Source organism: Nannobrachium achirus, assembly GCF_963921795.1.
Source record: "Nannobrachium achirus genome assembly, chromosome: 11".
NCBI lineage: Eukaryota > Metazoa > Chordata > Actinopteri > Myctophiformes > Myctophidae > Nannobrachium > Nannobrachium achirus.
Genome location: NC_137820.1, coordinates 1,503,357 through 1,565,009, shown reverse-complemented (window position 1 = coordinate 1,565,009; position 61,653 = coordinate 1,503,357). Strand labels below are relative to the sequence as shown.

Here is a 61,653-nt window from a genome sequence, read left to right as displayed (position 1 = left end):
ATACATTATTTAACATCAGTTTTCAAATGTTTTACTTTAATAAGTAAAAGCATCAACACTGCAACACAGTAATACAAATATAACATTTGGCATCAATACCCCAGTAAACACCAGCCGTCATCTAGACCTATGGTCTAGGCCGGGTTAGCCCTCATTTGAACCGTCTATCGTTAGTCTGTCTATAGACCGATTGTAGCTGATTACATTTAATCCATTATTCCATACTTGATTACAAAAACAGCTTTAATATGCACACCTGTGTTTCAAATATTGTTATAAAGTAATTTTAAGAGCCAATTTCACTATATAGTCTAGTTTAGTTGTAGCCGTCATCTGAACGCTTCATCTGAACGATATATAACCGGTTATGCTAACAGTATAGCTTGAAATGATTAGATCTCCCGGTTCTACCTTAATAGTTGTAGTTTGCATCCACTGAGCAGTTTTCTGGTCATTGCACGTCTTTTATCCGTCTATAAAAAGCTGGGCAATAAGTCCTTTGAAAAATTCTGTAATAAAAAAAAAAGTGTAATAAATAATGCCGTGGTGCTGACAGCGTAGCCTATTACTTCTCTGAGTTACATTCATTCTGACAGCAATATAAACACATACACGTACGGCTGTTCGACTCTCCCCACATCCCCACGTACCCCACCATTCAATGATAATGATTAAATAAAATCGTTTTATAATATGTATCAATATAAAGTTAGTTTGCCTTGTCAAGCAAAATGCACCGACCTAAAACGAACAGCGGGAGGCAATATCACATACAAATAGTGCAAGATACTTCCTCACTTTTATCAGTGGTCCTAGTCTAGCGGTTAGTGTTTGGGTCTGGTATGTAGAAGTACGTGAGTTTGAATCTGGGTGGCTATCTATGACAAATATGAACAGCAATGAAATGCGGTATAAATTCGATCAGCTGCGGTACCACATGAAGGTTACAGGATCTCAAAACCAAGAAATTGTGTTTTTAAACCTGCTTGCTGCCATCATTTTCACTACTTTCGGCGGCCTCTAGTGGCGAAATGTAGTCGTTTAAATGCCGGTGATACAATGTCTAGTCTACTAGACGGTGAAAAAACTTTAAAATTTAAACTCGTCACAGACCGGATCTAGCTAGACGTCCGGTTACGGCGAAGACGTCATTTGAACGCGATTTAACCCCCAAATTGCTTAGTGGGACGTACTCAAAGTACCAATATAAAAAGTACAAAATGTTTGAAAATAGCAGATCTACAAGCTCACAGCGCGTTGCGATGCGGCATGTTGTGAGCTTGTAGATCTGCTATTTTCAATAAAGTGGTTCATGTTTTATAATATTATAATTTACCTGTAAAGTAACTACTTGTAACTAAAGTTTTCAAATAGTTGTAGTGGAGTGAAAGTACAATATTTGGAATCCGAGATGTAGTGGAGTAGAAGTAAAAGTATTGAAAATTGGAAATACTCAAGTATTGATTGATTGATTGATTGATTGATTGATTGAAGAGTTTATTATCAGTTTGCAGTAGAAAAAAGTACAGTTTCATGACAGCACAAATCACTGGTACAAGGTCAACTAAAAGGAGATCCTAGTAAGCTTAACGGCTTATTACACAGGAACCACTTTATGTATCTCATATAACATTGAAAGACAGACGGTTAGAACACAGTAGCCTACTTTATCTAGGATAACATCATGTAATACAAATACCCACAAATTGTACTTAAGTTCAGTACTTAAGTCAGGGGTCTTCAACGTTTTCAGGCCAAGGACCCCTTAGTTGAGAAAGAGATGAAGCAGGGACCCCCACAACCTGTTCATAGATTCCATATAGTTCCATTGTTTGACAACACAATCATCAGTGTGTTTTGGATTCATGTCAATTTGTGTTTTCAGATATTTAACCACTTGAACCGTCAATCGACCTTTCACTCTGCACTTAGTCTGCTCTTTTCCCCCTTTACACCAAACCGCTTTGCTATTTGCCAGACCCAGGGGGTCGGCCTACATAAGGCTTTGTCGGTCTGTCGGTCTGTCGGTCGGTCCCTCTTTTCCTCAGTGTGCCTGTGTTTGCCTCTGACTGCTCATCTGCCCCTCCCTTCCCTTGCTCGGCTGATTGCCTTGAGTGCCGTCACCTGTACAGGACCAGCTGAGTTGAGTTGGCTGACGAGCTGCTGACACTATAAATTCCTCAGCCCATCTACAAGCTCACAAACATTTCCAGCTGCTCAGCCTATACAATCCTGTGTGTTCATGTGTTAGTTCAGTGCCATACTAGTCAAAACAGCCGATCTACAAGTTTTCATTGCGGGTCTGGCAGAACCAGGTGACCTGGTCTAGTTTTTTTTAGTTCTCAGAATATGGATGCTAGGGTTCAAGTGGTTCATAAAAAAAGGAGAAAAAAAGGTTTCTATCAAACAAAGATTCGGGGGACCCCCTGTATTAAGTCTGAGGACCCCCTTTTGAAGACCTTTGACTTAAGTAAATGTACTCAGTTACTTGTACCACAAATACCTCCAAATTGTAGGCTACTTAATATACATGTAGCCTACTGTATAAATAGTATTTATAAGTATTTATTAAATACATGTTGCTTTACACTGAACATGTTATGCTTTATTTCCTCTCACATCTCTCTCCTTACATTCATAACAATTGCAAAAAAAACATAAACAATTAAACATGTCCAGACATTAAATAATCTACTGGCCTTTATGATGATGAAAAAACCACATCTGCAACCTGGGTTGCATCCTGGAGGCTAACCTATCCAGTGAAAAAATGACCACCAAGGTAATCAATAAAGTCAATCAACGAATTCGCTTCTTGCAAAGAGTTGCCCCGCTGATCAATATTAAATCCCGAAAGACACTAGGAGGTGCTCTTATTGGGCCCCTCATTGATTACGGAGTCCTTGTCTGGTATCGCGACGCCCCAGCTGCCTTAAAGCTAAAGCTCCAAACAGCCCAAAACAAACTAATTAGGGTTGTGCTTGGTCTCCCTCCTCAGACCCACCTTACCGAGCATCATCACGAAAGCGTGGGGTGGCTCAAAGTAGCTGACAGAGTACAGCATCTTGCAATGGGCCTGGTGTACAAGATACACTACACCTCCAAGATTCCCATGTACCTGACAAACTACTTCTTAAATGTCAAGGATGTTCACGATCATAACACCAGAGGCAGCTCCACTAATCATCATCAGCGTAGATTTAACACTAAACAAGGCGCTAACTCGTTCTCCTGCTATACCATCAACATGTGGAACGCCCTTCCACAAGCCTTAAAGGAGAGCAAATCCCTAGCCTCCTTCAAAATTGGTATGAAAAGTCACCTTCAGACAGCAGCTACCCGTGACTTGTAAATAGACTAAGCCCCCATGCCCCCCCCCCCTTTTCTTTGTATTCTGCCTTTTGTATTTCATGTTATGCTTTTGAAACTGATATTATCCTAGATAAAGTACTATGTTCTTAGCCTCGCAACAGCCAGACTCTCCCAGGGGAGAGTCTGGGAGTTCTCCATAGACAACGCATTACGCGATGACGTAGTTACTTACTTTGACTGACAGGTCCAGTCAGTAGCCACCAGCACATCAAAACATCGTCGGCAGAACAGCAAATACGTCTTTTCCAGACAGAAATTCCAAATTCGTGTTTAAGTTATGAGATGCCATTGATTTCAGATAAAACTTTGCTTAATGCAGCTTTTATGATTTGTGAACTCGCGTCGGACATGGGGTCCACCATGTTTGTTTACAAAATGCGAGAGCTTTAGCAGCCACTTGACCAATCAGGAGCGGTGTGAGGCGGGTCGCTCGAAATGCAGCCTTTTGATTGGAAATTAGAAACCCAAGTTCTAATAAAGAGGCTCGATGGGAGGGACACCAGACCGAGAAAGGAAGCACATTGGTGATGACGTAGCTCGGATATGGCCTGCGAGGCTACTATGTTCTATCCGTCTGTCTTTCAATGTTATATGAGATACTTAAAGTGTGGTTCCTGTGGAAATAAGCCTCGGCTTTCTAGGATCTCCTTTTAGTTGACCTTGTACCAGTGATTTGTACTGTCATGAAACTGTACTTTTTTCTATTGCAAACTTCTAATAAATTCTTCAATCAATCAATCAATCAATATCAATATTAATTTACTTGATTGATTGATTGAAGACTTTATTGTCAGTTTGCATAGGAAAAGGTACAGTTTCATGACGGTACAGTTCACTGGTACAAGGTCTACTAAAAGGAGATCCATGAAAAGACTAAGCTTATTTCCACAGGAAACCATTAAAGTATCTCATATTATAACATTGAATGACAGACGAATAGAACACAGTACTATGCAGTAGATATGTAAAGAAAAAGAAAATAAGGGAACAAAAAAAAGAGTCTAAACTAACACTGGAGTTTAAAATGATGATAACAACAATAAATATGAATTTACTGGTGTTGTTTGTTCTTAAACTTCGTCATAGCGCCGAAAACAGCCGATCTAGAGAGCTTCTAGAGGTGGTACACTGCGCAGCCGCAGTACACACAGTCATAGAATTCGATAGATCACCGATTTAAGTGTAACACGCCGGAAATCTCTATTGAATAATGTGACGGATGCATGGACGGATGTGACGGAACCACGTGAGGGCGACACTGAGCTGGGCTGTCCAAACAGCAGATCTACAAGCCCACAGCAACACGCCTCCAGGACGCGCTGTGGGCTTGTAGATCTGCTACTTCCCTAACAAGTCGACGTGTTCAGGACAGGTTTAACCCTTTAAAGCAGGGGTCTTCAACGTTTTCAGCCCAAGGACCCCTAGGTTGAGAGAGAGATGAAGCAGGGACCCCCACAACATGTTTTGTTTGACAGCACAATCATCAGTGTATTTTGGATTCATGTCAATGTGTGTTTTCAGATATTTAACCACTTGAACCGTCAATACTTAATAAACTTGACCTTTCACTCTGTACTTAGTCTGCTCTTTTTCCTGTCTACAGCAAAGCTCTTTGCCAAAGATAGCAGATCTACAAGCTATTTTTGGCTAAAGTTCTCAGAACCTGGTTAAGAATCTGGCTTAAAAAGGAGATTTTATTTTTTCTTTCTATCACACAAAGATTTGGAGGACCCCCTGTAGTAACAGGGGGTCCCGGACCCCCTGTTGAAGAGCCCTGCTTTAAAGGCCTGCGGTCACGTGGCCCCTGGACCTGATGCTTGTTTCTCTCTCAGAGTCTGGCAACCCTGCTAGCAGCCGCTGTTGCTAAGCTAACACCCAAACATTTATGATGAAGCTAACGGCTAACTGCTAACAGGCTGGAGATGATGTTATGTTATTGTTTATTATAACTCTATATAAGGACATGACTGACGTCACCAACACCTACACACGCTGAAGGTAAAACAATAAGTTGTTTTTTTATTCATCATGAATAATTAATTCTAGCAAACAAAACAACAAAAATACTAAACACTAACTTCTAGCTAGCATGCTAACTCCAGCCTCCACTGGTTCGGTTGTGTTGATAAGTTTATAGTTTAATCTCTAAGTTGTAAACAGACTGTGACGTCAATATATCATAACAAATAACGTACAAACAGTAAAGGACAACCTCGATGTAAACAAGACATATTATGGTGCTTTATTAATAATAATAATAATACACTTTATTTGTAGCATCTTTATGAAAGATGCTACAAATAAAGTGTGGCGTCCCTGCTTCATCTCTCTCTCAACTAAGGGGTCCCTGCTTCATCTCTCTCTCTCAACTAAGGGGTCCCTGCTTCATCTCTCTCTCAACTAAGGGGTCCCTGCTTCATCTCTCTCTCAGCTAAGGGGTCCCTGCTTCATCTCTCTCTCAACTAAGGGGTCCCTGCTTCATCTCTCTCTCTCAACTAAGGGGTCCCTGCTTCATCTCTCTCTCAACTAAGGAGTCCCTGCTTCATCTCTCTCTCAACTAAGGGGTCCCTGCTTCATCTCTCTCTCAGCTAAGGGGTCCCTGCTTCATCTCTCTCAACTAAGGGGTCCCTGCTTCATCTCTCTCTCAGCTAAGGGGTCCCTGCTTCATCTCTCTCAACTAAGGGGTCCCTGCTTCATCTCTCTCTCAGCTAAGGGGTCCCTGCTTCATCTCTCTCTCAGCTAAGGGGTCCCTGCTTCATCTCTCTCTCAACTAAGGGGTCCCTGCTTCATCTCTCTCAGCTAACGGGTCCCTGCTACATCTCTCTCTCAACTAAGGGGTCCCTGCTTCATCTCTCTCTCTGCTAAGGGGTCCCTGCTTCATCTCTCTCTCTGCTAAGGGGTCCCTGCTTCATCTCACTCTGCTAAGGGGTCCCTGCTTCATCGCTCTCTCTGCTAAGGGGTCCCTGCTTCATCTCTCTCTCTCAACTAAGGGGTCCCTGCTTCATCTCTCTCTCTCTCTCTCTCTCTCTCTCTCTCTCTCTCTCTCTCTCTCTCTCTCTCTCTCTCTGCTAAGGGGTCCCCAGCAAAAATAAAAGCAAAACAACACTAACACATTTAAACACTTCAATGAGAACTCTGCCCTAAAAAAAAAACAGAACATTTTCCAAACGATGGGGACATGATGGATGAGAATAAAAACATAGATATTTAAAATCAGCTAAAAGCTGATTAAAAACACAAGGCTTCTTATAGGTTTAAATGCTTCTAGTAGAGCTTATATCTGAGCTGTAACTGTCATGTGCTTTTCCTGATAAAGTATTTAATCAGTCATATATCAAGATGCTTCTTCTGTGTAGGTTCTGGACCAGCTGATAAAGGATAAACTAGCTTTGTTTGTTTGATTGAAAGCCGTAAATATTCTGCCCTGTCTCCTGTACAGTAGGCCTACTAGACAGCCCTGTCTCCTGTACAGTAGGCCTACTAGACAGCCCTGTATCCTGTACAGTAGGCCTACTAGACAGCCATGTATCCTGTACAGTAGGCCTACTAGACAGCCCTGTCTCCTGTACAGTAGGCCTACTAGACAGCCCTGTCTCCTGTACAGTAGGCCTACTAGACAGCCCTGTCTCCTGTACAGTAGGCCTAGACAGCCCTGTATCCTGTACAGTAGGCCTACTAGACAGCCATGTATCCTGTACAGTAGGCCTACTAGACAGCCATGTATCCTGTACAGTAGGCCTACTAGACAGCCCTGTATCCTGTACAGTAGGCCTACTAGACAGCCCTGTCTCCTGTACAGTAGGCCTACTAGACAGATAGCGAACGAAGAATCCACATTTCCAAAAAAGAAGGCAAGGCGTAACTTTTCTTGAACCTTTACTTGAAAAATTGTAGATCACAAACCGTAAAAAGACAATAGTTTCCAAGGCCCTATTAAAGTTTAAACAGAAAACAGCGTATTGGCAGGATTGAAACAAAAACTGTGTGACTCAAGTTATTACTGAGAAAAACATCACACCTGCTACTTACTACTGCGATTGTGTTTGTCACACCTGTTCCTACCTAGATTTTTGGACTGGTTGCATTTCTATCCACAGTACCAAAAACAGACACAAGAGGGAGTTATGCGTAAATAAGAATACAATAAATGCTTGCAAATAACAGTTCTTGAACAAAACTGAAGCCAGAGGCATCACAGTAAAAGCTTACTACAATCTCCTTTAAGTTGACCTTGTACCAGTGATTTGTGCTGTCATGAAACTGTACCTTTTTCTATTGCAAACTGCTAATAAACTCTTCAATCAATCAGTCAGTCAATCAGTCAGTCAGTCAGTCAGTCAGTCAGTCAGTCAGTCAGTCAGTCAGTCAGTCAGTCAGTCAGTCAGTCAGTCAGTCAGTCAATAATTGCTTAACAAAACAGATATCATAAAAAGCCTTGAGTTCTTTAGTTCCATTGTAGTCCTGGATACTCAATTCATAGACATTTAAAAGACAGACAATAATAAACCAGACATAATCAATAATGATGAAATGTAATGCTGAATGTAATGTACAACCTCTGTAAAGCTCCTTTGATGAAGGTGTTTTATAAAAGCACCATTTATCATTTAAAACAAACATGGTTAAAATCTCTATAGAAACCCTATAGCAGCAGCAGACCTACAGTATGTCTCAGTCTGTTGGTTGTCATAAACATCATTAACAGTGTTTGTTAATGTCGTTAACAGTGTTAACCCATTTAGGCCTAGAATTATTGAATGCTTTAACCAGTGAAAAATAGCAGATATACAAGCTCACAGCGCGGCACTGAGTGCCGCGCTGCGAGCTTGTAGATCTGCTATTTTTGAAAAAAGTTGTGAAAATCTGTGCAAATATTTGAACATATGTATTTTTTAAAGCGAATGTTTTAAAGCGAACGTTTGTATCTCAGATTTTGCTTCTGGGGGGTCCCTGGACCTAGATATTTTGAGATGGGGGTCCGTGGCCAATTAAATATCATTTTGGGGGTCCCAAAATTAACTGAGCTCCAGTTAAGTGAAAAGGACCTTTTCTTTGACGATGGCCAGCCAGATTGCTGACATAGAAACATTGGGTTTTTTCAAAAAATCTTGGAAGGATTCAAAAGACACTTATAGAATCGGGTCAAAATTCTAATTTTCACGATTTTTTCAAAAATAGCAGATCTACAAGCTTGCAGCGCGGCACTCAGTGCCACGCTGTGAGATTGTATATCTGCTATTTTTCAATGGTTAAAGCATAAAATAATGATACACAAAATGTGTACCCGTTCTAACAGTGTTAATGACTGTGGTTAACAGTGTTAATTACTGTGGTTAACAGTGTTAATGACTGTGTTAACAGGTGAACATGGAGGCAGTGAGAGACCAGGTGGTGTCGTGTCTCCACAGAGACCCCATCGCAGCAGACCTTCGTCTCTCTCTGTTCGTAGTCATTAACATCGTTAACAGTGTTAATTAATCTGGTTAACAGTGTTAATGACTGTGTTAATAGGTGACCATGGAGGCAGTGAGAGACCAGGTGGTGTCGTGTCTCCACAGAGACCCCATCGCAGCAGACCTTCGTCTCTCTCTGTTCGTAGTCATTAACATCGTTAACAGTGTTAATTAATCTGGTTAACAGTGTTAATGACTGTGTTAATAGGTGACCATGGAGGCAGTGAGAGACCAGGTGGTGTCGTGTCTCCACAGAGACCCCATCGCAGCAGACCTTCGTCTCTCTCTGTTCGTAGTCATTAACATCGTTAACAGTGTTAATTAATCTGGTTAACAGTGTTAATGACTGTGTTAATAGGTGACCATGGAGGCAGTGAGAGACCAGGTGGTGTCGTGTCTCCACAGAGACCCCATCGCAGCAGACCTTCGTCTCTCTCTGTTCGTAGTCATTAACATCGTTAACAGTGTTAATTAATCTGGTTAACAGTGTTAATGACTGTGTTAATAGGTGACCATGGAGGCAGTGAGAGACCAGGTGGTGTCGTGTCTCCACAGAGACCCCATCGCAGCAGACCTTCGTCTCTCTCTGTTCGTAGTCATTAACATCGTTAACAGTGTTAATTAATCTGGTTAACAGTGTTAATGACTGTGTTAATAGGTGACCATGGAGGCAGTGAGAGACCAGGTGGTCTCGTGTCTCCACAGAGACCCCATCGCAGCAGACCTTCGTCTCAGTCTGTTCGTAGTCATTAACATCGTTAACAGTGTTAATTAATCTGGTTAACAGTGTTAATGACTGTGTTAATAGGTGACCATGGAGGCAGTGAGAGACCAGGTGGTGTCGTGTCTCCACAGAGACCCCATCGCAGCAGACCTTCGTCTCTCTCTGTTCGTAGTCATTAACATCGTTAACAGTGTTAATTAATCTGGTTAACAGTGTTAATGACTGTGTTAATAGGTGACCATGGAGGCAGTGAGAGACCAGGTGGTGTCGTGTCTCCACAGAGACCCCATCGCAGCAGACCTTCGTCTCTCTCTGTTCGTAGTCATTAACATCGTTAACAGTGTTAATTAATCTGGTTAACAGTGTTAATGACTGTGTTAACAGGTGAACATGGAGGCAGTGAGAGACCAGGTGGTCTCGTGTCTCCACAGAGACCCCATCGCAGCAGACCTTCGTCTCAGTCTGTTCGTAGCGGCGGCTCAGAGCTACAAGAGAGACTCCCTCCTCAGACCCTTTCCTCCAGCCTACGTCAGCTCTGACAACAAGGACTTTGAGGAGCTGGTAAGATTATTATATTATATTATCCACCTGTTTCCGCAGGAGTTTACTGGAGATTATTTGGACCTGTTTGGACCACACTTCCGGTTTAACAGCAGACATACAAGCTCACGTCGAGTCGCAGATGCAACCCGTTGAGAGCTTGTAGATCACACTCGGCTGCGGCGCCGGAAGCTCGGTACAACGTCTGCGCAATGCACCATGGGGCGTTGGAAAGCCGTGGATATTATATTATATTATATTATATTATATTATATTATATTATATTATAGCTGATAAGATACACATACTGTATGTTATTTGTTTAGATTGAGAAACGGCACATCCTGTCTCCGTCTGTCCGTGTGCGCTTTTTTATGTTATATGGGTTTGCCCCTCTGACATCACTGTGATGTCAGAACCACACTAACAGAGATCCCTTTCATGCCCATATATGGAGATCCCTGATGTCATCAATTTTAAGCCCATATCTAACAGGACATATGCCCATATATGGAGGCCACATCGGCCACATACCACACAAATAGAATCCATATACGGCCAAGACGGCCCATATCTGTGTGGCTGGTTCTACAGACAGGGATCTCCATGTATGGACATAAAAGGGATTGTATGTATGATGTCAGATGTCATAGACGTCATAGGACTTTCACATAACGAATAGTATGTTTGGGCTCTCACAGCATATCTCCATATACAGTACATGGATCTCCATATATGGGTACCAGACGTCTCCATATATGGGTAACTGGTCCAATATACATCACTGGCCAGATGGCCAAGACATGGCCCATATCTGTGTGGCTGGTTCAGATAGGGATCTCCATGTATGGGCATAACATTTTTATTTTTATTTAACCTTTATTTAACCAGTAAAAAACATTGAGACATGATCTCTTTTTCAAGAGCATTATTGTATGTTGTGTCATGGGAACCAGTCTAACAGAATCCCTTTTATGCCCATATATGGAGATCCCATCCCTGTCACTCTGTGCCACATCACTGTGTCTCAGAATGGTTGACTATCATGCAGGGGTCTCCATATATGGGTTACTGGTCCGATATACATCACTGGCCAGATGGTCAAGAATTGGCGCGACATATAATAATACTTTAATCTATTTTTCTCTAATTAACATATACCTAGTCTCGCGAGGCCAGACTGTTGCCTCCGCGATTTTGGCTAATGCTCCCGGCATACAGTCTAGCAAACCGGAATAGAAATGATGAGTGCGAGATAAAGCGGATGTGACGAAACCGCTCCCTTGGTGCAGTAGCAATAACATGACTACTGGAAGCGTTACGTGTCCTTTCAATATTTTTGGGGTGTTATTTCGTCTTTCTCTGGTGTTGTTGGTGTTACTTCCATGTTGTTTTCTTAAACTATACACTCATAACAAGAATAGGCCGCTCGATTGACTTTGTCTGAGCTATTGTGTTTCTGTTATGTTTCCAATGGGACTACAGTTCAGTGCAGCAGTGGCTACTTCCGATACTCGCCGTTCGGGAGCTGCCGTTCCAGACTCTATATAGCATTCAGAGATTGTGGAATAGTTGTCTGGCTACGCCAGACTAAAATATACCAGAGACCTGGTAATAATAACAGTATATTGTTGTGTAGTTAACAGATACCAGCTGTATGCCTGGTGTCAGGGACCTTGTGTGTGTGTGTGTGTGTGTGTGTGTGTGTGTGTGTGTGTGTGTGTGTGTGTGTGTGTGTGTGTGTGTGTGTGTGTGTGTGTGTGTGTGTGTGTGTGTGTGTGTGTGTGTGTGTGTGTGTGTGTGTGTGTGTGGTTAACAGATACCAGCAGTATACCTGGTGTCAGAGACCTGGTAATAATAATATATTGTTGTGTAGTTAACAGATACAGGTTGTCTACCAGGTGTCAGAGACCTGGTTATAATAATAATATATTGTTGTGTAGTTAACAGATACAGGTTCTATGCCAGGTGGTAATAATAATATTTCTCATAGTTAACAGATACAGGTTGTATGCCAGGTGTCAGAGACCTGGTTATAATAATAATATATTGTTGTGTAGTTAACAGATACAGGTTGTCTACCAGGTGTCAGAGACCTGGTTATAATAATAATATATTGTTGTGTAGTTAACAGATACAGGTTGTATGCCAGGTGTCAGAGACCTGGTTATAATAATAATATATTGTTGTGTAGTTAACAGATACAGGTTGTCTACCAGGTGTCAGAGACCTGGTTATAATAATAATATATTGTTGTGTAGTTAACAGATACAGGTTGTCTACCAGGTGTCAGAGACCTGGTTATAATAATAATATATTGTTGTGTAGTTAACAGATACAGGTTGTATGCCAGGTGGTTATAATAATAATATTTCTATAGTTAACAGATACAGGTTGTCTACCAGGTGTCAGAGACCTGGTTATAATAATAATATATTGTTGTGTAGTTAACAGATACAGGTTGTATGCCAGGTGTCAGAGACCTGGTTATAATAATAATATATTGTTGTGTGTAGTTAACAGATACAGGTTGTATACCAGGTGTCAGAGACCTGGTTATAATAATAATATATTGTTGTGTAGTTAACAGAATGATACAGGTTGTCTACCAGGTGTCAGAGACCTGGTCCGACTGTGTGTGTGTGTGTGTGTGTGTGTGTGTGTGTGTGTGTGTGTGTGTGTGTGTGTGTGTGTGTAGTTAACAGATACAGGCTGTCTACCAGGTGTCAGAGACCTGGTCCGACTGTGTGTGTGTGTGTGTGTGTGTGTGTGTGTGTGTGTGTGTGTGTGTGTGTGTGTGTGTGTGTGTGTGTAGTTAACAGATACAGGCTGTCTACCAGGTGTCAGAGACCTGGTCAGACTGTGTGTGTGTGTGTGTGTGTGTGTGTGTGTGTGTGTGTGTGTGTGTGTGTGTGTGTGTGTGTGTGTGTGTGTGTGTGTGTGTGTGTGTGTGTGTGTGTGTGTGTGTGTGTGTGTAGTTAACAGATACAGGCTGTCTACCAGGTGTCAGAGACCTGGTCCGACTGTGTGTGTGTGTGTGTGTGTGTGTGTGTGTGTGTGTGTGTGTGTGTGTGTGTGTGTGTGTGTGTGTGTGTGTGTGTGTGTGTGTGTGTGTGTGTGTGTGTGTGTGTGTGTGTGTGTGTGTGTGTGTGTGTAGTTAACAGATACAGGCTGTCTACCAGGTGTCAGAGACCTGGTCAGACTGTGTGTGTGTGTGTGTGTGTGTGTGTGTGTGTGTAGTTAACAGATACAGGCTGTCTACCAGGTGTCAGAGACCTGGTCCGACTGTGTGTGTGTGTGTGTGTGTGTGTGTGTGTGTAGTTAACAGATACAGGCTGTCTACCAGGTGTCAGAGACCTGGTCAGACTGTGTGTGTGTGTGTGTGTGTGTGTGTGTGTGTGTGTGTGTGTGTGTGTGTGTGTGTGTGTGTGTGTGTGTGTGTGTGTGTGTGTGTGTGTGTGTGTGTGTGTGTGTGTGTGTGTGTGTGTGTGTAGTTAACAGATACCAGCTGTCTACCAGGTGTCAGAGACCTGGTTATAATAATATTATTTCTATAGTTAACAGATACCAGCTGTCTACCAGGTGTCAGAGACCTGGTTATAATAATAATATATTGTTGTGTAGTTAACAGATACAGGTTGTCTACCAGGTGTCAGAGACCTGGTCAGACTGTGTGTGTGTGTGTGTGTGTGTGTAGTTAACAGATACCAGGTGTCTACCAGGTGTCAGAGACCTGGTTATAATAATATTATTTCTATAGTTAACAGATACCAGCTGTCTACCAGGTGTCAGAGACCTGGTTATAATAATATTATTTCTATAGTTAACAGATACCAGCTGTCTACCAGGTGTCAGAGACCTGGTTATAATAATATTATTTCTATAGTTAACAGATACCAGCTGTCTACCAGGTGTCAGAGACCTGGTTATAATAATATTATTTCTATAGTTAACAGATACCAGCTGTCTACCAGGTGTCAGAGACCTGGTTATAATAATATTATTTCTATAGTTAACAGATACCAGCTGTCTACCAGGTGTCAGAGACCTGGTTATAATAATATTATTGCTATAGTTAACAGATACCAGCTGTCTACCAGGTGTCAGAGACCTGGTCAGACTGTGTGTGTGTGTGTGTGTGTGTGTGTGTGTGTGTGTGTGTGTGTGTGTGTAGTTAACAGATACCAGCTGTCTACCAGGTGTCAGAGACCTGGTTATAATAATAATATTTCTATAGTTAACAGATACCAGTTGTCTACCAGGTGTCAGAGACCTGGTCAGACTGTGTGTGTGTGTGTGTGTGTAGTTAACAGATACCAGCTGTCTACCAGGTGTCAGAGACCTGGTTATAATAATAATATTTCTATAGTTAACAGATACCAGTTGTCTACCAGGTGTCAGAGACCTGGTCCGACTGAGAGCAGGAGAATCAGACCATCATTTCTCTCTGGTCCGCTGGGTTCTGTCTTCACGAGGCATCGCCGTCAAGACCCTGCACAAGGAAGAGGTGATTAGGATTATTATTCAATCAATCAACTTTATTTAGAAGATACAGGGTCCATTAAAAACGAGACACATAAAAACACATAAAATAAAATAAAAATAAAAACTGTACAGAATCATAAATAAAACATCATCTATACACAAGACAATCATACCAGTGTTCCCAGAAAGGAGACTGGTACCTGGTAGTACTGAGGCAGGGGTTGATCAACAACCCAATAATAGAGTTTTGCGACTCATTCAAACGACACATAAATCTATACATTAAATTCCTCCGAAGAGCTTGAAAAGTGCTTATACCCAGGTTACAGAACAGCTCACTAGCACTGCTCCACCTAGGTTTTCTCAGAAGTATACGTAAACAGTCATTATAGGCAACCTGAAGTTTATGCATGCTTGCCTTCTTGAACTTAACCCACAGGGGGGCGGTATACAAAGGAGTACAATATGCTCTAAAGAGGTTAGCTTTCACATTAACAGAGCAGAAATGAAATTTCCTCCCCAACATGTTAGCTTGAGCATATAATGCTCGTCGCTGCCTATACAGCTTTATATATATTTATATATATTATCATTATTATTATTATGATTGTTATTACCCTTATTAGGTTGAAAAGGAAAAGGTGATTATTATAATACAAATGAGAAGCTCTCAGTCCTGGGGATTCCATCGGGTTTGTTTCTGAGATCAGTGCAGATCTGCACACAAATAAACAAATAAGGGGGAGGTGTAGCGATGGCTGCGGCGTGAATGACAACGTTGTCAAAACGCTTGTCAAGTGATTTCTAAACTACAAAGCAGTTATAAGTTCAAGATCAGAGTATTTGAATTGTCCAGACTAGCATAGAATACAACAGAACAACAGAAGATACTTCTATAAAATGAAGCATGGATTGGTGCACACACATTCAGTGAAGGCCGTTCACCACTTCAGGGAAACACCCCAAATGCAGCGCGCACCATGTTCAAGTCAAATATTGGGACTTGTAGATCGGCTATTTTTACTTTTACTCAAGTGCGCGTTGAATTCCGGATGTTTACTTGTAACAGAGTGGTTCTACATTGCAGTATTGAAACTTCTACTGAAACCATGCCCCCAGGATACAAATCTATATAAAACAAACATTATTATTAATGACTGTATCACGTCACATTAATAGAACGGAGTGATGAAATATGTAATGAGTGGCACCAAATATTTATTTTCTACACAGAAACTGGAAGTATTATTGGGACATGGTCTGAATATATGTTTTTAGCTCTACCAACTCAAACAGGGACCCTTACTGGTCAGCCCTGTAAAAAACTTTATTATCCACTGCACCCCTGAATTACACTGTTAATTATTAGAATCTTACGTCTTATTACACAACGTAAATACCGCTATGCACATCTTACCACCTGAGATTGGGTAGGCTGTGTCACGGAGAAATATCCGTTTCCAACACTGAAAATAACTTACCCCAGCATCCCTATTCTGTGAGGAAGGATCACCAAAAATAGCCGATCTGCAAGCTCACAACACGTCACATTTGTGACACATTATGAGCTTGTAGATCTGCTGTTTTTGGTGAAGAGAGTTGGCTGTAGATGGAAAAAAAACTAAAACAAATCAAGTGCAGTGTTAATAATAATAATATTTATGTGTGTGTGTGTGTGTGTGTGTGTGTGTGTGTGTGTGTGTGTGTGTGTGTGTGTGTGTATCAGTATGCTAAACTCTGCAGCCTCACGGACAACGAGGGAGGCGTGTCCACCCCGGTGCCTGACTTCCTGTTCCAGGTGGAGTACACTTATATTATATTATATTATGTTATGTTATGTTATGTTATCTTATGTTATGTTATATTATGTTATGTTATGTTATGTTATGTTATGTTATGTTATATTATATTATGTTATGTTATGTTATGTTATGTTATCTTATGTTATGTTATGTTATATTATATTATATTATATTGTGTTATATTATATTATATTATGTTATGTTATGTTATATTATATTATGTTATGTTATGTTATGTTATATTATATTATATTATATTATGTTATGTTATGTTATGTTATGTTATGTTATATTATATTATATTATATTATGTTATCTTATGTTATGTTATGTTATGTTATATTATATTATATTATATTATATTGTGTTATATTATATTATATTATATTATGTTATATTATATTATGTTATGTTATGTTATGTTATGTTATGTTATGTTATGTTATATTATATTATATTATGTTATGTTATGTTATGTTATGTTATGTTATGTTATGTTATATTATATTATATTATATTATATTGTGTTATATTATATTATATTATATTATGTTATATTATATTATGTTATGTTATGTTATGTTATGTTATGTTATGTTATATTATATTATATTATGTTATGTTATGTTATGTTATATTATATTATGTTATGTTATGTTATGTTATGTTATGTTATGTTATGTTATGTTATATTATATTATATTATATTATATTATATTATGTTCAGGTGGAGTACAGTTAAATGATATTATATCGTATCGTATTATATTATATTATATTATATTATCCACAAGTTTCCGCGGGAGTTTACTGGAGACTATCCGGACCAAACTTCCGGGTTTAACAGCAGACATACAAGCTCACGTCGCGTTGCAGATGCAACCCGTTGAGAGCTTGTAAATCGGCGCCGGAAGATCGATGCAAACGTTTGCGCAATGCACTATGGGGCGTAGGAAACTCGTGGATATTATATTATATTATATTATATTATATTATATTATATTATATTATATTATATTATATTATATTCCAGGTGGAGTACAGTGAGCAGCTCAACCTCCAGTTCCAGAAGACCAGAGGAGACAGAGAGGTTTTCTACGCCTACCATGGAAGCAGACTGGAGAACTTCCACTCTATACTGCATAACGGACTTCACTGTCATCTCAATAAGGTACCATTATATCTATATATACTGTATACTATACTATAATATATAGAGAGGTTTTCTACGCTTACCATGGAAGCAGACTGGAGAACTTCCACTCTATACTGCATAACGGACTGCACTGTCATCTCAATAAGGTTAATACTCTATCTATATACATACTGTATACATATCTACCATGGAAGCAGACTGGAGAACTTCCACTCTATTCTGCATAATGGACTGCACTGTCACCTTAAAGGAGTAGTTCACCCCCAAAATGACTTTTTTTCTATTGATTACTCATGCCATGGAGACTAGAGTTCAATAATATTTTTTGGTTTTTGTCACATTCCTAAGACAAAAATTTTATTCGAGTAAATTTTCCCCCATTGATTCCGGATGGTGACCCGTTCCGAAACGGGTCACGGGTCACCATCCGGAATCAATGGGGGAAAATGTATTGTTATCACATTTTTGTCTTAGGAATGTGACAAAAACCCAAAAATATTATTGAACTCTACTCTCCATGGCATGAGTAATCAATAGAAAAAAAGTCATGTTGGGGGTGAACTACTCCTTTAACAAGGTTAATATACTGTATATATACACCATATACATATACCTGGAGAACTTTCACTCTATTCTACATAACGGCCTGCACTGTCACCTTAACAAGATTAGTTTATATAAATACACAACGTACTGCACTGTCACCTTAACAAGATTAGTTTATATAAATACACAACAGACTGCACTGTCACCTTAACAAGATTAGTTTATATAAATACACAACGGCCTGCACTGTCACCTTAACAAGATTAGTTTATATAAATACACAACAGACTGCACTGTCACCTTAACAAGATTAGTTTATATAAATACACAACATACTGCACTGTCACCTTAACAAGATTACCGTATTTTCCGGACTATAAGGCGCACTTAAAAGCCTTTAATTTTCTCAAAAAACTACAGTGCGCCTTATAGTCCAGTGCGCCTTATATATGGATCATTCATTGACATTGACATTCCCTTTAGCACAGCTCCATCTGTTGGATGCATAACGCAACGGTAGCGTCTATTATGTGCGCCTTATAGTCAGGTGCGCCTTATATATGAAAACAGTTTGAAAATAGACCATTCATTGATAGTGCGCCTTATAGTCAGGTGCGCCTTATAGTCCAGAAAATACTGTAGTTTATATAAATACACAACAGACTGCACTGTCACCTTAACAAGGTTAGTTTATATAAATACACAACGGCCTGCACTGTCACCTTAACAAGATTAGTTTATATAAATACACAACGTACTGCACTGTCACCTTAACAAGATTAGTTTATATAAATACACAACAGACTGCACTGTCACCTTAACAAGGTTAGTTTATATAAATACACAACGGCCTGCACTGTCACCTTAACAAGATTAGTTTATATAAATACACAACGGCCTGCACTGTCACCTTAACAAGATTAGTTTATATAAATACACAACGTACTGCACTGTCACCTTAACAAGATTAGTTTATATAAATACACAACAGACTGCACTGTCACCTTAACAAGGTTAGTTTATATAAATACACAACGTACTGCACTGTCACCTTAACAAGGTTAGTTTATATAAATACACAACGTACTGCACTGTCACCTTAACAAGATTAGTTTATATAAATACACAACAGACTGCACTGTCACCTTAACAAGATTAGTTTATATAAATACACAACGTACTGCACTGTCACCTTAACAAGATTAGTTTATATAAATACACAACAGACTGCACTGTCACCTTAACAAGGTTAGTTTATATAAATACACAACGGACTGCACTGTCACCTTAACAAGGTTAATATATATATACACTAGAGGTCTTCACGGGTCCAATTTGAACTACCCGAACCCAAAAGGACCCGGGGGAAATGGACCCGGACCCATATGGCCCCGTCTATCATTTGGAATTTGGTCAGTCAAATAGAGAAGGCATGTGTCAGTGGAATGAGATTTTCTGAATCCAGATTGGAGTGTCCGAGGCTCCCAAAGATAAAAACTAAACGTTTACATCTGTAGCCTCGCCATGAGATGGTCTGCTCTAGCTGATGATATTTTTACTCTTTGGTTAAGAAAGCTTCCTCTAAGCTGTAATCAAAGGTACAGCCTACCAGTTGTAGCATGCTGAAATACTAACATATCTAAAAACACAGATTGAACACAACAAATTATTCAGGATTGTGTTGATCGTGTCCCACTCAACAATAAAATAAGATCTGGTTGTCCCAGAGGTGACCTGGTCCTTTAAGTAAGCAAGAGGCAAACATTGTGAAAATAGCAGATCTACATGCAACGCGAGGCGTTGTGAGCATGTAGATCTGCTATTTTCACAATATTTATCTGCAGAACCGAGTGCTTGTCAGGGTGGGGGTCCCCAGTTCAAATATGTTTATTTTGGGGGTCACAGCCTAAAAAGGTTTGAGAACCCCTGGTATAGAGCATTAACAAATTCATCCACCAGGGGCATTGACAACTCATTCTTATGACTTCCTATCTAGCCAAGCTTTATAAACTATATATTTTTTAAAGAGAAAACAATAAAAATAAGTGAATATTCGACTTCGGTGAACAACGGTGACTTCGAATATTCGAATATTTGGCGAATGCCCTAGTATGTGTATATACTGTGTGTTCCAGACAGCTCTACTCACAGTGTTTATGTGTTCCAGACGTCGCTGTTCGGGGAGGGCACCTACCTGACCTCCGACCTCTCCATGGCGGTGCTGTACTCTCCTCACGGCAGCGGCTGGAAGGACAGCCTGCTGGGGTCAAAGGTCAGCTGCGTGGCCCTGTGTGAGGTCATCCATCACCCAGAGGTCAAGTGTCAGGTCAAGAGGAAAGGTAAGGGATTACATGTTTTGTTAGATTACATATAAATATATTACATTTAGAAGTGGGTGATATGGTGATAATTATCGTTGAGACGATACAATGTCCACGGACAAGAGATACCTAAGGAGAAAAGATCAGTGCAACGTATGCTATTAGGGGTCAGGATGTAACTAATTAGATGCTGGGATGGATGGATGGATGGATGGATGGATGGATGGACAAATTCCATCCATTGATTGATGGATGGAAACAACGTGAAACGCTGAAATTAATCCAAGTTGTCACAACATCTCAGCGACACAGAGAAGCTGAAATGAGGATGTGTACCGCTGTGGTGGAGCTGTTCTGTTGTACATCATATTATAACTGTCTTGATGTGTTTCAGACTGTGAGCTGGTGGACAGGGGGCGCTCTCGAGCCAGGAACAGCGAGGGAGGAGAAGTTCCTCAGAAGTATTTCATCGTCACCAACAACCTGCTGCTGAGAGTCAAATACCTTCTGGTCTACTCACAGAGGACCCACCTGACCAGGTGAAGATATACTGTACTATTATAATACTAGAGGACCACCTGACCAGGTGAAGATATACTGTACTTATTATAATACCAGAGGGAGATATAGTATAAGTAATCGTAGTAGTAACAATAATAATAGATGCATTAATGGTACGCGCAGGTCAGCACCAAATGAACCCCAGCGCTCATAGGATGCAGTGATAAGTGGTCAGTCTGGTCGCTGCATTCACGTTTCAAAAAGCATCCCATCCAACGTTCAGATGCTGTTTTTTCTCCCAGGGTGGAGGAAGAATGTGTAGGATCAGTTTCTGTTGATTGTGAGCGTTTCACAGCAGATCCACTGAATGGGACATTCTGGAAAACCTTCACTTATTTATCCGTTTACAAAAAGATCTGTTTTAGCGGACAGAATCATCGTTTGCGTGAGGCTGAGAGAAAGGCCTCGCAAAACATTTGCATTTAGAAACAGATCCATACTGGTGTAGCCGGGCCTAAATCCATAGTGAGGAATAGGGATAGGACGATATGAAAATGTCATATCACGATTATTGTGACAAAAGAAATCGCGATTTACGATATTATCGCAATAATCAAAAGCCATTATCCTGGAGTGGAACATTTGCCAAAAAATAGCAGATCTACAAGCTCACAACACGTCACAATGCGACACATTGTGAGCTTGTAGATCGGCTATTTTTTGGCAAAGACATTTGATAGAGAGTGAAAAAAAGACTTATCAAGTATGTATATTATAAGTGCATTTTACCAATTCTAGAGGGTTTAAGTGGTACCGGATATGCAGCTCTGCAAATAAAAGGTGAATTGATCCCAGTGCATGACGGAGGACGATTTCACCATAAATTAAATCTCCATGATGCGATTATCGTGAGTGTTTTTTATCACGATAAACGATAATATCGCTTATCATCCCATCCCTAGTAAGGAATGTTCTAAATACAGAATGATTAACACTAATTGTGTGTGTGTGTGTGTGTGTGCGTGTGTGCGTGTGTGTGTGCTGTGTGTATATGTCCATATATAGACATCCCAGTAGGACTTCCTGGGTGGTGCGTCATCATTTCGCCATCATGATGAGCCTCTACATCCTGCTGCTGATGTGCATCGCTGCCTTTAACTCCGCCTCCTTCTGGAGCTTCTGGAATAGACTGTTCTAAACCCCTCCCCCTTCGTTAGACTCCTCCCCCTCTGTTAGAACCCCTGCCCTCATTGTTATAAACCCCTCCCCCTCTGTTCTAAACCCCTCCCCCTTTCTGCAACAAGCTGTTGGGCTGGCGGGAGCATCTCTAGATCAGGCAGAGGACCCCCCCCAAATAATCATATGGGACCCCCACCCCCCCCCCCCCCCCCCCCCCACCCTGACGAGCACTAAGAGTTAAGACATTACATTTTGTATAACACGATTCTAGTGTGAAAATCTAGCTGATCTACATGCTCACAACGCCTTACTTTGCGAGGCGTTGTGAGCTTGTAGATCTGCTATTTTCACCATTTCTGGTCCTTAAATTGTCACTTTAGAAATGTGCAGATACCCTCTATACACTTACACTTTATGTTGGTTTGTTTACTGTTGAGAGAGAAAACAATGTTGCACATTAAGTTAATCATCTGGGGACCCCCAAAATAATTTGAGAACCACCGCTCTAAACCCCTCCCCCTTCGTTAGAAACCCCTCCCCCTTTAAGCCCCGCCCTCCTGCAGAGCGGAGCGTCTCTAGAAGTTCAGGCTGTTTATTTGTTCATCAGTGCCTTTAATTCAACCTCATTACAGACTCTGCTTCATACATGGGCCTTTCCATGGTGTCATTATGACATCATTATGATATCATTATGATATCATAATGACATCATTATGATATCATAATGATGTCATTATGACATCATTATGATATCATTATGATATCATAAGCCTCTTTTCCACTTGGCAGAACCAGAACTTTCCAGATCCTGAACCAATTTAGTTGGTTGTGGTTGTGTTTCCATTGCACACGGTCCAGTTTCAGACTATGTTCTGGTAACCTTTTTGTCAGGACCTGCTCCTGACGTAGAACTAAACTTATGGTTTTGCTCAAAACTATTTTTTGGCAAAGACATTTGAAAGAGAGTGAAAAAGAGACTGTATCAAGTACGTATATTATAAGTACCTTTTATCAATTATAGAGGGTTTAAGTAGTACCGGATATGCGTTTAAAGGGCCATTCTGTCATTTTATTTCATATATCGTTGTGTTAAAGGGCCAGTCTGTCATTTTATTTCATATATCGTTGTGTTAAAGGGCCAGTCTGTCATTTTATTTCATATATCGTTGAGTTAAAGGGCCATTCTGTCATTTTCATATTGTTGTCTTTTGGGGGAGTTCTGAGTCACTTCTTCTGTACTCCAAAGAGTGTAAACATAACAGATCTGGACGTTCTGTAAGTAGTCGTTTAAAGTCATTCTGTTTTACTTTAGAAATTAAACAAAAGTTATGTTGATATCATCTTTCACTGGTTTATATTTCATACATTCCACATTAATGTAAACTCTATTAAACACTATGTTTATTTCTAAGTGTTCCTCCGACTCTCATTCTATAGAATGGAATATCATATGTATTTTAATATATGTATTTTAATATCATATGTATTTTAATATCATATGTATTTTAACTCTATCCACGCTTTGAACGTTCCCGTTCGCCCCATTTTTGACGGCGGCGCAATGCCAATTGTACGTTCTTTGGCTCGTTCTTTTGTACCTTGGTTTGATGTCTGTAAACTGATGAGGGGTCGCGCGGGTGTGTACCGTTGAAACAGCTCCCGTAAAAGTACTCTCAAAAACCCACTGGACGTTAGCATCAATAGAGTAACAAAACACTTCCATGTTATTTTCTCTGGATCTATTGGTCTGTAGCGATTGAGCGGCCTTGAAGGACGGTAGCCTACTGCGGCCATTTTCACATTAATTCTTGCATGAGGCTGCCCTCTACTGCTGGTAGAGCCACGGTACACCTATTTAAGGAGAAAATAAAAAAATAATAATGAAAAAAATAATAATACATCTTTGTCTATAACATCGCAAAGGTAAGGTGCTTTTGCTGGCACAAAACCCAATAATAAATAACATCTGGCACTGAAAAAGTTAATATATGTATTTTAACGTCAATACATTTGAATTTCTGGCAACTTGTTCCAAAGTATGTTCAGGCTCTCGGAGCGCTGCAGCCGTTCTGTTTTGAGCGACACTTCCATATTAGTCTGGGATCACTTCACTTTTCGGGCTTGTAACCGGTCATGATGGCATGATTTTTTTTTGTCACAGCTTTCTGTCAAGCCCCACCCTGGCAGCGTGTGATTGGCCTGCAGCAGTCCAAGGCACTACAGTCCCTTTGAGCCGCGCTATGTGTACATGTTATCTTTTAGACAACCCAACTCTACCCCTAACCCTAAACCTAACCTCCTCTACATGTTATCTTTTAGACAACCCAACTCTACCCCTAACCCTAAACAGCAAGAAAGAGTGGCACGACCAGGATGCGAACTCCTGTCCCATGGGTTGGAATACTAGAGACCAACCCACCAAGGCAGACGCTGGGAACGGCATTCTGTCAGTATTAGTAGTGGAGGAAAAGCCTTGCGTAGGGGAGGGGCCTCGCGAGGCTGCCATTCAAATGACGCCTGGCCAATCACAGCGTGTCTTTTCCGGGACTTGCACGCATGCCGTTACCTTTAGATATCACGCGTCATGTTGTAGTGCTCAAAGGACTACAATTTGCCGGAAAGATCAAACTGGATTCAGTTTTAACCCAAAATAATTCCCCTGCGCTCAAGGACATACTTTTAGAGCCTACCTAATAAACTCCTTGATGCGGAGTAGTTTTGCTTTTGAAAAAATCGTTTGGTATATATGCATCGTTTAGTCCAACTCGTAGCGACTGGCAAGACTATACTAGGCTACTGGAGCATTTTAAAAGGGATTGGGGAAACAAACTGGGGGAACCAAATCAAAGCGACGCCACTTCTAGTGGTTTCCACGTTGGGCGGAAACCAAACAGCATGTTGTGAACGAACACCAGGCTTTCCCCTGGAAAGCCTGGTAGGCGAGGTTACTTCCATATATGGATAAATCCATGTTACTCCTTATGACCGGGGGGGGGGGGGGGGGGGGGGGGGGCGTTTCATTGGCTGGAAATGAACACGGATGGACTTTCTGCTTCTATGAGTCTATAGATTGACTGGAACACTGTGACTCTGTTGTTCAGTAAATGTTTAGATGTGCTTTTATATTCACTGTAAAGCTGGAAATATTTACTGTTTCTTTTTTTATGAAACTATAGTAAATAATCATTGCCTGAAGGAGTGTTAAATAAAATCCAAACTGATTGTAAAAGTTCTAACTTCTTCTAAAGGGGACATGACACGTGTTTAAGGTTTTAAACAGACAAACTATATTATTCATACATTACATATACTGAACATACATACTGTATATATACATTATACATACTGTATACATTATACTCTTAAGCTGGTTGCACACTGCTGCGTTTTTCGTTGCGAAATGCGTTTTTCAGGGCAAGGAGAGAGAGAGAGATAGAGAGAGCAAGGGACCGAGTGGTGCCGAAACGGGCGGCAGTGTGCAAACGTGACTGACATAACGTGAGGTTGATTTCTTTATTTGCGCGCTCCGAAATTCACTCCGATATTTGGCCCGAAAAACGCAGCAGTGTGCAACCAGCTTAAATCAGACAAGATGGATTGTGATGGCAATTCTTGTTTTGCCTTTTATGCCTCCAACATGTTGTCTTTGGTAACAACATATTCATTTATGCCTCCAGCATGCTGTCTTTGGTAACAACATATTCATTTATGCCTCCAGCATGCTGTCTTTGGTAACAACATATTCATTTATGCCTCCAGCATGCTGTCTTTGGTAACAACATATTCATTTATGCCTCCAGCATGCTGTCTTTGGTAACAACATATTCATTTATGCCTGCAGCATGCTGTCTTTGGTAACAACATATTCATTTATGCCTCCAGCATGCTGTCTTTGGTAACAACATATTCATTTATGCCTCCAGCATGCTGTCTTTGGTAACAACATATTCATTTATGCCTCCAGCATGCTGTCTTTGGTAACAACATATTCATTTATGCCTCCAGCATGCTGTCTTTGGTAACAACATATTCATTTATGCCTCCAGCATGCTGTCTTTGGTAACAACATATTCAGGTAAAATGAACAGATACATCTAAATGTAGTTCCTCTCAGTCACTTTGTGCAGCAAACTGTAAGCTCTGTTTAAAACAAGGTTTATTATCGGCAGGTCTGCAGCAGAAAAAAACACTCACCTTTAATTTGGTATAATTGGTAGTGCCTTCATCCAAGGTGCTTTACATAGATTGTGCATTGCATTCACCCATTCTCACACACACACACACACACACACACACACACACACACACACACACACACACACACCCACCAATGTCAGAGGAAACCATGCTTGGCACCAACCTGCTCATCAGGAGCAGTTAGGGGTTCAGAGTCTTGCTCAAGGACTCTTCCACACTAACTCTGGGGGAGCCCGGGATCGAACCGTTCTAATGACGGCGACTCAACCCCTAAACCACTGCCGCCCCAGGCAGTGGCTCCAATTCTGATGGCTTGAAACATTTTTATTGTATTATTTTTTTCAAAGAGAGAAGATATGACAGGTTCACAAAGATGAACAAATAAAAAGAGCTCTTTATATGATCAAAGAGATATGACAGGTTCACAAAGATGAACAAATAAAAAGAGCTCTTTATATGATCATATTTTAACTGGGGACCCCCCCACCCCCACCCTGACGAGCACTAAGAGTTGAGGCATTACATTTTGTATAACACGATTCTATTGTGAAAATAGTAGATCTACATGCTCACAACGCCTCGCAACACAAGGCATTGTGAGCATGTTGATCTACTATTTTTACAATTTCTGCCTCTATATATTAATTTTGACAGTTTGGACAATGTTTAATTTGTCATTTTAGAGGTATTAAAAAGTCCTTAAATTGTCACTTTAGAAATGTGCAGATACCCTCTATATACACTTAAACTGTATGTTGGTTTGTTTACTGTTGAGTGAGATAACAATCTGGGGACCCCTAACTAACAACATAATATGGGGACCTCTCTGGGGGTCCCGACCCACAGGTTGAGAAGAACCACTTCTTCTCCAGGCGGCCAGTAGGCGGCGGTAATGCGTTCTCTATGAAAGTAGACGAAGAAGAAGCCTGTGTTGATGTGTGTGTGTGTGTGGGAGGGACGGAGCTAACGGCTAACTGATAGCACCCACAGCTAACAACAGCTAACGGTTTCACTGAGCCTGCGGACCCCCGGCGGACCACCCGAACCGAAACACCGAGGAATCCAAACCGAGACCTCGAGCGGCGGTAAGTCCAGCATGTCAACATGTAAACAACCTGTTTATAACGAGATGTTAGCTTAGCAGCTAGGCTAGGCTAGGCTAGGCTAACAGGCTAGCAGGGAGGAAGGGGGCGTAGTCACTCTACAGTCAGATGAATGGAAACATGTTGTTGTTCTGAGTTCATATTTAATTCATCATTAATGATAGATTATTAATTACTTTGTTTTAATGTCTTCTGGGACCTGAAGGAGCAGCTGCTGAAACCCTGACGTCACAATAACTAAACGTCATTTATCTCTAAAGCACTTTGTTTGGTTCTTCTGACAGGTAAACTGTTTAGCTTGAAGCTAAGCTAAATAACAACTAGTTTACACTAGTTAGACTGTTTACGAATTACTCTGAGAGGGTACAAATACAGGGTCCATTTGGTTCCATTTGTACACTCAGAGTTACAGAGCTGTAAGGGTCCATTTGGTTCCATGTGTACACTCTCAGAGTTACAGAGCTGTAAGGGTCCATTTGGTTCCATTTGTACACTCTCAGAGTCACAGAGCCGTAAGGGTCCATTTGGTTCCATTTGTACACTCTCAGAGTTACAGAGCTGTAAGGGTCCATTTGGTTCCATTTGTACACTCTCAGAGTTACAGAGCTGTAAGGGTTCATTTGGTTCCATTTGTACACTCTCAGAGTCACAGAGCTGTAAGGGTCCATTTGGTTCCATTTGTACACTCTCAGAGTTACAGAGCTGTAAACTTTAGGGTCCATTTAATCCCCTCATTGAACCCTGGTTTAACCTAATCTATTATAATTTAATTCAATTCAATCCAACAATAGATTGTTGTTGTTGACTGTGTTTGTGTTGTCTTTATGTTTGTGTAGATATTGTGTAGATGCTATGTGTGAGTGTTGTCAGAGATGTTGTGTAGATTGATTGATTGATTGATTGATTGATTGATTGATTGAATAATTTATTGTCAGGTTGCATTGGAAAAAAAAGTACAGTTTGGTACAAGGTCAACTAACTACTATCAAAACCTTCACCAGCCGTCAGTCAGTCTGTCAGTCTGTCAGTCACATGCCCTTTGATTGGCACTTGTGCCGAATGCTCACCCCAAAACATTATTTATGAGATTGTGATGGCTTGTGTGGGACAACCAAGGCATGGATGTATTTGTAATGACAACTAGTAACACATTCATGAAAAAGAAAATCACTTTTGAACACAAGAAATAGTTTAAAAGTGATAGGCAATGAATATCTCTTTACAATGAAACAGGATTTTTTATAAGGCTCCCTCAATTGTATCACGATATATAGATGCCTTAATGGTCCACGTCACATTGATATAAACCAGTATGCGCACGCCGGTCGGCACCAAATGAACCCCACCGTTCATAGGATGCAATGGATGGCACTCGTGTTTAAAAATGCATTCCATCAAACTTTCAGATGCCGTTTTTCTCCCAGTGTGGAGGAAGAATGCGTAGGATTTTTACTGTAAATTCTCACTCTTGAAATATATAATCCTTAGTTTCTGTTGATTGTAAACAATAATAGCGATTCAAAACAGTTGTCCTTCAAACCCCACCTCTATTCACCGTCATCAGAACAGAGGGAGCGCTCCTCATGATCACCCACCCGATCCACTGGATCACAAGCGTCTACAGCTCGTCCAGCTGCAGTCCATGAAGGCTAATTTATGCTCCGTCCTGCGACGGTGTCGCGCACAGACCTCCAAGCTCAGAAGGGTTGCATTGGTGACGCGATGTGAGTTTGTATATCAGCTACTCTTGACGCGGAACACCGTTGCGCAATGAAGTATATATGTCTCGATAAGGGCGCACCCATGGGAGCACCTCACTAGCACACAAGAGGAGGTTGAATAACCAGTGCTCCCCAAAACAACAGGTTTAGGGATCTGTTGGGAATTGATTACATGATACAGTCAGCTGTGCATTCAGTCTCAATGTTTGTAAACAAATAATTGGCCTATAGGATATCTCTGAAAAGGCATATCATGGAGACATTGTATCGTCTCAACGATAATTATCACCAGTAAGACTCCCTAATCGGGAGATAAGTGACCGTCAGGTTGCAGCGTGATTTTAGGGCAAAATGTGTAGGAGTCCAAAAATGTGTTTAAAAAAATGGGCCTGATGGTGGCGCTATATGGGACAGATCTATGTTGATGACATGAGTGTAGACATACAGTGTACCGATTTGCCTGATTTTAGGGCAAAATGTGTAGGAGCTGTGTCCAAACATGATAATTATCACCATATCACCCACCCCCATATGGTCATGTGTATAAGCTCTGGTAATATGCTATGGTCATGATGTGTAGAAGCTGTAGTAACATGCTATGGTCATGTGTAGAACAGTGGTAACATGCTATGGTCATGTGTCCTCCAGGTCGTATGTGTTGACGTGAGGCGGGACCATGAGGAGTCTCTACATGTGTGTGACATCATGAGGCAGAGTCTGGCTCCAGCTCTCTATCAGCCTCCATCCCACGGCCCGGGAGGACGCCCGTCCAACGGCCCGGGAGGACGCCCGTCCAACGCCAAACGGAAACACGGTGAAGTCCAAACCTCACCTGCCAGGAGGAAGAACCCAACACCTACACCTGCCAGGTAGCGATTTTATCCTTTATCCTGATAAAAAAAACTCTCACGATAATCGTGTCGTGGAGATTTAATGTATGGTGATATCGTCCTCCGTCGTGCACTGGGATCAATTCACCTTTTATTTGCCGAGTTGCATATCTGGTACCACTTAACCACTCTTATTGGTTCAACATACTTATAATATACGTACTTGATACAGTCTTATTTTCCCACTCTCTATCAAATGTCTTATTGTCACAATAATCGTAATGACATTTTCATCTTCATATGGTCCTGTTCCTACCAGGAAGAAGCTGGACCCAAAACCCCCACCTACCAGGAGGAAGACCCCTCAACCTCCACCGGTCAGGGGGAAGAAACCAAAACCTTCCCCTGTCAAGAGGAAACTGAACCCACAATCCTCACCTACCAGGAGGAAGACCCCTCAACCCCCAGCTACCAGGAGGAAGACCCCTCAACCCCCAGCTACCAGGAGGAAGACCCCTCAACCCCCAGCTACCAGGAGGTTGAACCCAAAGCCCTCAGCTACCAGGAGGAAGAACCAGCAGACCAGAATACCAAAAAAACACTCGCCTATCAAGAAGAAGCTGAACCCACAACCCTCACCTACCAGGAGGAAGAACACTCTATCTTCACCTACCAGGAGGAAGACCCCAGAACCCTCACTTGTTAGGAGGAAGAACCACCAGACGAAATCACCACAACCCTGTCCTACCAAGAGGAAGGACCCAAAACCTTCACTAGCCAGGGGGAAGGACCCTCTATCTTCACCTACCAGGAGGAAGACCCACCAGACCAAACCACCACAACCCTTCCCTACCAAGACCCAGTTGAACCCTCAACCCCCACCTGCCAGGAGGAAGAACCAGAGAGGCAGAATGCAGAACAACGACACAGGCCTGTTCTCCACCATCAGGAAGTTCATCCGTGGAGACTCTGTCAAGGTACATCCATCTATGCATCCATCCATCTATGCATCCATCCATCTATGCATCCATCCATCTATGCATCCATCCATCTATGCATCCATTAGGTCATTAACGAAAAAGTCGACTCCCACCAGAGAAAGTCGAAGTTGAAAAAATAAAAAATAAATAAACGTTCTATTTCTGCTTCTATATATTTGACAATTTGGACAATGTTTAAATTGTCGTTTTAGAGGTATTAAAAAGTCCTTAAATCGTCACTTTAGAAATGTGTCTCTTTCTGCAGGTCTTTCAGTCGTGTGTATCAAACAAGCACCTCGGTTAAGGTTAAGGTTAAGGTTAAGGTGTAGACGACGGAGGCGCGCCGTCTCAAGTGGACTTGAGCCACGTGAGACACGTCCGAGCGAGCTAAAGTGAGCGAGTCGCCGTGTCGAGCGTTGTAAAGTCCGCTTCAGCCGACTCAGCGCTGAGTTGTAAACCAGGGGGCCAGGATAGTAAATATTCGTCCCCTCGTCTTTTGGCACCTTTTGGCAATCACAAGCTTCACGCTTGTGATTGGCAAGTGGGTTTTGCTCTTTTGATACACGCAGACTGAAAGACCTGCAGAAAAGAGAGTCTGTCCAGGTACATCCATCCATCCATCCATCCATCCATACATCCATCCATACATCCATCCATCCATACATCCATCCATCCATACATCCATCCATCCATCCATCCATCCATACATCCATCCATCCATCCATACATCCATCCATCCATACATCCATCCATACATCCATCCATACATCCATCCATCCATACATCCATCCATACATCCATCCATACATCCAAACAGTTAGAGCATTCATGGGCAACTGGCGGCCCGGGGGCCACATGCGGCCCCCACCTTCACTTAATGCGGCCCTCAGGTTAATACCGGAATACTGAATATATTATTGATTTCAGCTGTTACAATTCTAAACATGACCTGCTTTAATTCCTTCAGTCTATATTAGTAGCTTAATGACTAGTATAGTCATAGTATTAAATTGTATTTTTTATGTCCAGATTTGTATTTAAGTTCATAAAGTTAACATGACTATATAATTAAATGTGTTTGAAATTAAATAAAAATGTTACATTCAGGATTCCAATTCAAAAGAAGCAAAAAATAGCAGATCTACGAGCTCAAAACGCATCGCAGCGCATACTTTCTGTCATGGTACCTCCATCCAGATCCAGTCCATCATTCCTTTGCTAAGCTGTTATTCTATCAATTACTTTTTAGCTTGAGTAACACTCTTTGTTTGGTGTAATTTGTTTTCATTTTGTAAAGATCAACCACAAATGAACGTAGTCTAATATATCTGCCATGAAAACAGCAAATCTACAAGCTCACAAAATACCTTCAGCAGTCTCCGCTATAATCGGCAGACATATGGCGGAGATGCTGCTACTTATACCCATAGAGTACCAAGAGACATGCTATGGTATCATGAATATATACCATGATTTAGTAAATACAACTTCACTGCACCTAATAATATGTGTGTCCTCGTATGTATCTCCTTTGTGTGGCCATAAATCCATGGTTAAAATGTGTGCGTGCGTGCGTGCGTATGCATGTGCGTGCGTGCGTCAGGTGGAGGAGGTTCCAGCTAAGAGGAGTCGTATGGACTGTAACCTGATCACCTCAACGCCTCAGAACAAAACCATCTCTAAAGTTTGTCGCAAACATAAAGGTAAACACTGAAAAATAAAAAGCAAATTGCTTAATGTTTACTGTGTGTGTGTGTGTGTGCGTGTGCGTGTGCGTGTGTATCAGAGTCAATGTTAGAGGTTGCAAATCAGTAGACACTGGCCCTCATTTATCAATGGAGTGTAAAAACTGGTCTATTTTTTTCACCAAATTTTGCGTAGGGCAACGTGTGCACGGCATTTATCAATGCTTCCTAAACAGACACACCTGCCCTACATTTGATCCCAGCATTGATAAATGCGCAGGCTGAAATTTAAATAACACGCCCTTAATTATTCTAGAAACGCCCCGATTTTACGACCAGAACAATCCGAATACGACCTAACAACCAAAGAAAAGCCATGTCCGCGTCCCACACAGACCACGCACACATGCACGCACACACGCACGCACACACCTACACACGCAACTAGGCTACTTGGAACAGCAGCATTTTGGTTTACACAGCAGTCTTTGACAGTGGAAACGTGGGATTAACCAACGGTACAATTTTTGACAAGGACGCTATAGCACTGCAGCCGACATGAATGACACAAGTCACTGCCATGAATACTTTTGGATATTAATTTAAACCATAGCCTACCCGTGCCGTGCGTGCGCAGACAGAGCGCGTTCATTTGGTTACAAGCAATCATAATTCCCCATGGCCATGATCTCACGGCTCGCCACGTCGGGTTTCCAGCATAGTGTACAGTAGCAGGGCTACTGTATAAATTGAGAGACCCCACGGTTACGTTTTGGATATTAATTTAACCCAATTTCGGCGACGAGCGCTATGCACGTTTGAGTGCTTAAACTAGCGATCATGTAGGTGGGTCTACCGTTGCTGTGCGCTGGTCTTCTCCCCGGTGGGCCGTGGACCATAGAGTTATAGCCGTGGACCCCCAAATAAATCATCCGCAGCGTGCGTGCTGAGCGTGCGGGCTGGGCACAGCCAAGCCAGGTTGGACCTTCGGTTTTATCCATATTTAAAAGGACTCAAGACTCACAGCGGCGTCGCGCTGGTCCCGAAAATGCTCTCGCATGCGTTCGTATCTGTGCTTGTTCTGAGCCAGATCTCCAATCTTAAGATTTATTCTGTTAAAGCAATTAACAGTAGATTTCTTCCATATATAATTTATATATATATGGAAGAAATCTACTGTTAATTGCTTTAACAGAATAAATCTTAAGGTTGGAGATCTGGCTCTTAATGCTTGTCATTGTAACTTGAAAATAAAATCGGCGTGAATATCCATGATGTAGCCGGCTATAGGCTATGCTTTTATAAAATGTTATATTTTCACAGGATTATTTATTATTGTGTTGGATATACATTTTCGAGTGGATACATGTGTCCATTGCCTGTCAGATAATTAAACAATGGTGCTCCGCACGTCTACAATGGAACAAAGTGGTGTAGGATGATTCCTACACCACCTCAGGACTTGACGTGAGATTTGATCCTACCCTAGACCAAAGTCAAAGTCAAGTTGAAATGATAAATGCCGTGACTTGCCTAAATTTCGGTGTACACCCAAATTTTGATCTGCACCACGTTGATAAATGAGGGCCAGTATCTCTAGAGTCATGTGATCAACATGGATCTGTCAGATTTTCCATATCCCATCCTGATTGGCTAAGATTGTCTTCCAAAGTTTGCAGGATTCGTCTGTTATTTCTTTTTATTTTTTTATTTTTTTAATTGTGCATGCACATTCCCACCAGGCAGAGGAAGAAATTGCCGCTATCATTTTTTATAAGAGCACCGATCAGTAAGTTGTCAGGTGCTCTGGATGAACCACTTTAATCATTATTTTATGCTTTCACTGTTAAAATATAGCAGATCTACAAGCTCACAGCGCAGCACAGAGTACAGTGAGGTTACACATGTAATAAATACATGTCATTTTGGGCGTCCTTGACATGAAAAAACCTCTGGTTTAGAATGATTTAGAAGACATGTTTAGAATCGTGTCACAAATATGTTTCAATTGTTAAAGTGTAAAATAAAGTAGTGATGAATTAACATCCTCACTGCCAAACACCAGTCTCCAGAGTTGATCGTGCACCATCGTGCACGTTAAACATTTAACAAAATGGTTGCAATTTAAACCATCCGTCCAATTTAATTGTGGCAGTACATGTTGTTAACACATATGGTGCCAACCCGAGTTTCCCGAGTTTGTATTGATACCAACGCTGTGCCAACCCCGAGTTTCCAGAGTTTGGGACGTTTTTGAAAAAAAAATTCAACACATTTTTTTGGACCTCCAGAAATGTATTAGGCATGATCGCGATCGCGAAATTGCATGTTTAACCCCCATACCAACCCATTCTTTCAAACATGGCAGCCATGTTTGTTTACATCTGAAGAAAACATAATGGCCCATAAATCATGAATGCCTGAACGGATTTCCAAGCGGATTTTTTTGTTTGAAAGCTGTGAACAGTGTTTACACACGTGGTGCATCATCTAGGCATGGGCGTGCACTTTTTACACAATTGCACAATTACATGGAAGTCTATGGTAACCATGGCAACGCGGGACATTGGCCGGAAAAAATCATTGCAACATAAGTGTTAAGAGCATCTGCTAAACGCCTACATTGTAACTTGTAACTGTCAGACCCCCAGCCTGTGAGGAACAACGTTGGATGTGAGAGTAACTAGTAACTAGTAACTTGTAGCTTGTAACTGTCAGACCCCCAGCCTGTGAAGACCAACAGTGGATGTGAGAGTCTCTCCTCCTCCCTCAGCCCTCCTCGCTCCTCCTTACTGGGAACCATCTTCTCTCCGGTGTTCAACTTCTTCTCTCCTGCCACCAAGACAGGTAACCTCTAAAACACCAAGACAGGTAACCTCTAAAACACCAAGACAGGTATAGTGCTCCTACAGACAGGTACACTGCTCCTACAGACAGGTACACTGCTCCTACAGACAGGTAACCTCTAAAACACCAAGACAGGTAACCTCTAAAACACCAAGACAGGTATTGTGCTAAACCCTAAAACACATGTTTGGACACTACAGATCTGCTCCTACAGATTGTTCCCTAAAACCACACAAAGCGGTACACAGTAAATCTCTACAGTCATGTCATCAACATGGTTAGGGTTAGGTTTAGGGTTAGGTTTAGGTACACAGTATCTCTACAGTCATGTCATCAACATGGTTAGGGTTAGGTTTAGGTACACAGTATCTCTACAGTCATGTCATCAACATGGTTAGGGTTAGGTTTAGGGTTAGGTTTAGGTACACAGTATCTCTACAGTCATGTCATCAACATGGTTAGGGTTAGGTTTAGGGTTAGGTTTAGGTACACAGTATCTCTACAGTCATGTCATCAACATGGATCTGTCCCATTTCCCATATTCCCTCCTGATTGGCTACCATTGCCTTCTAAAGTTTGTGTATGCGACCTGACAGTCGCTTATCTCCCGATTAGGGAGTCTTACTGGTCTGCTATGTTTGAAAAAACATGGAACATTTGTGCAAATGTTGAATTTATTTATGTTTTTAAAGCAAACACATGTAACTCACATCTGCTTTTAGGGGGGGTCCCTGGGGGTCCCTGGAACAACAGCCCCAGGTCTTAACACTTTGACAGTTAAACTGATGTAGTTTTTACCCGATGTTGGAGGGCTTGGTGTCCGTTGTGTACACGTTGTGTACACGTTGTGTACACGGGAGGGCATTAACAAAAAGGTCGACTAGTCGACTCAGTCGACACAAGTCGACTCCCACCAGAGAAAGTCGAAAGTTGAAGTAAAAAAAAAAAAAAATCTATTGTGAAAATAGCAGTTCACATTGTGAGCATGTAGATCTGCTATTTTCACAATTTCTGCATCTATATATTTGACAAAGTGGGCAATGTTTAATTTGTCATTTTAGAGGTATTAAAAAGTCCTTAAATTGTCACTTTAGAAATGTGCAGATACCCTCTATATACACTTAAACTTTATGTTGGTTTGTTTACAGTTGAGAGAGATAAACAATGTTGCACATGAAGTTAATCATCTGGGGACCAAAAATTACAAGTCGTCAATGCCCTAATACACGGTTCTGGTCACGTCATTTCTTTCACGTGGATAAGAAAAAAATACAACGGTGATGATCCGTGCGTAAGTTATGGCCATTGCTTTTGTCACAGTAATGGTGATATGAGATGTCCTCCTCCAGGCTCGGACTCCCCCGGTCCGCTGGTGGAAGCAGAGGATGTTCTCAGACATCTGGAGGAGGAGCAGACGGAGGTTCTGACTCACCTGGAGGTGGAGCAGGCGGAGGAGGTTCCCTGCAGCGCTCTGAGCACCACAGAAGAAGAGGTGGAGGTCGGCCCCGCCCCTCCCCAGGACGTGGAGGAGGCGGAGATGGTCACCGAGGATGACACGCCCCCTTTATCCTGTAAGAACCCCTAAAACACAACCTACCTACCATACCTCCACAACCTGATCAACCCCTACAACCTACCATACCTCCACAACCTGATCAACCCCTACAACCTACCATACCTCCACAACCTGATCAACCCCTACAACCTAAAACACAACCTACCATACCTCCAAAGCCTGATCAACCCCTACAACCTAAAACACAACCTACCATACCTCCAAAGCCTGATCAACCCCTACAACCCCACCCGGAACCAACACTAGTGAAAGTAGCAGTTGTAATGTGTAATATATGATGTTGTATCATTCACTGCAGCAGACCTAGGAGTTATAATTTATAATATTGTTATATTAACTCATTTAATGCCACCCTTTCACCACTAGAGGGGGCCCAGTGTGCCACAGACAATCCCATAGAGATATGCTGGTATATGCAGAAGCCCTGCAGCCATGACTTGCCTAAACACTTTCCTTTGTGCATGTACAGGAAGAGGATGAAGTTAGCTTGAAGTTAGCTATTGGCTACCAAGCATTTTAAAAGCCTTATTTTCGTCAACTTAGCCATGATTAAACCTTGCACACCTCATGCATGGGAAAAAAACAGAGAAGAATGAGCTCTAAAAAATCCAATGCAATCCTGGATTGCATTGTTGTGGGTTTGTGCAGTTTGTTCACAGCTTTCAAACAAAAAAATCCGATTGGAAATCCGTTCAGGCATTCTTGAGATAATAGCCATTATGTTTTACACTGTTGTGAGCTTGGAGGTCTGCTACCTGAGTTGTATGGGGGTTGTATGGGGGTTAAACATGCAAAATCGCGATTGAAATCATGTTCACTAGTTTTGATGGGGTCCAAAAAAAAATTTTTCAAAAAAAGATTTTCAAAAAAAAAAATTTTTTTTTTTTTTTTTTTTTTTTGAATCACGAGTATACTCGTGATTGGCACTGTGGGATGCGCTAATATATCACGTGTATACTCGTGATTGGCACAGAATGAGTTAACTCTCCTACTGCCAGATTATTTATTTATTTATTGGGTCTGGTGCCATCAAAAAGCGGCTTACCTTTGCGACGTTATAGCAGATAGACAGACATTTATTTTTTTATTTTTTTTATTTTTTTTATTGTGCAATAGTGCACTTTGGTCTGCCAGGCAGCAGAGGGCGGCGTCATGCGAGAATGAATGTGAATTTGCCTGTTATGTGTTGAAGAAGAAGAAGACCAGTCACTGGCCACAGAGCCTTACAGCCAGAGGAAATCAACAAGGAAGTGAATTGTTCTCCGTTGATCTAACGCATAATGGATTTTTTACACCATCACCGCGGAAAATGTGTTTATAGTACACGGCCGCGCGACCCCTCATCAGCTTACAGTCATCAGACGAACGAACCGAACGAGCGCCGTATTGGCATCGACGTTCTGTAAAAAATGGGGCGAACGTTAACGTTCAAAGCGTGGGGAGAGTTAATCGTTCCCAGCAGCAGACTATCAGTTATAATGTATAACATGTAATATTGTTATATTAATTCTTAACTCGTTGAATGCCCTTTTCAAGATCGCCGCCAATTACCAGGATGCCACGTTCCTAAATTTTTAGTGCACGGATACATTTTTTGTGCATGGATCGTGCACGCCCATGCACCATATATGCACCATATGTGTAGTACTTTTTAACAGCTTTCAAACAAAAAAAATACGCTTGGAAATCCGTTCAGGCATTCATGAGATAGAAGCCTTCAAAGTCAGACAAAACAAACATTTTGCCATTTTGAAAGATGTGTTTGTTATGCGGCTAAACATGCAATTTCGCGATTGCAAATCATGCCTAATACATTTTAGGCATTTTTGAAAAAAATTTTATAATTTTTTTTTCTTTTTTTTAAAAAAATGTAATAACTCGGAAAACGCGGGCCTTGGCAATCAATGAGTTAAGAGTAGCAGACCTATCAGTTATAATGTATAACATGTAATATTGTTGTTTTCATTGTGTTCCCAGCAGCAGACCTCAGTCCTCCCAGGCTTCCAGCTTCAGTTCCTGCCGAGGTTTCCTACGATGAGGACTGGGAGGCTTTTGATCCGTAAGTAAATGAGTTTATACCGTCTTCAGGGGTTAGGGTTAGGGTTAGGGTTTATACCATCTTCAGGGGTTAAAGTTCTCAGTCCTGGGGAGAGATTTCAGTCTTGAGGAGGGGATGTTTCTGAGTTCAGTGCAGATTCCATAGGGGATGTTTCTGAGTTCAGTGCAGATTCCATAGAGGATGTTTCTGAGATCAGTGCAGATTCCATAGGGGATGTGTCTAAGATCAGTGCAGATTCCATAGGGGATGTGTCTAAGATCAGTGCAGATTCCATAGAGGATGTGTCTAAGATCAGTGCAGATTCCATAGAGGATGTGTCTAAGATCAGTGCAGATTCCATAGAGGATGTTTCTGAGATCAGTGCAGATTCCATAGGGGATGTTTCTGAGATCAGTGCAGATTCCATAGAGGATGTGTCTAAGATCAGTGCAGATTCCATAGAGGATGTTTCTGAGATCAGTGCAGATTCGCAAAATGAAATATAAATACATAAGGGGGAGGTGTAGCGATGGCCGCGACGTGAATGAGTCGTCAAAACGCTAGTCATGTGATCTCCAAACTAAAAAAGCATAATTTCAAGATCAGAGTATTTGAATTGTCCAGACTAGCAACAGAATACAACAGAACAACAGAAGATACTTCTATAAAATGAAGCATGGATTCAGTGAAGGCAGTTCACAACTTAAAGAAAACGCCCCAAATATTGGTGTGTTTCAAAAATCACATATTGGGACATGATCTGAACATACATTTCAGTCGTGGGATTTCTTTTGGCTTTAACCCTTGTGTCTTAAAGATGGACTAATTTATTAGACTCTACAGTAAAACACTTTTTTAAAAAGAAAAAGAAGAGTCTTCTGTTGGACTCTTCAGTAAAGACTGGTCCTACTGTAGTTAGAGAGATTTATTATGTTGTTATGTTGTCATGACAGCAGTGTTTCCCCTAGCCAGAAGCTGAAGGAGTGGGGGAGAATTGCGAACGGGGCCATTTGCTTCTGCGCTACAGACCCATAAGGGTCTATTTAGTTCATAACTATTTATCATTTGGCTGGGGCCTGGGGACCCCCTGGAACTCCCTCAAGGACCCCTCGGGGTCCCGGGACCCCACTTTGAGAACCAATCCTACTCACCAGTGGTGGAAAAAGTACAGTATCAACATTCTAATGTAGACATACTGTGTTACAACTTACAAGTAGATGTCTGGAATAAAATATGTAGTGGAATAAGTAAAGGTACAAAAGTATTGGTGTCAAAATAAACGTAAGAACTAAAAGTTCTCAGTAATCATAATAACAGTTTCCAAATGTATAAAAAAATTAAAATCCTATAAAAATAGCAGATCTGCAAGCTCTACAAGCTCACAACACGTCACTTTGTGAGCTTGTAGATCGGCTATTTGCATATAGCCATCATGTCATAAATGTAGTGGAGTAGAAGTACTTAAGTATAGTACTTGTAAAGTAAATGTAGACTACTAGTTACTTTACACCACTGCTACACACACTCTGTGTGTGCATGTAGCAAAGTTTATTTTCTAGTCAAAAATGTTTGTTGCCTAATGACAGTGGTGTTGATGCATCCCTCGTTTCTATTCCACATCTAACCAGTGAGTGAATGACAACCGTGTTAGCACTTAGCTCTCATTAGCATGAGACAAGTAAGCCTACTATTGCCCAACAGCGGTAAACTACATGATTCAAACACGTGGGGCACTGCTTTTATCCACAGCCCAAATCTTCTAATTGTACACACCAGTTGCAAATATGCTAACGAGGGGCAAAGACGTAGTCAGCTCAGAATCAGAGGTGCTCAGCGCGACGAGGCTGCTGCCCAGCCTGACTGACCGAGTGGATGAATGAGAGGGGAGGGGGAGAAACTAGACATATACATCTCCTTCCAACCGTATGTAAGCGAGAGAAGTTAGAACGCTATGCTTCACATGAGCGCTACATTGTTGTGGGGGGGAAAAAATCTAAAAAAAAAAAATAAAAAAAAATCTTAAAAAAAAAAAAAAAAAAAAAGTGAAAATCATACAGTGGCAGCCGGATTTGAAGCAGCGGCGGCCCGCCGCTGCTTAATGCATGTAGGGGAAACACTGGACAGTTTTTTTCTACAGTAGGCAGAGGGATGTATTCTGTTATGACAGTGTTTATGAATGTCTATTAGGTAGAGGGATGTATTATGTTATGACAGTGTTTATGAATGTCTATTAGGTAGAGGGATGTATTATGTTATAACAGTGTTTATGAATGTCTATTAGGTAGAGGGATGTATTATGTTATGACGGTGTTTATGAATGTCTATTAGGCAGAGGGATGTATTATGTTATGACAGTGTTTTTCTCTATTTCTCTGCTTTCTGTTGAAGGTTTTTCTTCATCAAACACATTCCTCGGCTCACAGAGGAACAGCTGACTCGCAAACCTGCCTTACCTCTGAAAACACGGAGCACACCGGAGTTCTCCTTAGTGCTGGACCTGGTAGGTCTGTTACATCTATTAGTGCTGGACCTGGTAGGTCTGTTACATCTATTAGTGCTGGACCTGGTAGGTCTGTTACATCTATTAGTGCTGGACCTGGTAGGTCTGTTACATCTGTTAGTTTAAGACTAGTCTGTTACATCTATTAGTAGTCTGTTACATCTATTAGTAGTCTGTTACATCTATTAGTAGTCTGTTACATCTATTAGTAGTCTGTTACATCTATTAGTAGTCTGTTAGATCAAACCTGCCTTACCTCTGAAAACACGGAGCACACCGGAGTTCTCCTTAGTGCTGGACCTGGTAGGTCTGTTACATCTATGAGTAGCCTGTTAGATCTATTAGTCTAAGACTACTCTGTTACATCTATGAGTAGTCTGTTAGATCTATTAGTCTAAGACTACTCTATTACATCTATTAGTCCTGATGAGACTAGTCTGTCAGATCTATTATTCTAACAGTTTAAGACCAGGATGGTGTTTAAATGTTTTGTATTGTAAAAAGATAACATGAAAAAAAGGAACAATGATAAGTGAACAGATGGTAAACACAGGAGAATTTAGGATGAAACTCTGGTCCACTGCAGTCTGAAGCTCCTCTCCTCTCCTCTCCTCTCCTCTCCTCTCCTCTCCTCTCCTCTCAGGATGAGACTCTGGTCCACTGCAGTCTGAAGCAGTTAGATTAGAAGAACAATGCTCCTCCCCTCTCCTCTCCTCTCCTCTCCTCTCCTCTCCTCTCCTCTCCTCTCCTCTCCTCTCCTCTCCTCTCCTCTCCTCTCAGGATGAGACTCTGGTCCACTGCTGTCTGAAGCAGTTAGATTAGAAGAACAATGCTCCTCTCCTCTCCTCTCCTCTCCTCTCCTCTCCTCTCCTCTCCTCTCCTCTCCTCTCCTCTCCTCTCCTCTCAGGATGAGACTCTGGTCCACTGCTGTCTGAAGCAGTTAGATTAGAAGAACAATGCTAAATGAACAGATGGAATCATTTTAGATCATAACCTCTCCTCCCCTCTCCTCTCCTCCTCTCCTCTCCTCTCCTCTCCTCTCCTCTCCTCTCCTCTCCTCTCCCCTCCCCTCCTCTCCTCTCCCCTCCCCTCCCCTCCTCTCCTCTCCTCTCCTCTCCTCTCCTCTCCTCTCCTCTCCCCTCCCCTCCTCTCCTCTCCTCTCCTCTCCTCTCCCCTCCCCTCCCCTCCCCTCCCCTCCTCTCCTCTCCTCTCCTCTCCTCTCAGGATGAAACTCTGGTCCACTGCTGTCTGAAGCAGTTAGATTAGAAGAACAATGCTAAATGAACAGATGGAATCATTTTAGATCATAACCTCTCCTCTCCTCTCCTCTCCTCTCCTCTCCTCTCCTCTCAGGATGAGACTCTGGTCCACTGCTGTCTGAAGCAGTTAGATTAGAAGAACAATGCTAAATGAACAGATGGAATCATTTTAGATCATAACCTCTCCTCTCCCCTCCTCTCCTCTCCTCTCCTCTCCCCTCCTCTCCTCTCCTCTCCTCTCCTCTCCTCTCCTCTCAGGATGAGACTCTGGTCCACTGCTGTCTGAAGCAGTTAGATTAGAAGAACAATGCTAAATGAACAGATGGAATCATTTTAGATCATAACCTCTCCTCTCCTCTCCTCTCCTCTCCTCTCCTCTCCTCTCAGGATGAGACTCTGGTCCACTGCAGTCTGAAGCAGTTAGATTAGAAGAACAATGCTAAATGAACAGATGGAATCATTTTAGATCATAACCTCTCCTCTCCTCTCCTCTCAGGATGAGACTCTGGTCCACTGCAGTCTGAACCAGTTAGAAGATGCTGCTCTCACTTTCCCTGTTCTGTTCCAGGATGTCATCTACCAGGTAGGACTAACATTATCCTACTGTCTTATTATATAGTAGGACTAACATCTACCAGGTAACATTATCCTACTGTCTTATATAATATACCAGGTAGGACTAACATTATCCTACTGTCTTATATAATCTACCAGGTAGGACTAACCCTTTATTTTGAAGGTCTATGTGCGTTTGTTTGTTTTATTCTGAAGGTCTATGTGCGTTTGTTTGTTTTATTCTGAAGGTCTATGTGCGTTTGTTTGTTTTATTTTGAAGGTCTATGTGCGTTTGTTTGTTTTATTCTGAAGGTCTATGTGTGTTTGTTTGTTTTATTCTGAAGGTCTATGTGCGTTTGTTTGTTTTATTTTGAAGGTCTATGTGCGTTTGTTTGTTTTATTTTGAAGGTCTATGTGCGTTTGAGGCCGTTCTTCCGTGAGTTTCTGGAGCGCATGGCACAGATGTACGAGGTGAGATAAAAAACAAGAAAACTATTTGAAAGAGCAAATAATCCACAGATATGTGTTCATTGAGTTGTTCTGTTCATTGAGTTGTTGTGTTCAGATCACTGTGTTCAGATCATAGTGTTCATTGAGTTGTTGTGTTCAGATCACTGTGTTCAGATCATAGTGTTCATTGTGTTGTTGTGTTCAGATCATTGTGTTCACAGTGAGTTGTTGTGTTCAGATCATTCTGTTCACAGCTTCTAAGAAGGTTTACGCTGACAAGTTACTGAACATCCTCGACCCCAAGAAACTGCTGGTCAGGTTAGTGTGTGTGTGTGTGCGTGTGTGCGTGCGTGCGTGCGTGCGTGCGTGCGTGCGTGCGCGTGTGTGTGTGCGCGCGACACACACATGGTTTAAAACCATGACATGAAACTATGGATTGGACGATAAACGTGATAAAAAACTCTTTCGATTTTCAAATCTCGGAGATTTCACTTTATCTTGATATCGTCCTCCGTCATGCACTGGGATAAATTCACCTTTTATTTGCCGAGCTGCATATCTGGTAGCAGTAAAATCTATAATGGGTCAAATGTAAATAACGTACTTTGATAGTCTTTTAAATTTTTTTTCACTCTCTACCAAATCTCCTTGCCAGTGGCAACAGCCAATCAGCAAACGTTCTGCCCCAGAATAATGGATGTCGGGGATATGTTGATTGCGACCGTCAGGTCGCAGTTACTATCAAAACCTCGACCAGCTGTCCGTCAGTCAGTCAGTCTGTCAGTCTGTCACACGTCACACTTTTGCCCTGCTCATATCTCCGCAACCGCTGCCCCGATCCATGCCAAATTTTGCACACACACTCCTTGCCTGCTAAACCACAACCTCCACCCAAACAATTCTCACATGGTCCTCTTCTAGCGCCACCATGAGGCTGATTCTTGCAAACACATTTTTGGACACTGCTCCTACAAATGCCCTAAAACCAGTAAGACTCCCTAATCGGGAGATAAGCGACCGTCAGGTGACATGTATACACAAAGAGGGCTGTAAGTGGCATTGGTTCCTGGGTGTAGGGGGACATGTAGACATAGTGTGTACCGATTTGTGTGATTTTAGGGCAAAATCTGTAGGAGCAGTGTCCAAAAATGTGTTTTGCAAGAATCGGCCTCATGGTGGCGCTAGAAGAGGGGCATGTGAGAAATGAGGGGTGGGGTGTCCGCGTTGCCTTGGCGGACGAATAGGTACCGGCCCCGGCTCTCCCGGACGCTCCTAGCCGGAGTTACGGCATTTTATGTGAGCTGCAGTGGAGGGGGTCCTCCACTGGGGGCGCCACCACTTTTGCATCCGTTCTGGAGTACCAGGAGTCGGTGGTCCCCGGGAATTCCCCGTGAGCAGCCCCGTTGGGGTGGTCATTTGGTCATTTTTGCACATTTGGTCATTTTTTACATCTGGGGGTCCCCCAGGGACCTGGGGGTCCCTGGAGCTCCGGGGGTCCTTGGAGGTTGTAGTTTGGCAGGCAAGGAACGTGTGTGCAAAATTTGGCATGGATCGGGGCAATGGTTGCGGAGATATGAGCAGGGCAAGAGTGTGACGTGTGAGGTGTGACAGACAGACTGACGGACTGACGGACGGACTTACACTTTGTGGAGGTTTTGATAGTAAGTGCGACCTGACGGTCGCAATCACGCAAATCGGTACTCAGTATGTCTACACTCATCTCATCAACATGGATCTGTCACATTTAGCGCCACCTTCAGGCCGATTTTTTTAAACACATTTTTGGACACTACTACAGATTTTGCCCTAAAATCACGCAAATCGCTACACAGTATCTCTACACTCATGTCATCAACATGGATCTGTCCCGTAGAGCGCCACCATCAGGCCGATTTTTTCAAACACATTTTTGGACACTGCTCCTACACATTTTGGCCAAAAATCACGCTGCGACCTGACGGTCGCTTATCTCCCGATTAGGGAGTCTTACTGGTTAAAGTCATAATATTGTGAATCGCTGTTATTTTGATCACAAAAAACTGTGACATGAAACTTTCATAACGACCAAACAGTTACAGGGATCTCCCTGTTACTGATTGGTTGGCTTGGATGTTTTCATGTGTGTGATTGGATGCTGAAACAGTGTTCTGTCCTTGTGATTGGCTGCTGAACCCTTGCTGTGTTGTTGTGATTGGCTGCCTGACCCTTGCTGTGTCCAATCAGACACCGGCTCTTCAGGGAGCACTGTGTGTGCGTTCAGGGGAACTACATCAAAGACCTCAACATCCTGGGTCGCGACCTTTCCAAGACCATCATCATCGACAACTCACCTCAAGCCTTCGCCTATCAGGTACTTTTGTATGAATTATTGTATTTATTTATAACTAGTTTATATCATATACAGTACTGATTATATTCACTGTTTTATATTATATAAATGACTCGTCACCTTCACAACAAGGTACAGTTTGTAATTGTAAGGATCAGGCATTCGTGGAATGAGCAACACAGCCAGACGTGTGGGTAGCGCTCCTCCAAAAATGGTCCAAATGGCCTGGCAGGCCTGCAATACTTGGTGTTCACCTTTGTTGCTTGGAGCATTGAATGATTGCGCTCTCCCACAGTAATAAGATAAAGGAAAAAAAAGCAACACATTTTGGCCATTTTTACACTTTGTTAATGTTAAGCTCAGTGTCAGGGAAGCCCAAAATGAGAGTAAATGCCAGCAGCATTGCAAGCCATTTTGGTAAAATCTTGGTCGGCGCTACCCACACGTTTGGCTGTGTAGCTCATGCCTCGAATGCCGGATGCTTACAAGCTGTACCTCGTTATAAAGGTGACGAATCAACGATGAAAATGATATAAAACACAATACAAATTGGTATTATTAAAGGGGAGATATAATGTACCCAAGTCAAGTTTACTTTCTTTTTGTGCTGAGTTTAGTTAGATGCCTCAGGGCAACAAGCAACATGGGTCTTGGCCATCTGTCCAGTGATGTATATCGGACCAGTTACCCATATATGGAGACCTCTGGTACCCATATATGGAGATCCATGTACTGTATATGGAGATATGCTGTGAGAGCCCAAACATGCTTACTCAGTTATTCGTTATGTGAAAGTCCTATGATGTTTATGACATCTGACATCATACCCTTTTATGCCCATACATGGAGATCCCTGTCTGTCAACCAGCCACACAGATATGGGCTGTCTTGGCCATATATGGACTATGTTAGTGTGGTATTTGGCCTCCATATATGGGCATTCCCATATGAAGTCCTGTTAGATATGGGCTTAATATTTATGACATCAGGGATCTCCATATATGGGCATAAAAGGGACTTTTTTTTGTGTGTGGTTCTCCTGACATCCCAGTGATGTCAGAGCTTTTGCTTACTTAATATTTGACAGTTTGGCCAGTCCTGTCGAATATTCGACTATTCGAATACTTTGAGGTTGAATAATTCGAATACTAAAAATCACTATTGGTGAATGCCCTACTACTCACCAAAATAAAGACAGTTGTAAGATTTTGAAAACCTACTCGGAGCCCCCACCTCATGTCTAAAATGTACCTTTTAGCCAGAAAAGAAAACATTTCTTATTTAAGCATAATACAGGGGGATAATATAAGTTATCTAAGTGTTGATCTTTTTGATCCTGTCCATGTTTTGCAGCTCTCCAACGGCATCCCCATTGAGAGCTGGTTTATGGACAGGAACGACCAGGAGCTTCTGAAGCTGGTGCCCTTTCTGGAGAAACTGGTGGAGATGGTAGGTTTATTTATTACACTGGTAGAAATGGTAGGTTTATTTATTACACTGGTAGAGATGGTAGGTTTATTTATTAAACTGGTAGAAATGGTAGGTTTATTTATTACACTGGTAGAGATGGTAGGTTTATTTATTACACTGGTAGGAATGGTAGGTTTATTTATTAAACTGGTAGAAATGGTAGGTTTATTTATTAAACTGGTAGAAATGGTAGGTTTATTTATTAAACTGGTAGAAATGGTAGGTTTATTTATTAAACTGGTAGAAATGGTAGGTTTATTTATTAAACTGGTGGAGATGGTAGGTTTATTTATTACACTGGTAGAAATGGTAGGTTTATTTATTAAACTGGTAGAAATGGTAGGTTTATTTATTAAACTGGTGGAGATGGTAGGTTTATTTATTAAACTGGTAGAAATGGTAGGTTTATTTATTACACTGGTAGAAATGGTAGGTTTATTTATTAAACTGGTAGAAATGGTAGGTTTATTTATTAAACTGGTGGAAATGGTAGGTTTATTTATTAAACTGGTGGAAATGGTAGGTTTATTTATTAAACTGGTGGAAATGGTAGGTTTATTTATTAAACTGGTGGAAATGGTAGGTTTATTTATTAAACTGGTAGAAATGGTAGGTTTATTTATTAAACTGGTAGAAATGGTAGGTTTATTTATTAAACTGGTAGAAATGGTAGGTTTATTTATTACACTGGTAGAAATGGTAGGTTTATTTATTACACTGGTAGAAATGGTAGGTTTATTTATTAAACTGGTAGAAATGGTAGGTTTATTTATTAAACTGGTGGAAATGGTAGGTTTATTTATTAAACTGGTAGAAATGATAGGTTTATTTATTAAACTGGTAGAAATGGTAGGTATATTTATTAAACTGGTAGAAATGGTAGGTTTATTTATTAAACTGGTAGAAATGGTAGGTTTATTTATTAAACTGGTGGAAATGGTAGGTTTATTTATTAAACTGGTGGAAATGGTAGTTTTATTTATTAAACTGGTAGAAATGGTAGGTTTATTTATTAAACTGGTGGAAATGGTAGGTTTATTTATTAAACTGGTAGAAATGGTAGGTTTATTTATTAAACTGGTGGAGATGGTAGGTTTATTTATTAAACTGGTAGAAATGGTAGGTTTATTTATTAAACTGGTAGAAATGGTAGGTTTATTTATTAAACTGGTAGAAATGGTAGGTTTATTTATTAAACTGGTAGAAATGGTAGGTTTATTTATTAAACTGGTAGAAATGGTAGATTTATTTATTAAACTGGTAGAAATGGTAGGTTTATTTATTAAACTGGTAGAAATGGTAGGTTTATTTATTAAACTGGTGGAGATGGTAGGTTTATTTATTAAACTGGTAGAAATGGTAGGTTTATTTATTAAACTGGTAGAAATGGTAGGTTTATTTATTAAACTGGTAGAAATGGTAGGTTTATTTATTAAACTGGTAGAAATGGTAGGTTTATTTATTAAACTGGTAGAAATGGTAGGTTTATTTATTAAACTGGTAGAAATGGTAGGTTTATTTATTAAACTGGTAGAAATGGTAGGTTTATTTATTAAACTGGTAGAAATGGTAGGTTTATTTATTAAACTGGTAGAAATGGTAGGTTTATTTATTAAACTGGTAGAAATGATAGATTGTATTTATTAAACTGGTAGAAATGATAGATTTTATTTATTAAACTGGTAGAAATGGTAGGTTTATTTATTAAACTGGTAGAAATGGTAGGTTTATTTATTAAACTGGTAGAAATGATAGATTTTATTTATTAAACTGGTAGAAATGGTAGGTTTATTTATTAAACTGGTAGAAATGGTAGTTTTATTTATTAAACTGGTAGAAATGGTAGGTTTATTTATTAAACTGGTAGAAATGGTAGGTTTATTTATTAAACTGGTGGAGATGGTAGGTTTATTTATTAAACTGGTAGAAATGGTAGGTTTATTTATTAAACTGGTAGAAATGGTAGGTTTATTTATTAAACTGGTAGAAATGGTAGGTTTATTTATTAAACTGGTAGAAATGGTAGGTTTATTTATTAAACTGGTAGAAATGGTAGGTTTATTTATTAAACTGGTAGAAATGGTAGGTTTATTTATTAAACTGGTAGAAATGGTAGGTTTATTTATTAAACTGGTAGAAATGGTAGGTTTATTTATTAAACTGGTAGAAATGGTAGGTTTATTTATTAAACTGGTAGAAATGGTAGGTTTATTTATTAAACTGGTAGAAATGATAGATTGTATTTATTAAACTGGTAGAAATGGTAGGTTTATTTATTAAACTGGTAGAAATGGTAGGTTTATTTATTAAACTGGTAGAAATGGTAGGTTTATTTATTAAACTGGTAGAAATGATAGATTTTATTTATTAAACTGGTAGAAATGGTAGGTTTATTTATTAAACTGGTAGAAATGGTAGGTTTATTTATTAAACTCGTAGAAATGGTAGGTTTATTTATTAAACTGGTAGAAATGGTAGGTTTATTTATTAAACTGGTAGAAATGGTAGGTTTATTTATTAAACTGGTAGAAATGGTAGGTTTATTTATTAAACTGGTAGAAATGGTAGATTTATTTATTAAACTGGTAGAAATGGTAGGTTTATTTATTAAACTGGTAGAAATGGTAGGTTTATTTATTAAACTGGTAGAAATGGTAGGTTTATTTATTAAACTGGTAGAAATGGTAGGTTTATTTATTAAACTGGTAGAAATGGTAGGTTTATTTATTAAACTGGTAGAAATGGTAGGTTTATTTATTAAACTGGTAGAAATGGTAGGTTTATTTATTAAACTGGTAGAAATGGTAGGTTTATTTATTAAACTGGTAGAAATGATAGATTGTATTTATTAAACTGGTAGAAATGGTAGGTTTATTTATTAAACTGGTAGAAATGGTAGGTTTATTTATTAAACTGGTAGAAATGGTAGGTTTATTTATTAAACTGGTAGAAATGATAGATTTTATTTATTAAACTGGTAGAAATGGTAGGTTTATTTATTAAACTGGTAGAAATGGTAGGTTTATTTATTAAACTGGTAGAAATGGTAGGTTTATTTATTAAACTGGTGGAGATGGTAGGTTTATTTATTAAACTGGTAGAAATGGTAGGTTTATTTATTAAACTGGTAGAAATGGTAGGTTTATTTATTAAACTGGTAGAAATGGTAGGTTTATTTATTAAACTGGTAGAAATGGTAGGTTTATTTATTAAACTGGTAGAAATGGTAGGTTTATTTATTAAACTGGTAGAAATGGTAGGTTTATTTATTAAACTGGTAGAAATGGTAGGTTTATTTATTAAACTGGTAGAAATGGTAGGTTTATTTATTAAACTGGTAGAAATGGTAGGTTTATTTATTAAACTAGTAGAAATGGTAGGTTTATTTATTAAACTGGTAGAAATGATAGATTGTATTTATTAAACTGGTAGAAATGGTAGGTTTATTTATTAAACTGGTAGAAATGGCAGGTTTATTTATTAAACTGGTAGAAATGGTAGGTTTATTTATTAAACTGGTAGAAATGGTAGGTTTATTTATTAAACTGGTAGAAATGGTAGGTTTATTTATTAAACTGGTAGAAATGATAGATTTTATTTATTAAACTGGTAGAAATGGTAGGTTTATTTATTAAACTGGTAGAAATGGTAGGTTTATTTATTAAACTGGTAGAAATGATAGATTTATTTATTAAACTGGTAGAAATGGTAGGTTTATTTATTAAACTGGTAGAAATGGTAGGTTTTATTTATTAAACTGGTAGAAATGGTAGGTTTATTTATTAAACTGGTAGAAATGGTAGGTTTATTTATTAAACTGGTAGAAATGGTAGGTTTATTTAGTCCCCTTTCTGGAGAAACTGGTGGAAATGGTAGGTTTTCTTTACTGACATAGTAGTCTCTCAAGAACAGACTAACTGAGCTCCAGTTAAGTGAAAAGAACCTTTTCTTTGACGATGGCTGGCCAGATTGCTGACATAGAAATATAGGTTTTTCAAAAAATCTTCATTCAAAGGATTCAAAAGACACTTATAGAATCGGGTCAAAATCGTCTCAAACTTTCACGATTAAAAAAAAAATAGCAGATTAACAAGCTCGCAGCACGGCACTCGGTGCCGCGCTGTGAGCTTGTATATCTGCTATTTTTTCAATAGTTAAAGCATAAAATAATAATACTCAATAATGTGTACCCGTTCTGAATGGGTTAAGGAAACCTTTTTAGGCCGTGACCCCCAAAATAAACATATTTGAACGGGGGACCCCCACCCTGACAAGCACTTGGAATTGTAGGTATTACTCGGTTCCACAGATAAATATTGTGAAAATAGCAGATCTGAGCATGAGCATGTAGAACTGCTATTTTCACAATATTTATCTTGTTTTCACCTTGTTCACTTCTTGCTTACTTAAGTCCTTAAATTGTCACTTTATAAATGTGCAGATACCCTGTGTACACTTATACTGTGTGTTGGTTTGTTTACTGTTGAGAGAGGAAAGAAAAAGATAATAATAATACATTAAGCTAATCATCTGGGGACCCCACAAAATAATATGGGGACCAAAGTGGGGTCCTGGCCCCAAGCTTGAGAACCACTGATTTAAGTTCTATTGTTGTATTTTTAGGTAAATTGTTGTACTATTAACTCATGCACTGCCAAATGTATACTCATCTCTCTGGCTGTATTTTTACAGTTTTCATTACCTTTGAAAAACTTTAGAATAAAATGCTCATCATTGATTTATTGATTTTAGAATGTATTAGAAGTTTGCAATAGAAAGAAGTACAGTTTCATGACAGCACAAATCCCTGGTACAAGGTCAACTAAAAGGAGATCCTAGAGAGTCTTACGGCTTATTTCCACAGGAACCACACTTTAAGTATCTCATATAACATTGAAAGACAGACGAATAGAACATAGTACTTTATCTAGGATAATATCAGTTTCAAGTAGCAGCCGCCTGAAGGTGACTTTTCAGACCAGTTTTGAAGGAGGTTAGGGATTTGCTCTCCTTTAAGGCTTGTGGAAGGGCGTTCCACATGTTGATGGTGTAGCAGGAGAACGAGTTAGAGCCTTGTTTAGTATTAAATCTACGTTGATGATGATTGGTGGAGCTGCCTCTGGTGTTGTGATGATCAGACCCGGCCATCGATGCACGAAGGTTCACAATGATGTCATAGAATCAGGAACAAGAATTGTCCAGTAATCTAATCTAAATTCCATGTAAAGTCAGATGGTGTTGAATGCAGGCTGTTTCAGTCAGGGGTCTTCAACGTTTTCAGGCCAAGGACCCCTTAGTTGAGAGAGAGATGAAGCAGGGACCCCTTAGCTGAGAGAGATGAAGCAGGGACCCCTTAGCTGAGAGAGACATGAAGCAGGGACCCCTTAGTTGAGAGAGAGATGAAGCAGGGACCCCTTAGTTGAGAGAGATGAAGCAGGGACCCCTTAGTTGAGAGAGACATGAAGCAGGGACCCCTTAGCTGAGAGAGACATGAAGCAGGGACCCCTTAGTTGAGAGAGAGATGAAGCAGGGACCCCTTAGTTGAGAGAGATGAAGCAGGGACCCCTTAGTTGAGAGAGACATGAAGCAGGGACCCCTTAGTTGAGAGAGAGATGAAGCAGGGACCCCTTAGCTGAGAGAGAGACATGAAGCAGGGACCCCTTAGTTGAGAGAGAGATGAAGCAGGGACCCCTTAGTTGAGAGAGATGAAGCAGGGACCCCTTAGTTGAGAGAGACATGAAGCAGGGACCCCTTAGTTGAGAGAGTGATGAAGCAGGGACCCCTTAGTTGAGAGAGAGATGAAGCAGGGACCCCTTAGTTGAGAGAGAGATGAAGCAGGGACCCCTTAGTTGAGAGAGAGATGAAGCAGGGACCCCCACAACCTGTTCATAGATTCCATATAGTTTCATTGTTTGACAGCACAATCATCAGTGTATTTTGGATTCATGTCAATTTGTGTTTTCAGATATTTAACCACTTGAACCGTCAATACTTAAATAAACGTGACCTACATACAGCATGTGAGCCATCCCACATACTGCGTTCACTCACTCAATCCTTCCACAGTATGAGGTCTGGACTTCCATCCCACATACTTCCATCCCACATACTGCGTTCACTCACTCAATCCTTCCACAGTATGAGGTCTGGACTTCCAGCCATCCCACATACTGCGTTCACTCACTCAATCCTTCCACAGTATGAGGTCTGGACTTCCGCGTATAGGCAGCGAGTATGAGACATTGGCCCTGATCATGTTCTGATCGGGGCCAATCAGTGACTGCGTTTCAACTGCTGTCCGCAAAACAAGTGAAAAGCTTCCCCTGATTGGTCCATGTGTAGATGGTGACGTAGATGTTTGCTGCAGCATTTTCAAAACAACAATGGCTGCCCTCGATGCAACAAGTGTAACAGTTAACACTGAAACAATAAAACAATCAATAAGTGCAGTTATTTCAGAGTTGATAATCAATTACAACAATTAAAAAGGAACAGGTGTATGCGCTAGCGGAGCTCAACGGCCGAAAATACGTCTTTGTTTGCCGTTCTTCCGATTGGCTGCACTTTGCAGACAGATGTTTTGCTACGCTGATTGGTTAGAGGAGTCTGTCTGTCAAGGCAAGTACTCCCGCCCACTTTTCAAGCTGCCTATGGACCGAAATCCAGACCTCATACTGGGGAAGGAATGAGTGAATGAACGCAGCATGTGGGATGGAAGTCCAGACCTCATACTGGGGAAGGAATGAGTGAATGAACGCAGCATGTGGGATGGCTGGCCAGGCTAGACTGTCATGGCAGGAAGTCCAGACCTCATACTGTGGAAGGATTGAGTGAATGAACGCAGCATGTGGGATGGCTGGCCAGGCTAGACTGTCATGGCAGGAAGTCCAGACCTCATACTGTGGAAGGATTGAGTGAATGAACGCAGCATGTGGGATGGCTGGCCAGGCTATGCACAGTCCTCCATGGGCACCGTTGGAGGTGCGTCAGGCCCAATAACACCATCCTGTAAGAAAAAACCCATTTAGGCCTAGAATTATGGAATGCTTTAGCTATTGAAAAATAGGAGATCTACAAGCTCACAGCGCGGCTGAAATAAAACATAAAACTCAGTTGAGAGGCGTATTTCTGCTGGCTTGTGACTTTTTTTGTAGGATATTATATTTTGTTTCATGTACACCAAATGTACATTCTCAATTTAACGCTGGAAAAAAAGTAACTCAAGTTACTTTTGCTATGTACCTTGAAACTTTATAAGTTACATTTCTCCAGGGGTATAACTTTAACTTGATCAAGTTACTGCCATGGTGAGTTACTTGTAACTGTACAAGTTACACTTTCAAAGTAACTTCCCCAACACTGGTTTCTTGTGTGTATGTAGACAGCAGAGTCCCCATCTTTAAACCAATCCAGTGACTTTGATTGGTGCAGGGCTGAGCATGGATCAGATTGTAAATACCATCATTTATCCACAGTATTTCATTGCAGATTAGATTATCATCCCTAGCCCTTAAATTCAACAAATATTTCATTGGACTAAAATCTTGTTTTATTTGATGGCCTTCCTGCCCTGGCATTTGGCCTTTGTGCCCTCAAACAAAGGACAACACCAAAGGTCAAGTGGCCTTGACCCTAAAACAGGGGTCTTCAACAGGGGGTCCGGGACCCCTAGGGGGTCCCCAGAGTTACTACAGGGTGTCCTCCAAATCTTTGAGTGATAGAAACTCTTTTTCTCCTTTTTTATATTAACCACTTGAACCCTAGTGTCCATATTCTGGGAACTTTAGCCAAAAATAGCAGATCTACAAGCTCACAACGCCTCGCAGCGCGAGCCGTTGTGAGCTTGTAGATCGGCTATTTTTGGCAAAGAGCTCTGGTGTAGAGGGGAAAAAGAGCAGACTAAGTACAGAGTGAAAGGTCAAGTTTATTAAGTATTGACGGTTCAAGTGGTTAAATATCTGAAAACACAAATTGACATGAATCCAAAATACACTGATGATTGTGCTGTCAAACAATGAAACTATATGGAATCTATGAACAGGTTGTGGGGGTCCCTGCTTCATCTCTCTCAACTAAAAGGGGTCCCTGCTTCATCTCTCTCAACTAGAAGGGGTCCTTGGCCTGAAAACGTTGAAGACCCCTGCTCATTGATAAAACCCTCTTCTTGTCTTCCTCCTCCCAGAATGAAGACGTGCGGCCGCACATCAGAGACCGCTTCCGTTTACACGACCTGCTCCCTGCCGACCCCTGACCCCTGACCTCTGACCTCCGACCCCTCCCTCCAGACTGAGGAGACGGACTGGGAGACTCTTTAAACTCTTTATCAGAGTACCATTAAAGATCCCAAAATGACTTTTTATTTCATATTGATTACTCTGAGTTCAATAAAACATTGTTGTATTATTTGCAATATTTTGATTACAATAAATGTACCCCCATTGATTCCGGATAGAGACCCCAATGCGTTTGGGTCTCTAATCCATTCAGAAACAATGGGGGTAAATTTACTATAATGTATATATATTTTTGTGTCTTAGAAATGAGAAATTGAGAAATGCGAAATACAAAACAATATTATTGAACTCAAGTCTCCATGGTGTGACTAATCAATAGGAAAAATAAAAGTCATTTTGGGGGTGAACTACTCCTTTAAACTGAAATTAAGCCTCATAAAAAAAGATATATATAAATCTAGGTTTGAATACAACGTATGTACTGTATGTTTTATACATCACATTACTGTACACACACACACACACACACACACACACACACACACCTTTAAGGGGTTCTAAATGGACCCTAAAGGTCTGTCCATACTCTTCTCCAAAACTGAACTTTTCGTGGGAGATTTCAGACTTTCTGCAGCGCTCTGAACTCTTAATTGATGCTTTTCTGAAGTTCGGAGTGACGTCGTTTTCTAGTTGAACCGGGCCTTTCTGACGGGAGAAAGTATGAACCGGCCGTTATGCTGCGTTCAGACCTGGTAGTTTGAGTGGTGTGAATAGAATGCAAGACCAGAAGATGCTTTGGGACTCAATTTTTTCCAGGTGTTTCGCCTTGATTCTGACGTGACCTACGCGACTACAAACACATCTATCTCTTTATGTTGAACTACCATTACAGGGCTGTGACTCTGAGAGGGTACAAATGGAACCAAATGGACCCTTACTCGTCTTACACACATACATACATACATACATAGTATACACATACATACCGTACGTACATACATACATACATACATACATAGTATACACATACATACCGTACATACATACATACATACATACATAGTATACACATACATACCGTACATACATACATACATACATATATACGTATATATTTCTTTCCCTCAAGATTTTAATGTTAGTTTCTGTAAACAGCTTTTCTTTTCTTTTTTTCTTTTTTTTTTTTGTATGTCTTTTTATTCTCTGTCTTTTCTAAACGTGTTTAAAGCAGCTTTTCTGTTGTTTCTCCTCTTATGTTCTAATATAACATTATGAGGCTTCTCTCGTGCAATGCAGCCATACGTTAACAATCTGTTTTTGGGGAAGAAATGTTTCTTAAAATGATGCTATTTTAGAGCTTATGAATACAAAGCCATACTGGCAGCATAATGACTTTTATTTGGGCGTCTCAACATAGAGATGTTTTGGGGGGGAGGGGTTTGAGGGATTGTACCTTTTTTTGTAAGTAACTGTAAAATCTTGTCATTTTTCTACCCAGGCGTACCGTATCACCTTATGAGGATTATATTATTATAAATGTCACCCACAACTAGGGGTGGGCGATATGGAAAAATACAATGTCACCATATTTTCCCAAGCTGTATCACGATACACGATTTTATCATGATTCTTTTTCACCTTGGCTTTTATGGTTATTTTTCAAGTTACTTGACAAAAACTAGACTCTCTGGGTTCCTTTTGGGAGGTCTAAATTGAACTTTACAAGTATGTAACTCTGACAGTATACAAATGAAACCAAATGGACCCTTACGGGTCCATTTGGTTTCATTTGTATGCTGTCAGAGTTAAGTGGAGATCTCGACATTTTATAGTTTGAGAACTGATGATTTTGATGCAGGTTTAAATTGATTCTGCAATGAATCTCTGTATTAACGATTAAACAGGATTTTTTACAAGGCTCTCCCTCAATTGTATCACGATATATATGATACCTCTGAAAAGGCATATCGTGGAGACACACATCGTCTCAGCGATAATTATCACCATATCCCCCACCCCTACCCACAGCCTGTTAGAATGATTGTAGCGCCAGCAGCATTCTAGCCTGCTACTCTACGTTCCATGGACTTGTTTTGTCACTTCTCTTCTCAGTCTGGCCAGGATTAAGTCGACTCCTAACATGTTACGTAGATCAGTCTTTCTCAACCTTTTCTCTGCATGGTCACACTTACCATGTCCCAAGAATCCATGGTCACACCAACATAATACGGGGGTGTAAATATCGTCGTCACTGTCGGGAAGAAACCTTGTATCTCCAAGTTTCAAATGTATACGTTTCTTAGCAAAGTAAAGCCCTGCTTCATCATACAAGGCTGTCGCACAACAGTAGTGAAAACAGCAGATCTACAAGCACACAACGCCTCGCACCGCCCCCCATACCACAAACCAATAAGAAGCTGTTTTCTATGTCCCCCCTCCCTAGGAGATAGAAGCATGGCCAGGCTGAGAAGCGGAGTGAACGTAGCATAGCGGGATGCTAGCTAACGTAGCATAGCGGGATGCTACCCAGGCTAGCTAACGTAGCATAGCGGGATGCTACCCAGGCTAGCTAAATGGCGCCAACATGTCTGCTCTCAGAATGTCCTTTTCAGTCGTCTTTATTCTTAGTTTAGACGTTGAACCGTCACTCCTGCTGCGTTAAGCGTTCATCAATGGTTTCCTTTCAAATAAATACATTTTATATGAAACGTTGCGTTACTTTGTTGTTTTTATTTTATTACACAATTCATGCTTTCAATTTCATCTGAAAATGTTTAGTTGACTGGATATCAGTTAACCTCCACCACATGTTCCCTCCCCACCAGGTAAGACTGCATCCGTCTCACTGCTGCGCTGTCAAGACCAAGCTTTTAATTTATCAATCAGAATAAAGTGATTTACGGTGTCAAATGCCTTCTGGAGGTCTAGCATGACCATGCCGCTATATTTGCCAAAATCCACCTCGCGTTTGATTTGGTCGTTCAAGTAGAGAAGGCATGTGACGTCTTGGTGAGCGGTGCCCATGTGTTGGTCCCCACAGCACCAGTTTGCTGGCTGGCAGCTCCTGGTGTCTTTGGCAGTGTCCTGCTAGTCTCATTCTCCTGGTGTCTTTGGCAGTGTCCTGCTAGTCTCATTCTCCTGGTGTCTTTAGCAGTGTCCTGCTAGTCTCATTCTCCTGGTGTCTTTAGCAGTGTCCTGCTAGTCTCATTCTCCTGGTGTCTTTGGCAGTGTCCTGCTAGTCTCATTCTCCTGGTGTCTTTAGCAGTGTCCTGCTAGTCTCATTCTCCTGGTGTCTTTGGCAGTGTCCTGCTAGTCTCATTCTCCTGGTGTCTTTAGCAGTGTCCTGCTAGTCTCATTCTCCTGGTGTCTTTAGCAGTCTCATTCTCCTGGTGTCTTTAGCAGTGTCCTGCTAGTCTCATTCTCCTGGTGTCTTTAGCAGTGTCCTGCTAGTCTCATTCTCCTGGTGTCTTTGGCAGTGTCCTGCTAGTCTCATTCTCCTGGTGTCTTTAGCAGTGTCCTGCTAGTCTCATTCTCCTGGTGTCTTTGGCAGTGTCCTGCTAGTCTCATTCTCCTGGTGTCTTTAGCAGTGTCCTGCTAGTCTCATTCTCCTGGTGTCTTTGGCAGTGTCCTGCTAGTCTCATTCTCCTGGTGTCTTTAGCAGTGTCCTGCTAGTCTCATTCTCCTGGTGTCTTTGGCAGTGTCCTGCTAGTCTCATTCTCCTGGTGTCTTTAGCAGTGTCCTGCTAGTCTCATTCTCCTGGTGTCTTTGGCAGTGTCCTGCTAGTCTCATTCTCCTGGTGTCTTTAGCAGTGTCCTGCTAGTCTCATTCTCCTGGTGTCTTTAGCAGTGTCCTGCTAGTCTCATTCTCCTGGTGTCTTTGGCAGTGTCCTGCTAGTCTCATTCTCCTGGTGTCTTTAGCAGTGTCCTGCTAGTCTCATTCTCCTGGTGTCTTTGGCAGTGTCCTGCTAGTCTCATTCTCCTGGTGTCTTTAGCAGTGTCCTGCTAGTCTCATTCTCCTGGTGTCTTTAGCAGTGTCCTGCTAGTCTCATTCTCCTGGTGTCTTTAGCAGTGTCCTGCTAGTCTCATTCTCCTGGTGTCTTTGGCAGTGTCCTGCTAGTCTCATTCTCCTGGTGTCTTTAGCAGTGTCCTGCTAGTCTCATTCTCCTGGTGTCTTTGGCAGTGTCCTGCTAGTCTCATTCTCCTGGTGTCTTTGGCAGTGTCCTGCTAGTCTCATTCTCCTGGTGTCTTTGGCAGTGTCCTGCTAGTCTCATTCTCCTGGTGTCTTTGGCAGTGTCCTGCTAGTCTCATTCTCCTGGTGTCTTTAGCAGTGTCCTGCTAGTCTCATTCTCCTGGTGTCTTTGGCAGTGTCCTGCTAGTCTCATTCTCCTGGTGTCTTTGGCAGTGTCCTGCTAGTCTCATTCTCCTGGTGTCTTTAGCAGTGTCCTGCTAGTCTCATTCTCCTGGTGTCTTTGGCAGTGTCCTGCTAGTCTCATTCTCCTGGTGTCTTTGGCAGTGTCCTGCTAGTCTCATTCTCCTGGTGTCTTTGGCAGTGTCCTGCTAGTCTCATTCTCCTGGTGTCTTTGGCAGTGTCCTGCTAGTCTCATTCTCCTGGTGTCTTTGGCAGTGTCCTGCTAGTCTCATTCTCCTGGTGTCTTTAGCAGTGTCCTGCTAGTCTCATTCTCCTGGTGTCTTTAGCAGTGTCCTGCTAGTCTCATTCTCCTGGCTGCTATTTTATCACCCCCCCTTAATATTCCAGCATACAGATTCTTGTTGGTAACATGTGCACCCTTGCTGATGTTGAGCACTACACGTAACATTGTGGTGTAGCACCGTCTAGAGACTCCTGCAGGGTTGGCTTCAGGGGATTTTATATGCAAATTCAGAAGACTCCGAGCCGAGAACTCTCCACCTAAGGAGCTCTGGGTGACCTGTGGCCGACCCACGAGACGGGGGACGCTCCAGCTGTCCAACAAGAGCCTCCATCAGCTGTCCAACAAGAACCTCCATCAGCTGTCCAACAAGAGCCTCCATCAGCTGTCCAACAAGAGCCTCCATCAGCTGTCCAACAAGAGCCTCCATCAGCCGCGGTCGTCCAGATCTCCACCCAGAGAAGGAACAACTCTGCTGGACCCAGCTGCGTCCAGCGGACGTGGGCTGTGCCAAGGTAACTACCTCATTTTCATAGGTAGTTACGATCATAGCGATGCACCAACCAAGAAGAGACAACAAACGCAAAGGGAGAAGTAGCCGATCAGAGTGCTTTGCTTGGCCCAGTGGATGCCAAATTTAGATTTAAAAAACTCACTCATTGATTCACTCAACTCAAAATGTGTTTTACTTGAAAAAAAACAAAAATGCTTCTCAGGTCAAATATCGATGTGTGATTAAAATGCGATTAATTGCGATTAATTAATCACAGAGCCTGAAATTAATTAGATTACAAATTTTAATCGCATCCCAGCCCTAATATATATATGTGTGTGTGTGTGTGTGTGTGTGTGTGTGTGTGTGTGTGTGTGTGTGTGTGCGTATATGTACACACGCACGCGCGCGCACACACACACACACACACACACACACACACACACATACGTACATATGTATGTATGTATGTAATATTCATTATTATTATTACCCTTATTATTTATTTATTTTCTTTTTTTTTTATGAAGTCGACGGTGGATCTGCTGCATGAGACGTTACACAGGTGCTGCTGGTGAACAGCTTGGCAGTTTGCTGTGGTTTGTTGTGTTTAACAACAAACAACCGTGACTAACACTGTATCTGCATGTGTGAGGCTT

The 61,653-nt window shown here is 41.1% G+C and overlaps 2 protein-coding genes across 3 annotated transcripts; both read left to right on the top strand.

Moving 5' to 3' along the window:
• The first annotated feature begins 5,260 nt into the window (after window positions 1-5,260).
• parp16 (poly (ADP-ribose) polymerase family, member 16) lies at window positions 5,261-23,467 on the top strand. 2 transcript variants are annotated; one of them, XM_080736559.1, is made up of 8 exons: window positions 5,261-5,370; window positions 9,934-10,110; window positions 14,459-14,596; window positions 16,301-16,372; window positions 17,410-17,547; window positions 20,246-20,417; window positions 20,794-20,938; window positions 21,966-23,467. In XM_080736559.1, the coding sequence occupies exons 2-8, from the start codon at window positions 9,940-9,942 to the stop codon at window positions 22,096-22,098; spliced, it is 969 nt and encodes a 322-aa protein (XP_080592685.1). In that variant the 5' UTR covers window positions 5,261-5,370; window positions 9,934-9,939; the 3' UTR covers window positions 22,099-23,467. The 2 variants fall into 2 exon arrangements, with proteins under 2 accessions (XP_080592685.1, XP_080592686.1); XM_080736560.1 differs by having other exon boundaries at window positions 20,794-20,985; window positions 21,966-22,092.
• Window positions 23,468-27,236: 3,769 nt separating this feature from the next.
• On the top strand, window positions 27,237-57,344 carry LOC308293888 (CTD small phosphatase-like protein 2). Its single transcript, XM_080736540.1, has 14 exons — window positions 27,237-27,361; window positions 29,749-29,969; window positions 30,250-30,907; window positions 32,514-32,613; window positions 35,314-35,442; window positions 36,792-37,013; window positions 38,996-39,077; window positions 41,445-41,556; window positions 43,312-43,398; window positions 43,779-43,841; window positions 44,059-44,138; window positions 46,044-46,170; window positions 47,503-47,598; window positions 55,802-57,344. The coding sequence occupies exons 2-14, from the start codon at window positions 29,806-29,808 to the stop codon at window positions 55,868-55,870; spliced, it is 1,989 nt and encodes a 662-aa protein (XP_080592666.1). The 5' UTR covers window positions 27,237-27,361; window positions 29,749-29,805; the 3' UTR covers window positions 55,871-57,344.
• Window positions 57,345-61,653: the final 4,309 nt, after the last annotated feature.

Excerpts from the sequence above, each read along its gene's own strand:
- parp16 (XM_080736559.1), top strand. The coding sequence starts at position 9,940 with ATGGAGGCAGTGAGAGACCAGGTGGTCTCGTGTCTCCACAGAGACCCC. Across the intron at positions 14,597-16,300 it reads AGACCCTGCACAAGGAAGAG|TATGCTAAACTCTGCAGCCT; the intron begins GTGATTAGGATT and ends TGTGTGTATCAG. Across the intron at positions 20,939-21,965 it reads CAGAGGACCCACCTGACCAG|ACATCCCAGTAGGACTTCCT; the intron begins GTGAAGATATAC and ends GTCCATATATAG.
- LOC308293888 (XM_080736540.1), top strand. The coding sequence starts at position 29,806 with ATGAGGCAGAGTCTGGCTCCAGCTCTCTATCAGCCTCCATCCCACGGC. Across the intron at positions 35,443-36,791 it reads CTCTCCTGCCACCAAGACAG|GCTCGGACTCCCCCGGTCCG; the intron begins GTAACCTCTAAA and ends GTCCTCCTCCAG. Across the intron at positions 46,171-47,502 it reads CTCAAGCCTTCGCCTATCAG|CTCTCCAACGGCATCCCCAT; the intron begins GTACTTTTGTAT and ends CATGTTTTGCAG.